This window comes from Eleutherodactylus coqui, chromosome 8 (genome assembly GCF_035609145.1).
Source record: "Eleutherodactylus coqui strain aEleCoq1 chromosome 8, aEleCoq1.hap1, whole genome shotgun sequence".
NCBI classification, from domain to species: Eukaryota; Metazoa; Chordata; class Amphibia; order Anura; family Eleutherodactylidae; genus Eleutherodactylus; species Eleutherodactylus coqui.
This window is the reverse complement of record NC_089844.1, coordinates 135,443,981-135,516,069: the sequence shown is the minus strand read 5'-3', so window position 1 is coordinate 135,516,069 and position 72,089 is coordinate 135,443,981. Positions and strand designations below refer to the sequence as shown.

The following is a 72,089-nucleotide window of genomic DNA, read 5'->3' as shown; positions in this document are numbered from 1 at the left end:
GATGAGATTTCTCAGAAATCTCGTCCAAACACGGGACGGCGAATCTGCCACTGCAAAGCCGGCAGAAGCCGGCGCTGCTGAGTGGATTTCCCGGCCGCAGCATGTACATTTTTTTCTTCTTCCGCTGCGGCCACACTTTCCTCTATGGGAGCGCTGGCCGCAGCAGATGAGCAAGCGGCCAGGCCGCTTCAAAACCCGCGGCTAAGTGCCACAGGTTTTGAAGCAGCGCTTCTCCAGGCAAAAATCTCGCGGTTTTTCGCTGTGGCCAAACCGCGAGATTTCCGCCGGGATTCCGGTGTGTGTGAACCCAGGCTTCAGCTGGCTTTGCATGTAACAGCAGTGAGCTACACGACAAAACAACCCGCCGTTTACGAAGTGCTGTGATGTCACAATATTGACAGTCGCCTTTTCTGCGCTCGCCATCCACACGGTCAATCCACGGTAAAATGCAGGCATTGAAAGGCATGACTTTTGCTTTTTCCTTTTCACTTGTGGATACATGAGTGGAAGAAAAATCGCAGCATGCACTATTTTGCCGAGGAATCCATGCGGACAGACACCACTGAAGTCCATGGAGGCGTCCAACCCGCAGCCCATACACAATCAACATTGCGCATGGATTGTGGATACTTGCATCATCGCTAAGCGACGGCACGGGAAAAACAAAGAAAAAAAACACCTGTACTGTGCATAACCTCCACAGTCATCCGCGATACGGGTAATTGCAGAACGCAGGGTCGCCAGCTAGGCTTACAGCCGGCATCCACTGCAGGCCTCCTACATGCAAAATCCGACCCATCCATGTGAGCCCGGCCTAAGGGAGGATTCACATGAACGGTTTTCACACGCGACTTGCACATGAAGGACAGGACCTGCACATGAGAACAGCGCTTTAATTTCAATGGATTAATTCACTCGAGCGATCTTTCTCTCGGACCGAGGCTGAAAAATTGCAGTCTGTCCTATTTTTGTGCAAGAATTGCCCAATATTTCCTATGGGAGCGTGAAAAAAAATTGCATTCCACTCGCATGCCATGCGATATGCATGCAACTGTGATGCGGTTTTTTTAATGATTTTAACTATTGGAAGCACATGCAATTTTTTTCAAGCCTATCAAAAATGTAACTACCGCAATGCGCTAGTAATACCAGAACGCGTCATAGTAGCATTAGGGCTCCTGTCTATGGTCGGGTCGGATCCCGCAGCGGAGTTCGACCTGTCCGTACCTATCCACTGTCTTCTTCTCTGTGCTGTGGATGTGCCAGCCTGCATGCGCAGTGCAGAGGATGCCGCGCCATCGCCAGGCAATGATGTGGTTCCCGCGGCCATTCTGCAATGAAGATTGTAAAATGGCCGCAGGGCGAACGGCTTCCATTGAAGTCAATGTAGGCCGTCAGTTCATAGCCCGCACAAAATCGCAGCATTCTGCGATTTCTTCTCCGCAAGTGGAAAATCACAATCGATTTCTGCTCGTGGGCAGGGAATTGCGCTTTCACATAGAACGCTATGGGATGGATTTGCTGCAGAGTCCGGAGGCGGAATCGCGCACCGCATTCCGCAATGCAAATCTGTCCGTGGACCGGAGCCCTTAAAGTCACAGTAAAGTGGATAGATCGTAGGTTAGACTTTCTTGGACTTACGTCCGTGTCAATACAGCCTCAGCGCTCCTTCACATTGGCGAGGGCGATATTGGGCTGTGATCTGTTTCCTGCATCGCATCGCGCTGCCGTGCAGGAAAACATCGCTCATGCGTATGACCTCATTTTAAAAAAATGTTTCTATTTCTGCATGTGCGACAGCGAGCCACCAGGTCCATCTGCAGTACAGAAAAGATGGGGACAGAGCAGGTACGCGCGGACGGCGCTGCGGGATTCTGCATGCGGAATCGGGCTCTGCCATGTGCAGGGGGCCTTAGAAGGAACTACTATGCTTCAAAAAATTGTGATTTTTGCGCACGCAGCTCCCTGCGTGAAAGAGCCTTTATTTATACAGCGAATGTGAACGACTTAACGATTTCTCGGTGAAGAAGCCAGCGATGTATCTGACGTCATTCGCTCGTTTGGTATATAGAGTCCGCACCCGGGGAACGGCTCCATGTACCACTTAACAGGTAATTTGGGTGACAAGTGACAACCCTTATGTGCAGCTGTAATGGTAGCCATATTGGTTGTCAGCCTGTACATTATCCCACACACTGCTCTGTGGTGCACCTTACATTCCTGCACCACTCAGCTTATTCACGCCCAGCAGGGCCAGACACGCCCAGAAATGACGTCACCGGAGAACTAGCTCACGGGCGCACATGCCTGACGTCACTCGCGTGCGCGTCCCTGAAGAAACATGGCGACTTCAGCACTGCTCAGAGGAAACCTTAGCCGGGCACTGAGATCATGGAGCCGGTCCGTGGCTGCCGTATCAGGGAGGAGCCTGAGCGGTGAGTATGACGTCAGGCTGAAGCCTTCTGTCGTCATGTGTAGCAGTGTAATGGCTAGAAAGGCAAGTGCCATCCGCACGTGCTGCTGTGATCTCTGTGTCCTCTACTGTCATAGCGCTCATCCAGTGTACACTGGTGGGGAAAGGGTTACATACAGTGTCACTGAGGCTGTCATATCACATGTTCTGCACCTGAGGTCACATGACCAGAGAAGACTGGAGTTTGAATCGCCCAACTTTCTTGTTCCCCCTGATTAACATTACCGTCACTGGAACCATTAAATGTGCATTAAATAGTGTTACCATTCTCTTCAGCAGGGCAAAGTCTATTCTAAGAGTGGTCTTGTATCTCCTGTACATGTTGTGAATAATATGCGGAATATCCGTCGCTCATCATGTCCGCTGTAATAGCTGCTTCCGTTAAAGACTATAGCCCCACCCCTTTATAGAATATGTATAAGAACTGATCATGGTGGGATGTAGGACCCCTGATGCACGAGAACAGACCAGGATCCGTTACCTGTCATGATATATTGTACAGACCTGTAATAAAGCCCCTTATTATACTGCCTATTCATGGAACTAAATACGCATGTGCCTGTGTGAGTGCGCCCCTACAGCGGTATTTGGAGATGCTCTTAGGGATACATATAGATTTGTCAAAACTGTCCATAGAAAAATGTCTTTATTGCTGATTGATATCAGTGGGCTATAACGGTGCGTAATAAACAACAAGGTAGAACACGCCATGGTTTTTTTTTTTCATGCGACCAAAAGACGTGTTTAAAAAAACACAGCTGTGAACGAACCCACCGAAATCAATGGGCTCTGATCACTGCATGTTACACGCGTGTGAACGAGCTCTTAGTCCTGGAAAACTATTCTGAAATCGGCGCGGCGTGTCAGTTTCCTCACACGGTTTTTTTCAGCGGGTGGATGCCATTTTCTTCAATCTCATCATCTTCACTGCTGCTGTAAATACTGCAACCAACCCGCCATGTCCGCTCGAACCCTACAGCCGCGGTGACCCCATCGTACGTGTCTTGTGCTTTTATAATGGAGAGAAGAACTCTCTCGGTCATCTGTCGATGAAACCGTTTCCGTGCCGCGCCACAGAGGACGAGGAGTCCTTGGTTGGTGCAGTACAGGCGGGTGTCAGCTGACAGTCCGTCCCCTCGTCCGGACTGGTATGTGATCGGTCAACATTGCAACACCTGCTGACCCCAGTCAGTGACCGCTGCGCAGCCGCGTGCTCTGCCACCTCATCAATGTTACCTTGAAGGAATTGTCCCAGATTTAAAGTTAGGATTTTACCAAAAGGTTCTGAATATCACCTAAAAATTGTTCGTCTCTGCCATCCAATCTATCAGTTCAGGGTCCTGTTTTGGGGCGTCCAATTCTAGGACTCCCCATTATAGGGATTGGAAAAAATGGTATTTCTATTATAGAAGCAGCGTCGCTCGAAGCGTATGCGTTTTTGTGCTCGTGGGCATAGCGTTCTTACGGAATGAGCTATGCTGTTTTGTGCGCATCGCTGTACTGTACGGTACTTTTTCAGCATGGAAGGGCATGTTGATTTGCATGCAGTAAAAAAAACGCACAGGTTGAAATCAATAGTGAATCTAATGAGTTACAGATGTGTTCTTTTTCCTGTGCAATTACGCAGTGCGTCACGCATCTCCTAGTGTATTGTGTGCACATTTGCACAGCCCATTGACTTCTATGGGGACGTTTTGTGCGCTAATGCGTGAAAAAATAGAGCATACCGTGTTGTGTGTTTTCGGGGTGTTTTTGTGACAAAAATGCACAGGAGAAATACGCGCATGTGAACGAAGCGATTGAAATCAATAGGTTCTATTCTCTGCGTATTGCATGTGTAAATGCACACACAAATATGCCCCTGTGACACTGCCTTACCCTTAAGGATGTATCTGGTATTGCAGCTCACTTGAATACAGTCAGTCAGCAATACCAGACATGAACTGTTGACAGGGATGGCGCCGTTTTATAACATTCTTTTATAATCCTAGTATGATGACCCTTATATGAAGTCTATGGGCAAAAGCTCTGTCGTGTAGGTCCCCCACACCCTCCCTTCCTACCTTCCCATGGCAGTCTTGATATGGACTGTGTATATAATCCCAACCCCTCTCCCCAAATCCTTCTAAATGTCCCACAATGTAGAGATGTTACTTGTTTCCAGCTTGACTCCCATTTTCCTTCCTACTGATCAGCTGACTGAAGAGGAAACTGCATTTGGGCAAGCACCACGGCCTCTTCTCAGGCGTGCGATTTCACGTTCATCAGTCACATGCAATAAGAGCAGATTAGTGAATGGGATGGAGCTGCTATACCTGGCACAGCCACTATGAAATGTACAGCACTGTGCCGGGGCAACCAAGTTGCGGGCCTCCACTCATCTGATATTGATGACCTACCCTGTGGATAGCTTATGGATATCTTAGACCTGGAAATTCCTTTAAATATTTTGAAGGATGGAAGATTGACCCTAAGAGCGTATTCACACAGGCTTATTTGCATGTGCAAAACACAGAGAAGAGAACCCATTGATTTCAATGGGTTCGCTCTGAGTCTCTTTTTTTTTTTTTTTTTTTTTTTGCGCGTGCTCTAAAAAAAATACAGCATGCTCTACTTTTGTGCACATTTGCGCACCAAAGGTCCCCATAGAAGTCTATGGGGGTTGCACAAACGCGAGCACAATACACAAGCAGATGTGTTAAAAACAGCACAATTCCACGGGCAATAGAACACACCTGGAACTCATTAGGCTAAATTGCGGCGTATTTGTGCCTTGTGCGCAAAAAAGCAGGCCTTGCACACAGAAAACGTACAGTAAAATATGTTGATATGTGTGCAAAAAAAACACGTTGCGCCACAACACATATGCCCGCGTGATGGCGCCCTAACAGATCCTTGTTTTTTTTAATGAAACAGTAAAACGGATCCAGACGGAAACCATCGTTTCTGTTTTTGTTTTTTAATGGATCTGGTAGACAGATGTCAAAAAAGGGACCATTTCTATCAGTTTGTTTCCTTTTCGTTCCGTTTACAACCTTTTTAAAAAAAAAATGTCCATTTTGTCTTTTTCACTTCTGTCCGCGCTCTTTTAAAAATGGATCCATTAAACGGATAATAAACAGAACCAGAAGGAAACCTCTCCGACACCCGTTGGCTGTAATGTAGAAACGAAATGGAATCAATGGGAAGTAAAATGGAACCATCTTTTTTTTTTTTTTTTGCTTCTCTTCTGACGGAACTGTAGAGCGAACAACAAAAATACTGATGTGAACGAGCCCTCAACAAGAAGCCAGACAATGCCCTTAGACCTTGATTTACAGTAGTTATGCCCAACCTACGGCTCCCAGCTTTTCATTCTCAGATTCCTGTCCCTCTGTTGTTCCTCCTGGAAACCTATGAATACATTGACAACGGCACGTTCTCCTTTGTTAATAGGATGTGTTCCCTGCAAACTCTGGCACAGTCCAATCAGTGCTGACAGTATCAGACACCCTAATGACAAGGGGAATGGTAACACCCAGTTGTTCTTTTCTCAGAACTCTGCATTGTACTGTACCTCTGTTAATTCCTCCTGGCAATTAAAGATGTTTGCTTTCATTTATACAATTATTTGCTATAGCAGATCTATCAGGGGATCTCACACATCTTCTCTGGATTGGAGGGGGTCCAAGTGGCTGGAAGTTCACTGATCCCCAACTATGGCTATGTATCTTTGCAATGAGAACAAGCCCTTTGAGGTGCCCATACACATAGTGAGGTGCCCATACACCTAGTGAGGTGCCCATACCCATACTGATGTCACTGATACAACTGGAAAGGATTGTTAGCAAGTAGCTCTTGTTGCAGATGTTCAGATGGAATATGTAAATTGTCTGTACATTGATACTAAAGGAGTCTATGTTTCTCAGGAGGTATCAGCAGGTACCAGCCTTCTCCCTGGCATTCAGTGCCCACCTCCAGGAAGAGCCTGCCCACGTTGAGTAGTGTAATGTACCGGAGATACTCTACACAAACCGTGGAGACCAAGGAAGAGGAGCCGGTGCTGCACACAATCATCTCTGATACTGAGAGTGTACAGGGTGAGTGATCACCCATCGGGGTGTGACGAGGATGGGCTTTACTGTATCACATTGCAGTATGGCCATATGCCGCTACGGTTGGCCTATGTATAGTTATATGCATGTTTAGGTATCTGTTAGGGCTATGGTCTACACACTGTGGTTCTTCAGCTGTTGCAGAACTACAACTCCCAGCATTCCATGACAGCTACAGCCATGCCGGAGTTTTAGTTTCATAACAGCTGAGACCACAGGATGAAGACCACTGCTATAGCATGGACCCAGGCTCCTTGGATCTATAGATGTGAGCACATGTCAATTCTTTCAGGTACATTTGCACAGTCGGGATAAGGGTGCCCACGTAACCAAAACCGCTTCCAGCTGATACTCTGCCACAGCTGCCAATAGCTGGATGATCTTGCCGACCATATCGGCAATATCGTATTTTCATTGTCAGTTTATCATTTCTTTCAAGAGGTCTTCCAATCTTCTTCAGTGAGGATGCTGATGTAGGAAACATTATTTTGACACTTGATGCGTTAAATGCAGCAGCAAACTTTAAATTGACACTTAATGGAGCAAAAGCCATTGAATAGTCAAGTTAAACGTTTGCTGCAATTGTGCATTTCATGTGTTAAGTGTCAAGATCACCTTTGTTACATCTATACATCATTAGGATATTCCATCACTTTTATGATTGATGAGGCTTGGATATCTGGAACCCCCAATGATCGGAGAACGAAGAGGCTGCAGCGCCTTTTTACCCTGCACAGGGACCATGCTTGCCACCTGCCTGTGCAGGGAACAGCAGGCAGCTTCATTCACTTGAATGGAGCCACACTGCAGCTCCCTGGTGCTACACCAGCACTGTACCTTCTTCATTCTCAGGACTGATGTGGGTCGCAGAGGTCTGACCCCTATTAATCATAAACTGATGACCTATTCTAGAGATATGCCATCACTTTATAAAATGGTAATGCCCCTTTAATCTGTCATGCAAGTCCAACAGTCCTAATAGTCCATCACCTGACAGACACAGAAGAGCAGAAGTTTCATTTGTGTCTGCCTTCCATGAGCTTCTCTAAACTTAGATATGTTTCACAAATGTTTCCATCATATTCCAGTAATCCAGAACACCTGCTAACCCAGATCCCTTTAATATGGGGTTAACACTGTTACAGTTTAAAACGAGCTATTTTTGTTGTACAGGAAAATAACATTACATTTTTGGATCAACAGAGTTTGTCCTACTTCAAATGGCTGTAAATCCGGTTCTATCAGTGTTACTGACGTGGCTTTAAAATGAAACCAAAAGCTTGTTCATAGCACCAAAAGAACCCAAGCTACAGCCGTTTGAAGTGGGGTGGAGAATACTGAGTTTACAGCTTCAGGCCTCCTTCCCACGGGCGTTGTGTTTTACCGCTGCCTGCATCTCTGCCGAAATTCGCATGAACAAAGAATAGCTGCGACCAAGTTGCGGCTATTCATGATTTTCCGTCGATTCACGTGGCCGGCTGCGCCGTATTGCAGGGGAAAACACTCGTGTTCCTTTTGTAAAGGAAAAAAAGTCCTTATATTGTGCAAAAGTAGAAAAATGTAATAAAACCTCCATAATTTGGTGACCTAATCGTATTGATAACCCGTAGAATAAAGTGACATCACAGCGTGTCTGGAAATGTTTCGCAGGTGTCGGATTGAAGCACGAGTTTCAGGCTGAAACGAAGAAGCTCCTGGACATTGTTGCTCGCTCGTTATACTCTGAGAAGGAGGTGCGTGTTTTTTTTTTTTTCTTCAAAAAACTTTATTGAACTTCTATTGATAAATTACTAGTGAGCCGGAGTATGTCTGACACCATATGTCCTCTCACCAGGTATTTATCCGAGAACTTATCTCAAATGGTAGTGATGCGCTGGAGAAGCTGCGTCACAAGCTCTTGTCCCAGGGAAGCAACTTGCCGGAGATGGAGATCCACCTGCATACCGACAGTGAGAAGGGCACGCTCACCATCCAGGTAAGAGCAGCAAGGAACACTTTACACCTATTTATAGGGGAATGAATAAATGCATCCTGGTGGCTGCGACAAACAGAGGTGAGCACGCAGGGTCTGGAGAATGGAAAGTAACCATGCACCGCCGTTCCCCATCTAACCGTGACATCATTACTACAGGACACTGGAGTGGGGATGACGCAGGAGGAGCTGATCTCTAACCTGGGAACCATTGCACGTTCCGGATCCAAGGTAATCCTGCAGACAAAGTTGTTTTTTCGATTTTCATCATACTTATTTCGATATATTTTTGTGAATTTTTTAATTTATTTTTTTCCGTTTTAGGCCTTTCTTGAAGCCCTGCAGAACCAGACTGATAGCTCTGGGAAGATCATAGGTCAGTTTGGTGTTGGCTTCTACTCGGCATTCATGGTTGCTGATAAAGTGGTTGTGTACTCTCAGGCTTCGGAGCCTGGCAGCTCCGGGTTCTGCTGGACATCTGATGGGTAAGTACAGGAAGGTGCAGAGGTCATCAGGAATCTAGCATTGCAAACCAATGAGGATGACTGCCTCTATTTCCTGCTGCTTGTATAGCACTGACATATTCTATAGCATTGGCTTTGTATTCAGGTTCATATTTTTGTACTCCTCTCGCTAACATGGGTTCCTTCTTTCCTGTAGATCTGGTGTCTTTGAGTTGGCAGAGGCCAGCGGTGTGAGGCAAGGGACAAAAGTCATCATTCATCTTAAGGAAGACTGTAAGGAGTTTGCCAGTGAGGACAGAGTAAAAGGTAAGTCACCACCATACAATGGCTGCTCCCGCCATTCACCCATGGGCATTCAGATTGGGTAGAAGGGTCATTGAGAATGTAGTTTTTTAATGCAGATGTATAGGTGACAGCAGTGATCATGTTGCCACTATATGTGCCTGCATTTTTAATATTAAAGGGGTTTTCAGGACTTAAAGATGAAGTCACTTGACTGCTGCAGCGTCACCTTTCCAAACACCTGGCAGCATGGTGCCAAGGAGAATGGGTGGTGACGCTGCAGCGACTTCCAGTGACGTCATCTTATACAACAAACCTGGAATGATGTCACAGTCAACTAATTGGTGAAGTGAGGATGGGTGGGGGGGATATAAAAATTGTTGAAAACCCCTTTAAGACTAGATGCATTTATTTTGGAGATACTACAGTGTATGATATGAGCTGATCTGCCGCCATTATTACAAGTGACATGTATGTACCGCTACTTTTAATACATCTCTTTGATGTTTCAGGGGTCGTCACCAAATACAGCAACTTCGTCAGCTTCCCTCTGTACCTTAATGGCAAAAGAATTAATACTCTTCAGGTGGGAACTAAACCCTCCCCTACTTCGTATTGGAAATTTTCCTTCACTTCTCTGACTTTATTTACGGTTTCTTTGTAGGCTCTCTGGATGATGGATCCCAAAGAGATTGGCGATTGGCAGCATGAGGAGTTTTATCGCTTTATTGCCCAAGCTTATGATAAACCTCGCTACACGCTTCACTACAAGGCAGATGCTCCTGTGAATATTAGAAGCATCTTCTATGTGCCCGAGATGGTAAGCCCTATTGATGCACAATAGCCTCTCCTGTGTGGCTCTTCCTGTCAGGGGCCCAGTCTTGGTGCACTGATAGAAGTTGCTAGGTTATATCCATTATACCAATCTTGTTATGCAGAAGCCCTTTATGTTTGATGTAAGCCGGGAGCTGGGGTCTAGTGTGGCACTTTACAGCCGCAAAGTCCTTATCCAGACCAAAGCTACTGACATCCTGCCCAAGTGGTTGCGCTTTCTACGAGGTGAGTACATCATACGTATAGTCCCCAGAGGTGTCTAGCAACAGAGATTGAATAATGCAATTTCTGACCTGGAATTATGGTTATGGGTCTTCATTTTAGCAAAAAGTTGCCAATGCAGTCATAAGCTACTGCTACAACGTAAGAGGACAGAGCTTGTATAACAACACTAGCTGATGTGTATATTAACACTGTTCTTCCATCGTGCTCAACATGTACACATAGCCCTGTGTCCGTCATACGCAATGGATCATAGAGGAGTTAATTGATTTTCATGTTCTCTACAGGGGTTGTGGACAGTGAGGACATTCCCTTGAATCTCAGCCGAGAACTGCTACAGGAAAGTGCTCTGATAAGGTGAGAGAGAGAATATAGTGTCATAGAACAGCTGCTGTAAAAATCACCTATTCAGACTGTGTTCTCTATGTCAGGGGTCCCCAACTCCAGTCCTCAGGGACCACCATCAGGTCATGTTTTCAGGATCTCCTATAGTAGGAACACCTGTGGCAATGTCTGAGGCACAGGCAATAATGATATCACCTGTGTAGCACTGAGGAAATCCTGAAAACATGACCTGTTGGCGGTCCCTGGGGACTGGAGTTGGGGAACACTGCTCTATGTGAAGATACTTTGTCAAACAAAATTAGGCACCTGTTGTGGTTTAGCTGCAAAACTCAGCATGCAGTTACATCTCGGGCAGATATACCGATAACTAGAGCTGTGATGGGATTAGATGAACTGTCTTATCACCCTAGGCCCTAAAAGTGGTCCCATCCTTAGCCTATAAAAAGGCCTTCTTGCCTGCCCATATCACATCTTGTATGCAAGCTAGAGGTGGTACAACAGGGTACTAGAGCCTCCATGCTCGCCCATATCACATCTTGTATGCAAGCTAGAGGTGGTACAACAGGGTACTAGAGCCTCCATGCCTGCTGTATCACATCTTGTATGCAAGCTAGAGGTGGTACAACAGGGTACTAGAGCCTCCATGTCCACCTGTATCACATCTTGTATGCAAGCTAGAGGTGGTACAACAGGGTACTAGAGCCTCCATGCCCACCCGTATCACATCTTGTATCCAAGCTAGAGGTGGTACAACAGGGTACCAGAGCCTCCCTTCAAGGGGGCAGTTATCCACGATAAATTCTCCTTTTGCTCTTATATTGTAATCCCTTACTTATACCAATGTTGCAAGCACAGAGTTTCATTCCATTCCAACAACTCCTTCTAGCCGAGGGAATGGTTTTAATGAGTATACACATAATGAAAAATACTTAACCCATGAGGGGGGAGCCAGAACTGAACCTTAGGCTCCCTTCTTATGGGTTACGTATTATAAAGTCTGTTTAGCGCTAGCACTTTACAGTATTGGTATTGCTTATTACTCCGTGTTGGTAATTACTATGCACATGCACTTTATGTATATGATCTGTCATACGTTTGGGGTTCAGCTTTATGTAATTGCTGACATGACATACATGTATTCATGTCAGGGTGATAATCTTGGGGTGGTTTTCCACAATAGTTTTGTCTTTAAGGTCTTTTATTTGTGTGTAACCAATATATTATGTTCTTATGTTGCTGTGATCCTTTTTTTCTTTTTGGATTCCTGCATTTTGTTGTGTGGCCATGGTTATATTTGTGTACATTTGACTTTGATGACTGGTCAGATGTTCCACTATACTTTTGGAATTGTCTTCTGGAAATAACCTGGTTGTTTCCAAATGCCCGGGCAGCAGTGCTTTCAGTATCTCCCTTCCTGAGGCATGAATGTGAAATCTGTACTCACGTGAGGCTTTTGATAAATAAGTGGAGGGTTTAGATTACAAGTTATCCCCTATCCACAGGACAACTCGCTGACTGGTAGGAGTCTCACAGCTGAGACGCCCACGGACCTCAAGAATGGCTCCCTTGTCCCCCCATCCTCCCCGATGCTGGGTTACTGCACCCCTCCCCGTAGTGAGGAGTAGACTGTATGGAGCGAGCTGATGTACGCTAATGCTGCATTCGCTTTCAATGGGACTGCAGAGATATCGGAGCAGCAAGTGTGTGGGTATTTCCATCAGCTACATTGAAATGAATAGAGTGCTGACCACACGCGCTCCATTCATTCTGACAGCACTGCAGGGGAAGAAGTGACCCCCGCAGTGACAGGCAGAGGGGGATATGGGAGCCTACTCTCGAGATCGGAGGGCATCTCACTTGTGAGACCCCTACAATCAGCAAATTATTCCATATCCTGTGACTAGGACACCTGTCAAACTCCAGTTTCACGGGCCCACTACGTCATTTTATGTGGCCTAGAGGGTCTGGATGCAGAATAGCCTCTTCTAGATCGGAGCTGTGCCAGGAAGACTCTCTGGCGCACTGTGGACTTGTTTGCAGTCTGCTGTTGGGTACCAGGATCACAGCTGCCATCTTGGGTGAATTCGAACTGAGTGCTGTGGCTGTTGCTGCAGCCCCCAGAGCCTTTGGTGTGCACTCCCCTGTCTGCTTCTCCCCCTGAGCCTATCCTGTAGTACAGCGCCACTTGCCGGGGCTCAGACTGAGGCAGCTTATACATCCCGGCTGGTCCTCGGTACCATGCTGCGGAGGACAATCTGTTCCAGCCTGCCTGCTGCATGGATCAGAGAGCAGGTTGTGTTATACTGCTGCTTAACCCAGTAAGTAAGGGCTCTGCCCGAAGGAGTTTTAGGGGAAACCTTTCACCAGCTGCTAACTCCCGCAACTTTTCCTTTTCTATGACTGCCTGTCAGTTTAGAGTCAAGTGTCTGTGGACTTGTGCCCCAATTTTTCTGGACTAAACCGTGCTCTGATGTCCGTTCTCCCGTTTTTTAAAATATATCCTTTGCAATTAGATGACTGTATTTTACATGGCCCTTTGAAGGCAAGCATAATGCTGATGTGGCCCTTGGTGAAGATGAGTTTGACACCCTTGGGATAACTTTGTGATCTTGATACGTTTTTTTTCAAACAGGAAGCTACGAGATGTTCTGCAAAGACGACTCATCAAATTCTTCCTCGATCAAAGCAAGAAGGATCCTGAGAAATACAGAAAATTCTTTGAGGACTACGGGCTTTTTATGCGAGAAGGAATTGTGACCACCCATGAGCAAGATGTCAAGGTGCGGGGGGAACATTTATACAGCATGTTATAGTTTATTCAAAATCGCCATACAGTGGGGAACTGCATTGTTTAACCTAGCTATGCATTGGAGACTTGTCATTCATGGTGTCCGGTGTTGGCAATGCATGGTCTTGCAGTGCTCCAGCGATGTGAGCTGGGCAGATAAACATGTTACAAATTGGGTTTTAGAGCACCCCTTTAAAGTTTTAATGTGTAGTTAATGACTTTCCTGTGCAAGACTCATCCCTTATGACTTTTTTTTTAAGGAGGATATTGGAAAACTGCTGCGTTTTGAGTCTTCAGCCCTACCTGCAGGAGAACAGACCAGCCTTGCAGATTACTCCAGTCGTATGCAAGCAGGATCACGCAACATCTACTACTTGTGTGCACCCAACCGGCACCTGGCGGAGCATAGCCCTTACTATGAAGCCATGAAACAGAAGCAAACAGAGGTGCTCCTTGTGCTCTCCCTGTTATTTTTCGACACCCCCTTTACATGCACTGATTAACTTGTCTTCCCCATTTCTTCAGGTCCTCTTCTGCTATGAGAATTTCGATGAGCTCACTCTGCTACACTTGCGGGAGTTTGATAAGAAGAAGCTCATCTCAGTGGAGACGGATATTGTAGTGGATCATTTTAAGGAGGAGAAGTTCGAGGACAATCGTCCAGGTATCCATCATTTCTTCTAGTGCTAGTTTGCATGAGCAGATGACTTTGGAGACTTACACCTTCTCTCTTGCCTGTCCTCTTCAGAAAGGTTGACTGAGAAGGAGTCTGAAGATCTAATGGCCTGGATGAGGAATGGCTTGGGGACTCGAGTGACCAATATTAAGGTAAATACCATCACCAGGTTCCTCATATACGGAGTATAGTAAGGACTGGATTATTTTTTGTAGCCTGTATTTGACTATACTATTTTGTTTCATATAGGTGACCCCACGTCTGGACACTCACCCAGCCATGATAACCGTGTTGGAGATGGGGGCAGCCAGACATTTTCTGCGCACACAGCAGCTTGCTAAAACCAATGAAGAAAGAGCTCAACTCTTACAGCCCACCCTGGAGATCAATACTGGGTGAGTTTGTCTGCTTTTGGTGGTCTTCTCATGATGTAGCTGTGACATTGCTGTAGTAATGGTTAAGGCAAAATTCACAAACATCTGAGTACCTTTAAAGGGGTTTTCCAGTGAAATACTATTGATGACCCATTCTGAAGATTGGTCATCAATAGTTGATCAGCTGGGGTCCGTCGCTTGGCACAGCAGCTGATCGGGCACCCGCTGTCAACCCTGCAATACACAGAGATAAGGAGCAGAAGCTGCTGTTTTGACCCCCTATGTAATGGCTGGTGCTTTAACTGCAGGCTGAGACCTTATTAAAATCAATGAGAGCTGCACCTGCAGTTACAAGCGCCGGCCACTACTTAGGAGTTGGAGCAGCAGCTTCCACTTTGTATCCCTGTGTGTTGCGGCGCTGACAGGGTTCTGAGTGGTGGTCACTAGTCAATCAACTATTGATGACCTATTCTCGTTATCCCTTGAAAACCCCTTTTTAACTTTAATTGCCTTTTTTTCAGCTTCTAAATTAGAGCATTTAGCAACACTCTCTAATGTGTTAATGGAGAGAGCTCAGATCTACGTAGAGGCCAAAGGGGGTATTGCCATCTGAACTTTCATGGTATGCTGACAAGATGTGCCATAAAAGTCTGATTGATGCTGGTCTTACTTCTGGGACCCACGCCTTTCTCCAGTTCTGACCACCACCAGTTTTGTCCAATCGATATCTTAAATGTATGGCCAGTGTAAGTGTCCGTTTTGAGCTCTAGTCTCTTCTCTCATCCTGGTAACCCAACTGAAGGTGCCGTTCTCCTTATCACCTACATTTCTTGTGCCTCTGACATATCAGTGTAGTGAAATTCTTTATTACTGCTCCCCCTGGTGGCTGAATGTTGTGTTTTTTTGTTTTTTTTTATAACCTTAAAATCATTTTGTATACCATTTAATAATGGAATTCATGGAAGATTGAAGAGCACTTAATTGACTGTGAACGCCCCGTCAATCAGTATATAAGGATTATTAGTTCCTTCTGTAACATGGTACCGTCTAGATTTAATGGAGTACACATTTTTTTTAACGTTTTTCGATTGATGACTGACAAGTAATCAGTAGATGACCTGCGGGGACCTGCTCAGATCCGTGTCGATCAGCTGATTCCCGGAGCCGCTGTCACTGCGATCAATGCAGGAAACAGAAAGTGATAACCATAGCACAGCGGCCTGGATTCATATTCCATGGGAGCTGCACTGCAGTCCCAATCTAAGCCGTTTCTCTATAATCAATACATTCTGCTTCCTGCCATGACTGCATTGATGGCAGCCTCAGGAATCAATCGGCTATCAATTAAAAAAAAAAAAAAAGGCCTAAAATAAAATACCCCTTTTAAAGGGGCGTGATCATTTATGAGATGTGGATGCAGCTGAAATAGGCCATGCTGGTAGCTGAATATTTTCTATGACTCCTTGATCTGACAATATTCCAGGCATCCTCTTATTAAGAAGATGGCGCAGTTGAAGGACATGAACGAAGATCTGGCCAGATTACTTCTTGATCAGGTGAGCCATCACCCAAAAGCTAGAACTGTACATAATGATACATCTAGTGCAGAATGCTGATTCTTGGGGCTACTGAGTGCAGATGATAAATCTATGCGCAGTAGACCCCCTTCACATTGTTTAGCGCTGTAGAATAAGCCCCATATGGGTGTCCCATGTCATTCTGGAGCAGGTGCTAATCTGTCTGACAGCCGAGCTCAAGCTTTAAGGGCTGGGATGTGACAACCCTTTTGATCACAGCCATTTAACCTTTCCGTTGTGGTCAAGAGCAACTGCAGCATTTTCAAAGGGCACTCCCATAATGCTAAAGGCCCATTTATATGCAAAGCTAAATCTTTCAAACGATTAAAAGTTTTAGCGATCATTTTGTATAAAGTGTTAATGGACATTAATGTCCTTTAACACTTTATCTTCATTTGCATGTAAAAGGGCCTCTTGGAGCTGTTCACAGAGCCTAGCATGTGGGCTGGGCTCTGCACACAGCTGCATTGTTGTAAAGCACCCCTTAATGTAAAGCTCCCCTGAATCCCAGAAAGCAGGCAAAGATGAGGAATTCTTTATTATACGATGCATTTCGGCCAAACCATCGGCCTTTTTCAAGCATGAAAAAGGCCGATGGTTTGGCCGAAATGCGTCGCATAATAAAGAATATCATCACATATTCCTCATCTTTGCCTGCTTTCTGGGATTCAGGGGTGCTTTACATTAAGCACCCCTGTGAAGTAAGTGGTTCTGCATTCTGTTTTCTGCAATATACCTTGCTATTACTACAAACTCAATACTCTTAACACTGGAACGCTGGTATTTTTCTATCATATGGTCTGTTGAGAGTTACTTTATCTCTCTGCAGCTAAACCATGGATTTTAAGTTCGCCTTAAAATCATCGTTCAGAAGAAAAGTGCACAATAGCAGCGTTTATACGCAACGATTATAGCTAATTTGCGGTTGTTTGAACGATAATCGTTGTGTGTAAATGGGCCTTAAGGCTCAAACAGGCCCGGTCTATAAGTGATTTAGAGTGGCTTCAGTCCTAAACTTCACTGTAATTTGCTCCATGCTCATGATATGTAGAATCTGTTTAGTTGCATTTGTCCTAAAATATGTATTGTATTCTATATAGATCTACGAGAATGCAATGATCGCAGCCGGGCTAAATGATGACCCCCGACCCATGGTAGAGCGTCTCAATGAGTTGTTAATTAAAGCTCTGGAGAAGCATTGATCACGCCCATGCTCTGCATCATCATAATCGCCCTCCTATAAGATCTGCTCCAGGTACTGGTGGAGCTCCCTCCTGGATACATTTTGGGAATCGACATGCATTATTAGCAGTGTGACAGCCGCCATGTTTCCTATGGAAAGAGACTGAAAAGCTAGAGTTCGGATGTATTTATTGGCTCCACCATTCCCCAGAATATACAATGTACGGCCATGGAGTGATCTGCAGTTCATTACAATGTTACACTAAGAAGTATTAAAGACATTGCAGATTTTTAGAAAGTCACATTGTTTTATTTTTCTCTCATTTCCATGTTTTTATACAGTAGCACTGCGTTCTCGGATTTTACATTATCGCTTTATTGAAAGAGTCGAGCCGGAAGAGTGGATTGGATTGAATGTCCCAATGTGAATAGGGTTACTGGTACGATGCACAGCTCACCATATAATAAAGGAGTAGTATACATGAGGGGTAACTCACTGAAGGAGTAAGAAAGACTTCCCAAGAAAAGGGACAGTGCCACATCTGCTCTGTCTGCTATGGCAGTTCAGCCACATTCACTTGCATTTAGATGAGCTGCAATACCAGACACAGCCTATAGACAGAAATGGCGCTGTTCTTGAAGGTGAAAAAAAGCAGGTCTTTTTTTTTTAAATTTTAGTTAACTCCATAAAAAAGCGGCCTCTTGTACCAATGTTATAAATTGATAATGCCTCAAAAAGTATAAAAATATGAGTGGGGGTAGCCTTAAAGGGGTTGTCCCACTTAATTTTTTTTCTTCTTTAAACAGCTGGCCACAACCTAAAATTACAAAAACAGCAGTACTCGCCCCTCTTTCACCACAGTAAGCAGCGCAATGGCTTCCACGGCTCATTTAGTCTGTGTTTACAGTGTAAGTCGGGTGACCACTGCAGCCAATTGTAGGCCACAGTGTCACCATCCTAAACTCCTGGCACCCTGATACGTGGAATGTGAATGCGTGGGCGGTGACGCTGCAGCTTCTGATTAGCTGCAGCAGTTGCCTGAGAAACCAAAAGAGCTGTTGGAGCCATTATGAAGGAGAGAAGAGAGGTGAGTATTGTTTTAGGTCATGGCCAGAAGTTTAACAAATTAATGAAGGTGGGACAGGCTCCTTTAACCGTGTGCTTGGCTTTCCCCATTTATTTGTATATGGAACACGTTAATTGAGATTAATGAGACTAGAAAGAGGATCAGTTTTTTTAGGGGGGGGTGGGAGGGTTTAACCAAGAACTGCTGCTGTTTCTGGAAGACTAATAAAACTCTTAAAAACCACCCCTTTAAGGGGTAACTTTACTTAAGCCAAAATAAATAGATGCCCCGACATCGTAGGATGCTTTTACTCTAGTCCAATTCTGGGCTTGTTGTAATGAGCGCTGATAGATAAACATGTCAATCCGCTCTCATTTATACGGGCCAAGTATTATAACTCCACCGGTTTGTCCCCGTAGGCCGGCTGCATATCTCACTGCTGACACAGAAAGATGCACAGCTGACCAGTAAGTATTTTTATGCTTGGCTAATATCGGCAGCCGATAAGTTCACTCATTCATCTGCTTATCATTGTCCCTTTTACTCGGCCCGAGGTTTAAAAGTCTGAGCGGTTGGACCTGATATTTGGGCCATAAAACACAATCTGCAGTTCTATAAGGCACATGGGGCTGCCTGGGGACTTTAGGACTGATCACGGTTGCAGGCTGCTGCAGATTGCGTAATGATGCTGATAAAGAAGATCTCCGACAAGAAGGCACATTGCTTGATGAGCTACGCTTTTTTTTTTTATTCCTAGTCACTTCTATAGGAGTTATGGAATCGATATGGCTGCGAGCAGGAGGGAATCCGGGAAAGGGTTAAAGGGGTTGTCCCGCGGCAGCAAGTGGGGTTAAGCACTTCTGTATGGCCATATTAATGCACTTTGTAATGTACATCGTGCATTAAATATTGACCATACAGAAGCTATACACTTACCCCCTCCGATGCTGGCGTCCGTCTCCATGGCGCCGACCAAAGCCGCCTTCTGCCTGGATTAGACACGCTTGCATGCGCAGAAGACCTCTGCGGCGCGAGCACGCCGGAGCTGGACAGAAGAGGGCAGACTGCGCAAGCGCGTCTAATCCAGGTGCCATGGAGACGGGGACACCAGCATCGGAGGGGGTAAGTGTATAACTTCTGTATGGCCAATATTTAATGCACGATGTATATTACAAAGTGCATTAATATGGCCATACAGAAGTGTATAACCCCACTTGATTTCGCGGGACAACCCCTTTAAGCTTGATTTAAAAACAAGTGCAGGTCTGACCTCTGGAACCCGCAGGATATGCCATAAAGGTCTGAGATAAGAATACCCCTTTAAAGTAACAATGGGAGAAACCAATACTCTGAGACACACAGCATGAAATGAAGCGTTCTGCACCACCATCCCTGGCACTGGGTTTTAAGGGGTTAACCAGGATGGAAATTCCCGATCCATTCTGCATCCAAATATTGATGATGTCATCGCTGGAGGCTAGCTGCTTAGCTCATTTCAGTAAGCCAGCTGCCTTCTCTGTTCCTGTGAATTGGTATTTCCTTCCTTGGATGACCTCTTTTCATAGTGTAATTGTCTGGTCTGGAGTGTTCCTTAACAGCATCTTTCATGAGCTTAAAGAGGAACTAGACTTTTTAAAAACTTTTGGCATGCAAAACGTTTTTATCAGTGGGGTCAAAGTGCTGAGATCCCTGCGTTGAATGGCTATGATTGGTTGAGCTGCGGCGCTCCAAAACCAATCAAACAAAGTGCTCCCTGGAGGCGGGATTTTTTTTTTTTTTTAACCCCCTCACCAGGAAGCGCTGGATGAAGACTGCAAACAAGTGTGCTGGAGCTTTGGGAGGAGAAGTGCGGCAGAGTGGACAGCGCCGGTTAGTTAATTCATTGTTTGTTTTTTTAAATGCAGCCAGGGCTTATTCTCTGGGTAGGGCTTATATTTCAAGTGTGAAAGAGGCCTAAAGGCTTGGGCAGAAAAGGGACAAATGAGGTTTAACCCTGATAAATGTATTTCCTCTGCCTATGTGCAGAACCTTACATGTCACCATTACACACTAAATGGGAAACCACTGGGGAACACTGACATGGAGAAGGGCTTGGGGATTTTAGTTAACTGTAAGCTTAACTGGAGCAACCAGTGTCAGGCAGCTGCTGCCAAGGCAAATAGGATCATGGGAGGGCATCAAAAGAGGTCTAGGGGAACATGATGAGAACATTGTTCTTCCTCGTTACAAGTCACTGCTCAGACCACACATGGAATATGGTGGACAGTTTGGGGCACCAGTACTCAAGAAGGACATACCAGAGCTTGAGCGGGTACAAGGGCGGGCAACTAAAGTAATAAACGGAATGGGCGGACTACAATACCCAGAGAGGTCATCAAAATTGGGATTATTTAGTTTAGAAAAAGACGGCTGAGGGGTGACCTAATAACTATGTATAAATATATCAGGGGTCAATACAAGGATCTCCTCCATCATCTATTTATACCCAGGATTGTAACAAGGGGTGCTCACTCCGTCTAGCGAAAAGAAAGTTTCAATACCGATTATAGAAGGGGGTTCTTTACTGTAAGAGCAGTGAGACTGTGGAGCTCTCCGCCTGAGGACATGGTGATGGCAAATTTGATGAAAGTGTTCAAGAGGGGCCTGAAGTATAGTAATAATACTTGTTATATCACGGATTACTTTAGAAGGGTCGATGATCCAGGGATTCTTCCGATTACTGTTTGGGAGTTGGAAAGAGTTTTTTTCACGAAAATTATCTTTTTTTTTTTTCTTTTTATTGCTCCAATGTACTTAAAATGATAAAGAATGGACTTTGCAAATAGTTAATTAAAATGTTCCCACCGTTCTGTGTCTACAGTTCCTATACAGACCTATGTATCTCCATGGTAACTGAAAACAATCCCTGTGTGGTCTGATCCTGCACGCCTTCCCCTACTTGTTCACATGGGTGTAGTACCCACTGATTCACATGGGGGGTTAACAGACGAGTGTATTTTTCATGTGATTATACCCTGCAGTCGGCCATAGCAGTGATTGGGCCGGCGCACATACACAGGAACTCTGCATATTCACTCAAAATTTTTGCATCAAAATAATGGGCGCTGTGCATTTACGTGCGCAAAACCCTGCAGAAGGGCTGAACTACGCCCCTTTAACATTGCATGATGGGTGAGCACTTCAGTGCCCGACAGCCGTGCCAGCGATGATCGCTTTTGTGCTTTTACACAGAAGAATCATCACTAGTGACGGAGGCGGAGCGTCCGGGGTCGGTCTGCTCCGCCGCCATTCACAGTAAGAGGCCGTTGCTCATAGATGAATAATGGCCAGTTTACACTGAGCGATGCAGCGGCGGGCCAGCGATGAGTTTATGGTCTGCGTGAAAGATCCGATCAGCAATTTATCGCACTGCACAATTATCGTGCTATCCGCTCAATCTAACAAGTGATTTGCATGACCTGTAAAAGGGGCTTTATTTGTCTGTTACCTTGGAAACACAGCAATGGCAGGGAACGTTAAATTTGGACTATTTGCAAACTTGCCGCTTGTTTTTATTTAACATGCCATTAACAAAAATGGTTGCAAAGCTGCAGAAGGCAGTATGAAATAAAAACGGGTAAAAGAACTGTGGTGTCATTCGTGTGGGCACTTTTATTTATATGTGCTGGTTCGGTGTAACATCCATTAGGCCGCCACCGGGCACAAGTCCCCTCACAGCTTTGACATTAGGAGATTTGCGCTGCATCAGTCACAGAAGGAGGCGGCGGCCATTTTGTCGAAGACTCATTAATGCGGTCCAAAAGGTGGCGCCAGTTTCCAGTTTGAATCCGTCGTCATGGCAACAGCTCGGCGCTCCGTGTTGGTCGCTCTGCGTGTGACGTCATGGAGCGTAACTTCCGGGTCCCTGAACCTACGAATAACCAGAGGTAAGAGAGAGAAGCACAATGCTATGGACCGGGGGGCTCTGGGTGCCGGAGCTGGTGTAGCTATGTTATACATAGGGGGTCTCTCTACGGTGAGGCCATCACGTGACCCGGTTAGAGGGGAACCAGAAACCAGTGCTGTGGAACTACCAGTACTAGAATTGCCGGGAGCTCTGCTACATTTGATGGTCTCGTCTGCACTTTCATGTATGTTTCACGTATGCAAGAAACAACACATGCATTTTAAGCATGTTTATAAAATCATATGCACGGTGTACGGCTTTATTTTTTATTTTTTTTTATATGAAAAACATACGGTTTTCAATGCAAACGCTTTTTCACTTAATAAAGTTTTGTAGTTCAATGCTTTTTTTTTTTTTTTTCCCCCATTCATCACAAAAAACATTCAGCGTATGGAAACCTGCAGCCGTACGTTTTTTGTGGGACGAAAATTCACAGAAACATATGCCGGGCTACATGGGATTTGTTTGACTATGTTTAACCCATTATCGCCTATGGATCTGTGAAACGTTACATTTTCATCCGGTTTTTGGCCTAAAATGGTGTGCGTCTCACATGAAGGATACATTCACACAAGCCTCACACATTAAGACACACAGAACGCATGCGAATATAAACGCCATTCTTGTGACTGGCGTCACACACATGAGCGATGCTGTGAGGTTAAAAAAAAACAAAACGCTGCATGCCCTATTTTTTCGTGTTTCTCAGAACGCATCGCCCGTTGTTTTCGATGGGACAGTCGAACGCATCGCAGGCCGTGCGACGTGGTGTTTCCGATTGAACTCAATGGTAAACACTTGCCGATCCTCTTGACGCAAGCGGCGGAGGCCCGCAATTTCAGAGAAGTGATGCATGAAAAACGCCTCATATCTCCGGGAAAAAGCATGTTGACAAGCGCGTTCTAAGCCCGGGTTTCTTGGGCTGATATCGCGCTCGCCCGTGTGGAGGTAGCCTGTTAACCCTTTAAATGCCACTGCCAATTCTAAGATTGGCAATTAAAAGGGGTAGTCTAGGCTTTGTATAACTGATGACCAATCCCCTAGATAGGCCAATAGTAGTTGATAGATGGAGGTCTGCTGATTGTCCAGCGGGTCAGAGGAGAAAGTCGGAGCGCTGTGGAGCTCTTACACTTCCTGCGCAGGCAGTGTAGGAGGAGTGCGGCGCTTCCATTGATTTCAATGTGAGTAAAGCTGGCGCTCTGACTTCCTTCATGTACCCCAGTCCAGCAACAACTGATGACCTATCCAGGTAATGTGGTATTAATAAAGTGTGGACTATCCCTTTAAATGTCCCAATCAGTGTTGTTGTTTTTTTTTTGCTTATGAATGCCCCCCTTCCCGCAATTAAATTGCAAGGCATCGTTCGGTTGTCATGGCAGCCCAGGACCATAAATGATGGCCTATCAAGACAATGATGGGTTAGTTCACATAAGCATATTTTGCGCGTACATTCTGTTCACGCAAAAATACGCAGCATGTTCTTTTACGTATTGCGCACAAACAGCGCGTATTGAACTACTTTAATTGCCCGTTGAAATCAATGGAAGCAGGCTTGTTTCTTTGTGCTTTTTTTGCGCACAAATGAGCACAACATGCGTGCTGAAAATACAATAAAACACACACAGGGGCGCACAAAAATTCAACGCACATTGCGTGAACACGCAGCTTAAATGCGTTTACATGGGAATCCAGCCTAAGGTTAATGTGACACGGGCGAGTGCAATATTGGGCCGTGAAACTAGTCGTGATAGTTTGCTCAGGAGCGTGCGATTTCCCCACGGATGCAAGGCATTTTTGTGTCAGAAACGCCGCGCATTACTTCAGGAAAGTAGGGATCAAGTGTTTATCATTGTCTTTTTAAAAACAATGGGCGATGCGTTCCGAGGGAACGCCCAAAGATAGGGCATGCCATGATTTTTTTCCCGCACTGCAATGCCGGAAAGAAAATCGCTCATGTATATGACCCTATTCAAAAGAATGGGGCTCACATTTTTGCGAGATGTGTGCGTCTCACAACGTACAAATCTCACGTGATTTTCTCAGCTAGGTGAAAGCGGCCTAAGGGTGGCTTTACATGGCCTGACAATCAGCCGAAAAAGCGCTCGAAAAAATGATTTTCAGTGATAGTTATGCTGTGTAAAAGCAGGACCTGGTGAGCAACTTCTGGCTCAGTCCCCTATAAGTCGCTAGTCACTTTATTTCAGCTCGCTGTAATGAAGCAACTAATGAGTTCTCGCTCCTTGTAAACAGGCAACCGTTCATCTTTGAGCAACTGCCTGTTCACAGTGAATGGAGTCGGCCAGCTGTAAGAGATCTCTGGCGCGTTCTACCTCCATTCACTGAATGACTATCGCTCCTGTGTAAAAGCACAAGCCCATCGGTCATCCTGTCTGAAAGTATCCTTACTAGTGATGAGCGAGCATTGCCCTTAGCGAGTACCTGCCCGCTCGTTAGAAAAGGTTCGGCTGCCGGCGGCGGGCAGGGAGCTGCGGGGGAGAGCGGGGAGGAACGGAGGGGAGATCTCTCTCTCTCCCCCCCCCCCCCCCCCCGCTCACCCCTGCTGACTGCCGCAACTCACCTCTCACCCGCGCCGGCACCCTAACCTTTTCTCTCAAGCGGGCAGGTACTCGCTAAGGACAATGCTCGCTCGAGCAATTGCTCTTAGCGAGTATGCTCACTCATCTCTAATCCTTACTTTGGCTAAAATCTATATCTGTGACATCAAAAGACCATCTTCATCCGCTTTGCACAGACCATATTTGTAAGATGATCACAAAGGGTCCTCCTGCCGAGACCACCAGCAATCGCCTGTAATCCGTTGGGAAACCTGGAAATAAATGTTCACTTTTCCTGCAGTGCCTCCACAGGAAAAATGAAGCATTACATAGCGCCCATTCACATGAATGGGTTGTCCGTGTAATACTGGACAGGATGGGTCCTCCAGAATGAGAAACCCTCTTTCTAGCCGCTCTACTCTGGCCAAGAGATGAGGATCCTGAACAGGGACCCCCACTATTAACTCAGAATTCCCCAGTAGGTTGTATCAAAATGGGTTTTCTAAACTGGACAATGCCTTTCATGTGAAGATTTTGTTCTGATGACTTTTTTAAACCATTTTTTTCTAGCAGCAGTTGTGTCGTCTATGATGGACAGGTGAGATGATGGACTGACCTGCCTGTAGCCCCCTTCGCCCTCCAGGGTCTCTGATTTTAACCGTCTCACCACCGCTTTGTGAACAACTTCACTAATGGTTGAGTCAGATGATGAATTTGCTGAACTTTGCTCCAAACTTTTGAAACGAGTTAAGAAAAACAGCAATAACCCCCTGGAGAGTCAGAATGCCCCGAAACCCAGCACTGCAGCACGGGGGAAACTCAAGAGGACCAAACCATCTGGGGCCAAGAAGCAGAAAAAGGATGAAGGCAGCAGAGAGGAAGAAGTGGACGTCACAACGGGGCCGGCCAAGCCTGAAGTTCACACAGAGGAGAAGAGGCTTGCAGTGCAAAGCCATCTCCCTAATGGGCTCCCACAGAACGGTAATACCTCATACCTTCCTACTTGTCACCATAAGGGTGAACACCCACTGGCGATCCGTTATCCTTGCGATGCGAGAGCGAGTGAAAACGCATGATAATGAAACCAATTATTTTTAATGGTTTCATTCTCCTTAGCGATGTTTTCACTGTAACCTCGCATCGCAAAGAATCTGCGATATCGCCTATTGTTTTCAATGGGGCCAGAGACAGGAGCACCGGCTCCATTGAAAACATAGGGAGTACATTGCGCTCCCCTGACACAGCTGTGACTGCTATGGCAGGGGATTCCTTCATCCCCGCAGAGATGAAGAAATGCCCTGTCACAGCTGCGGCAGAGGTCTCCGATGCTATTCCATTGCTTTCAATGGGTCCGGCGCTGCTGCAGCCCTATTGAAATCAATGGAATGAAGGCTACTACTGCGGCAATGATTTTCAAGGAAGGGCTTGAAATATTTTTTTTTTTACTTTTTTTTTTTTTTTACAGCTAGCCATGATTTTCAGGAAAGGGCTTATATCTCAAGCCCTTCCCTGAAAATCATTGCCGCAGTGGCAGCCTGCCTTCATCCCATTGCTTTCAATGGGGCTGCAGCAGCGCCGGCCCCATTGAAAGCAATTGCATAGCATCGCGAACCTCTGCCACAGCTGTGACAGGGCATTCCTTCATCCCTGCGGGGATAAAAGAATCCCGTGCCACAGCTGTCATAGCTGTGTCAGGGGAGCGCAGTGTTCTCCCTATGTTTTCAATGGGGCTAGCGCTGCTGCCGCCGGCCCCATTGAAAACAATAGGCGATATTGCAGATTATTCCTTGCGATGCGAGGTTACAGTGAAAACATCGCTAATGAGAATCAAACCATTGAAAATCATTGGTTTCATTATCATGCGTTTTCACTCACTCTCGCTTCGCAAGGATATCGTATCACCAGTGGGTGTTCACCCTAATAGGGACTTTTTACAAAATCGGCTTTTAACTACTTGACGACACAGAAGGGGAATGCTTGCTGTTCTGCATGGGCATATTTATTCTGCTAATCACACGAGTACATTAAATTCTGCAGTACACAGCGGGAGCCTCGCTCTAACGGTGGAGGTCAGGAGTCTCTAATCTCCATCGTTTAACTTTTGGCATGCTGCACTTCACACCCATTGCGGCATTCAAAGGCAGACTGAAGAGGGACCGACTATTGATCGTTGTCACAGGGAATCTCTGTGATGCTATCCAGGCCCATAGCAAGTACTGGCAGACGGCTCAGGACTCATTGACGGATCCTGGGACTGTGTGACCATATTTCCTGTTGTAAGGTCATAGTTCGAATTACACTAAGCTGTACGACATTTTGTATTTTGCGGGTCAAGTTATATAGCTCATGTAATAACCAATTTCAGGGTACATATAACGTATTGAATAACTTTTTTTGCTGGGAATAATAGAAAAAAAGCAATTTCCCCACAGTTTTTATTATTATGGTGTACACTGTGTGGTAAAAAATATTATGCTACCTTTAGTCCTCATGTCCACGGCACGCGTGGACTTCCAATGTGGAATCCCGCAGGGAATCCGCCCAATGCCCGCAGCCCATGGACATTTTCTTAGCTGTCCGAACGTGGTTTGGGTCTTCTCCATCTCGGCTGGACCTTCTTTTTCTCTTCCCTTGCTTTCCCCTGGATCTGCGGCACATATGCAGTGTCAGCCTGCAGGTGGGCCACGGATTGGATGGCTTCCATTGAAGTCAATGGAAGCCATCCATGCGGGAATCCGCAGAAAATGGAGCATGCTGAGTTCTTTTTCCCCTTGCGTGCAATCCGCAAATCGGGAAAAATAGCATCCGCAGGTATTTATTTACCTGCTAATGCCCAATGATTGTCTACGGGCCGATTGAATTGCGAATCATCCGCTGGAAATCCACAATTCAATTATGCCCATGGACATGAGGCCTTATTCTACAGGTCATTATGATTATGACAACACCATATTTTTTTATTTTAATTATGTTTGAATTAATGAATTATGTTTTTCCATTTTTGTGCAATATAAACATTTTATTTATTTTTTTATTTATTTAGTTTTTTTTATACAAAAAGACTTTGGCGCCACATTCCAGGACCAGAGTATTTGTATTTTTCAGTTAACAGAGCTGTATGAGGGCTTGGTTTGTATTGGCACCACTTTATGTATATACAACCTTTTAATTAGTTTTTGTTCCTGTTGTGGGGAAGTGATGATCAGAAAACTGCTATTTTTTAACGTAATTTACTGTGCTAGATGAATAATGTAATATTTTATAGTACGGGTTGTTATGGATGTGGTGACCCCAATTATGTGTAGGGTTTTTGTTGTTATCATTTCACTCATCTTCTATGGAAAACCACATTTCCTGATCATCCTACGGCAGCAAACGCACAAATGGGTTAAGTCTCCTAGTCCAAGCAAACATAGGCAGGTTAATAAACAGTAATTAACTAATCAATTAGCCTACCCTATAAAGCAAGGCAGAGGAGTTGGAGTCAATGCATTTTTTCATTAGGGGGGGCAGGAGGAGGGTTCCTTCCTTGTTAGGAAGACTCTACAATAAGGAATTGTCAGTAGGATTTCATTTCTACTTTCCAGGCCATATACAGGGTGATCTCTGTCCCCCAGCCTGAAGGATTTCATGCACTTTTCAGGCTGCAAACTGGCTGTGATCTCTGTCCCTCAGTCTAAGGGCTCTTTTACTTGAGTGTATGTTGAGCTACCGTTTTCATGGCCAGCCGATATATGCTGTGATCTGGTGCATTGGATTCCAATGCATCAGATCACATGGTATTCCTGCGACGTAAAAGCGCCCTGCTGTCCAATATAGCGCCGGGCGTTTTTACCTTGGGCCCAAAAGATAGTCCTGGAACTATCTTTTGGGCCGGAATAGGTCGGCTACTGCATGGGCTCCTATGGGAGCCAATGACAGCGGCAGGAAAAGGGAGGTGGGAGGGAGTTTAGTAGCGTGACTGCTAAACTCCCTCCCTCTTCTCTCAATCCGGCTGATTGCAATGGAAGAGCCTGGGACGGGGGCAGAGCTAAATGCTGCCTCCTCCCATTGCTGGTTGCAGACAAGGGGCGGAGCTAAGCTCTCTTCCCTTGTCCACAGCCAGCAATGGGAGGAGGTGGGATGGGGCGGTGCTTAGCCATCACGCCCCCTCCAGTTGCAATCAGCCGCAGGGGAGGAGAGAGGAGGTGAGCTTGCGAGGGGGGGGGGGGGGGGGGGGAGAAGAAAGGGCAACAGCATGGCAGCCTTGGCGTATATGCGCCGAGGCCCATGCCGTCTGAACTGGCGCACAAATGTTAGGTTTGTGCGCCCGTTCACGAGTTTTTACACCTCACACCATAGCGTATATCGTCCGGCCATGAAAACAGCAGCCGATATACACTCGTGTCAAAGAGAGCCCTAAAAGCATAGCTTGTCGATGACTGTCCCATTTGTGCCTAGGGCTACCTTATTCCCTCTTTCTATGGTGGAGTTTTCCAGTCACTAGGAGAGCAATACCCTATATGAACCACTTCTATTCCCCCATTTCACCCACTTCTCTCTTTGGCCCCAGTTGGATTAGATCCAAGAGTTTGAGTGAATCAAAAGATGGGAAATTTCCTGAGATTAATGATAAAATACCACCAAAGTCCCTTCAAGGCCAAAAGGAAAGGATTTCCAAGATCCAGAACCCTTAAGAAATATCCTGACAAAAGAAGAAAATTAATTGCCAGAAGAAACAAAACGGTGATCTTCAATAAGACGGCAAATGATCAGTAAACTTCACAGCATTGACACCTGGCCTATAGAACCATGGCTAGGGGGAAGATAAAGGATGCTTTCTTCTTCGTGGTCTAAGACCTCATCAGACTCCTGCATCTCCTAAACTATTAAAAAAAAGTGTAAGCGGTAGAATTCTCAGCCTTTCTCCAAATCCAGTTATTTTTTTCTATTGCTTCAAGAATGTATGGGGGAAGGTCCATCTAAAGATTGGGTTCAAGGAGTTTACTTTACCAATATTCTGGTCCCAAAATGAGGAGGCACGTAAAAGCTGGTCATAGACCTTGCCTTCCTCAACCAATTCATTCAAAATAGAGACCATGCGCTCAGTCATCTCAGTGCTGGAGGAAGAGGACTTCCTTGCCACCGTAGACTTAACAGATGATTACCTTCATGTGACAATCTTGCCTAGCCACAAGAAGTTTTGAGAAATGCAGGTGAAACGGACACTGGATTCACATGTCTGGCCTTCGTCATTTCATCAGCGCTGAGCACATTTATGGTAGCACTAACCTCAGCTCTCAGAATGAAGGGTATATGCATCATACCATATATAAACAATTACTTCGTGAATGTTTCCTCAAGTCCTTTAGTTCAGAAGGATCTTCAGGTAACAATTCAACTCAACAAGACCATGTATTTTTAATCAATCTCAACAAATCCCTTCTCATTCCCTCTCAACAGTTGAAATACCTAGGCTTCATTGTGGTCTTCCTTCGGTTCCTAGTGGGAACTGACTACAGAGATCATAGAGTCAACACTTTGATCAGTAAAGACCTTATATCCCACCACAGGACCACGGTCTGATTTGCCATGAGAGTATTGGGTCTTCTAACCTATGCCATAGTCCAATGCCACGGCCAAAGGTGAACAGTTGAACATTGTAGACAATATTCTATTCTCCTGGAACAGATGCCACAGGTATCTAGACAGGGCCATGTTGATCCACCCTTCTATTTGTCATGTTCTGTAGTACTGGTTCCATCCTGAACATCCTTGTTTGGGAGGTTTTTGGGATCCCAGCTCCAGAGACTCCTCACAACCGAAACCTCTTCCTGAGGCTTAGGTGCCCATGTGGACTACCTTGGGTGCAAAGGATGTGGAAGAAGAACAGGGCCTTATCTTCTAACATGAAACGGTTGGGAGTGGTTAGACTAGCCCTGTCCCTCTTTCAGGCTTATCTCCACAATCGGCATGTTCTGGAGCAGTCAGACAACTTGCCCACTGGTTTTTATCAAAAAGCAGATAGCTACCGTATTGAATGCAGACTACTGATGAAAAATATGTACTGGGGATCTTGGCCATTCTTACCAGGAGAGTCCAAAATATCAAAATGGACTATCTCAACAACAAGAGCCTATACATCCTGGAGAATGGAGCGTCAGACCAGAAGTATTTACACAGATAGTGGGGAGGATGAGGAGGCTAATGCTAGATGCCATGGTGACAAAGGAGGGCGCCAAAGTCAAACTTCTACTCCCATTACCACTCCCAGCAAGCTCAGGCAATGTCTCTTAGTTGGAGAGAAAAACTAGTATTCGTGTGCCCTACTCTACATCTCATACCTAAAGTATTGACGAAGGTGCGAGAGAAACAAGCCAAAGTGATCGGTATTTTTCCATCGTGGCCCTATTGGGTATGGTTCTCTCTGCATTGGGTGCTATCATAGGCAACTATTGGAGATTTCCACCCACGGTGGATCTGTTTTTCCAGAGGGCCATTCTGCATCCACATCCTCACAACCTGGAAGCTGAATGCAAAAATCTAAAAGAATTAGGTTTGCCTAAATAAATGATCACTATTATGGTTAGCTGACTGCATATCTTGTACCATTAAGGTATATACTAGTCTGGGGTCTCTTCACAACATGGTGTGGTCAGAACAGTCTTTCTGTGATGGCTATCCTGCACGTCTTACAAAATGGCTTTTATAAAAGGAGAAAAAAAATATTGACGTTAAATCCACTGAAAGTGCAATTTCCAGCCACCAATGTGCAGGTACAGGGGACATTCTCTAACCAGCTCATGGTTAGAACCTTAAAGAGCCCTGAAAAAGGGAGTTCCAGCCTCCTGTATGGGATCTGAACTCTTTCTAGACCTGCAGGACAGAGAACAAGAAAAGTGGCATACTCTTGATGTCGAAAGAACAATCTTACTGTACATCTACAGGACTCAGAGGAACTGTTACTATCACACCAAGGTCCCAATAAAGGACAAAAAGCCAGCAAAGTCAACCTCACAAAGTGGATAAACCCTTTCCAATCCACTGTCTGACATCTTCCTACATTCTGATTGAAGCTTGTACAGCTCCAATCTCAGAAGACGTCCGACACGGTATTCTTACCGTCTATTGCTATCCACTCCACTGTCGGAGCCTCTCTGGCGCACACACACTGGCTTTAGCCAGCAGATGGCACTGTTGTATAACAGCAAAAAGAGAAAGTCTTTTAGGAAACCCTGAATCCAAAATTGGATTGGAAAGGGTTAAAGGGCCATTTGAAAAATCTTCTGACTTCTCGGGGCTACACCCCAGGACATCTACCATTAGACCAAACCTGCCACGCTATCACATGGCTGCCTTTTATCTCTGCTTCAGGCTAGACAAACTCTCAGAAGAGGACTCGAACTTTAGTAACGGAGTGTGAGAACCCGCATCCGCTATCCCACCCAGTTTTACTGCTTTACAAATCTCATTCATACTTGTGCTGCCATAGGACGATCAGGAAGGTGTAAATTTGCTTTCTGAAATTTCTATTTCCTGGAGTCAATAGGCAGCACAAGTCTCCCACCCTAAGTTATTATTTAATATTGCTTTATTATTAAACATTGACTCTAAGTCTTCTGCCTTGCCTCATAGGGTAGGCTAATTGATATATTAGTTACTGCTTGTTAACCTGTCTGTTTGGTTGTACCTAGGGGACTTAACCCATTTGTTCTTGTGCTGCCTACAGACTCTAGGAAATAGAAATTTCAGTAAGCAGATTTACACTATGTGACAATCGGAGAGCAAATATGGTCTCTGATTGATGGGGGTGATAACATTACTAAAAATTCATGTCACTCCTCTCCTGGGAAAGGAGAAGATAGGAGAATCACAGGGCTTTAGCTGGACCCCCTCTCTTTCCTCTACATACACTGATACTGACAGCTGTAAATTCAGCTTTCCCCATGAAACTTCACATGGCTATTTCTCCAGTTCTGTAAGGGCTACGGACATGCAGTCAGTGTCATTTTAAAGAATCTTAGCTTTAAAATGACACCAATAGCATGTCGGTAACCCTTACAGAACTGGAGCTACAGCCATTTAAAGTAGGACAAGCTCTGTTGGTCCAAAACTGTAATATCTTTTTCCTTCAGAACAAACTGAGCATGTCCAAAACTGCTGGCAGGTTAAATGTGACATATTGGTGATCTACCCTAAAAATACTCATTTTTTTAGCTAGCGGCAGGTTGAACTGCCAGGAAGGAGACACTGGACCTCCTAACCAGATGAGTGTAAAAGATCTGGTCTTGGAACGGATGCAGCAGTTCAAGAGGGCAGCGCCCAGCCGGATGAAGTTGGAGTCTACAGAGACCAATGAAGTACATGGTGGGTGAGAACACAACTGTATCCATGCTTCTGACTTCAAGCCCATCATCATTTTTCTTCCTGTATCTCACTCTTTTAATTTTGCATCTTACAGTTGTATCTTCCAAGGAATGTCAGAGTGTGCAGAGTGATGGAGATCTGGCCCTGGCTCTACAGATGGATGTTAAGGAGAAGCCAGCTAGCCTTGAAGATGAAGGGCTCTTTTTCTGCCAACTGTGCCAAAAAGACTTAACAGCCATGAGCAGCACCCTGAGGGAGCAGCATGTAAACAGGTAGGTAAGGGGACGTTTCACCTAATAACACTACAAAACAGTCTTCTGGTTAAAGGTGTTACCACACAGAATTGTTATCCCCTTATTCACAAGATAGCTGATCGTGGGGGTCCGACGGCTTGGATCAACACCAATTCTGAGAACTGGGCTCCGGTGAATCCTAAGTGAGGGCAGCAGTGGTTGCACATGCACACCACCCCTCCAATCTTTTCATTGGGACGGCCATCGATAGCTGAGTACTTAAATTCTGCTAGCTCTGGCAGTCCCATTGAAGTGAATGCAGTGGAGATGCTCATGTGTGCTGCCGCTGCATTTATTCACTCTGGACCCCATTTTCTCAGGCTCATGGGGGTTAGTCCCCCACAAATCAGCTAGTTATTCCCTATCCTGTGGATAGGGGATAACTTAATTTTATTGGACAGCCCTTTAAAGTTTGCATTGGTTCCCTGTTTTCTGTAGGTGCTTGGATCAGATTGAGGGAATAGGAGGAAACTCTGTGATTCCTGCGGTTCCCAGTTGTCCATTGTGCGGGAAACCGTTTAGCACTGAGAAAAGTCGCGCATCTCACCTAAAGCGCTGCGCAGTGAAGTTGGATGTTCCTGCTCAGACTTTGCTACAGGCTGTTCAGAGACAGGCGGCTGAGGCGGCATCAGAGGCGCCATCACGGTACGTTCCTCTTTCTGTAAATGTGAACTTACATTGAATCTTACATTAGGCTAAGACTTTTTATAGTTGGCTCATATTTTGTGCCCATACATCATCTTTACAGGGTGGTCAATGGGAAGAGGAAAGGAGGAACGAAACAGAAGGAACCTTCCAAGAAAAGGAAGGTGGCCCAGACTGGTGCAGAAGTGGAGGATTTGCTGGTGGCAATGGCATTGTCCCGTTCTATGCAGGAAGAGAAGAATGCACAGAATACAGCCGCTGGTCCGCCTCCCCCGGAAATGCCTTCTCGAGGTACTGGGCTGAGAAAGTTTAGCCCATCTGGTTAGTTGAACACCTCCAGTTCTACTGCCATTATTTCCCTAGCTCTAATAGCTTGGGTATAAAAAAAAAAGCCTGTTTAGCAGACAGCAAGATTGGGCATTATTCCTTAAAGTGATTTTCCCCTATTTCTAGGATATGCCATCACTTTGTGCGGTCTGGAATTTGCAATCCAATCAATCCTAAAAATAGAAGTGCCACAGGGCTTATATAGCTGTGCATCTCCTTCTAAGTCTTCCTTACACAGCGGCCTCATCAACTGTGCAGGGTGCTGCTGCATAGCGCCATTCAAGTGAATGGGGCTGGCTGCAGTTCCTTGCACAGCTGAATGTCTGGAAATACGTAGAAGGGGACTCAGCGCTACATCAGGGCTGTGGCCCCTTTATTCTCAGTATCAGTAAGGGTCCCAGAGGTTGGGCCTAAATGAATCATGAAGTGATGGCATATGCTAATGATATGCCGTCATATTATAAGTTGAAAATACCCCTTTAATGCACCCCTTGTGGCTTCTTCTTTGTCTCATTCAGAAATCTTTTTGTGTTTTTAGAAAAGAAAAGTCGACGGAAACAGAAGGATAAACCAACCCCTCTTCTACTAGCCCAGGCCCCCGAGGAGACTGCGGGGAAGTTGCAAAAGAGATTGTCTATGCTGCTGACTGAGGAAGCTGTGGAGAATAACGTTATGATGTTGCCCCCAAGTCTATTCTGGATTATGGAGGAAGAAGACAGGAAGATCTGGAAACTGCGGGGAGGAAAAAGATGTGTGTTCTGGGATATCAGTAATATGATGGAGACAAGAAACACCCTGAGCTACTACACAGCTGAACTAAGCCCCTCGATAACGCCGTGGAAATCTCCTCTGAAGGTAGGATGCACGTGCGTTCATGCTTACACTATAGACACAATATCCGCACCGGATAGGCAAGTTCACCGCTTTTCTCATTGTTTTAGAAGCTGCATAATTCACAGACACATGTGAATACAACCATATCGTATCCTGGAAAACCAAAAAGCCAAACCGCTGATGACAAGGATCCTGTGTCCTGTGAGGAGAAAAACCCGCTATCCGATAGCCAGAAGGCATTGCTGGACTTGGCTGAATTGGCAGGAGATGGGATGACCCTCACACAGTGGAATAGTGGAGCGGGCATTTTTAATGAGCGTACAGGTAACAAAGAGTTTCTCAGTTCTTCAGGAAAGCATGCCCATCATTTACTGTATACAAATAACATGATGCTACTGCAGGCCGAGAGTCACCAGTCAGTATTACATCAAGTGGATTTATCCCGGCACAAGAGGAGAAGGTTTCGAATGATGGCGGTGCACCCAATAACATGGTAAGAAACCCGTATCAAGGGATATGACCAGGTGTTTTATAGTACCTTTAGATTTATAGGGCAAGATCTTACACCCACACAGGGCAGAATTTGCAGCGAAATCTGAGCTGAATCTCCACAAAATCTGCATGTAATACACATTTATTGAAAATGGTGACATCCGCTGTGTAAATCCGCAGCATATTGAAAACTGAGAAATCTACATTGCAAATTTTTTTCAGTGCATGTATGAGAGTTAGTAAAATCTCACCCACTTTGCTGCTGTTGTAATATGCTGTGAATTCTCAGCCTGAAAATCCACAGTATACCCATCCTGGATGAACATCCCCTAAAATGTCCTGTATGCATATGTCCTCACTCAAAATCAGAAGTTTTACTTCTGAGCCTATATTGGAGAAATTACTGAAAAGCAGCCAAAATTACTGATACAAAAGGTACAAGGACAGGCGCAAACACTGGTTCCCAGCAGCTTGCAGAAGGCAAAATGCTATACAGAAAAGGGAAGCAGCATGGGTGCAAAATACTGATGAACAACCACTCACACACCCACCGTGCATTGGGATAGGGTGCCAGTCCCACAGATATGTGCAGCACACCATTCAGGCTTGCAGCCTATTAGTTCCACCCATACTATTAGACCAAGCGGGCTGTTCACACATTATAAGTATACCACACAGAGCACTGACCCCCTGGGCTCCAACAGCATCTCAGGGCCAAACTGCTTCTACAATATATAAGATATTAGTGATATTTCAGCCAAAATACGCAAGCAATTCCCTGACATTGACATGCTGTGGACCTATAATATTCACCGCAGTTTTTCCCGTAGTATGTGGATGAGTTTTGGTAAAATCTCACCCACTTTGCTGGTATTGTAACATTATGAGGATTTTCAGCCTGGAGAATCCACAGTGTACCCGTAATTTGTGAACATACCCTAAAATTTCCTGTATGCACGTCATTACTTAGAATCTCAGGTTTTACTTCTAGGGCTTATGTATGTTTTATTTATCTATCTCTTTTTTTTTTCCAGACCCCACTACTTGTTCTATCAGCAGATTTCATGGAGATGGTGAACAACCCCCATCTGAGTGATGCTCAGCTGCAGACTGACTGTGGGGAGGTCCTAAGTGCACATATGTTTGTACTGTATGCGCGCTGCCCCCTGTTGGTTGAAGCTGTAAGTATGAAAGGGTTTTTCTAGGATTTAAAGGGAACCTGTCACCAGCATATAGCCACATAAACCACAATTACCCTCGTACTATAGGTATAGGGAATAGTGCTAAACAATCTTTGCTTTACATAGTAATCCTATTCAAAAGTTTTCCCGTGAGGAACATAAATGGTGCATCTGACATCACCTGGGCAGCTCTCCTTGCTTGGTAAACATGCTCCAGGGCTGTTCATTGAGGAACCTGCCTAATCTAGTTGCAAATCCTGCGTCTTGTCTTTGAGATGCAGCACAGGTGAAGTTGTGGATCCTGGTGGTCTTCATCTTTGCATTGCCTATGCGCAGGGTAAGGAGAAGGAGACGCCGATACACTCTCACTTCTCTGCAGCAACCAGTATGTGATGCTTCACAAACACGGTGGCGGATTCGGGTGCCTCTTTCTCCCCGGCGCATGCACGAGTGAAAGACGAAAGCAGTCTGTGTCCGATGCCATTCCTGCACTTGACTAGACATAGCATCTCAAGCATTAATGTCACTGTGTTGATTATAGGGAAATGGACGTACCCCCTCTATTCAGGACCCCTAATGATCACACACTGGACCTCTGCAACAACTGAATATGGATTTCTGAATCTTAAGATTATTGATCAAAATACTTTTTTCTAATGTATACGTGATATTCTCTTTTGTAGATCCACTCTGAAGGTTTCTGGGTAGATGAATCTGGCATGGGCCGAGCTCGGCGTCTCCTGCTTAATGATGTGTCCGCTGAGGCTGCTCTCTGTTTTCTCCGATTTGTATATTCTGCCACCACTGACATTCCGGATCACTGCCTGCCACATGTTTGTGAGCTGGCACGCAGGTATGTATCATGCGGTGCTTCATGTGTAATAATGGAGACTGTAGTAGTGCAGTACACAGAAGGGCCTGTAGAGGGCCAGAGACAGGACTTCTGGTGTGAGGGTTAACCAAGGGGTGGAACAGGAACGAGATAAAAAGCCAGTTCCTACCAAGGAGAGGGAGAGAGAGAACCAGCCCAGCAGAGTGAGGTGCTGCAGGCTGGTGGCCTGGAAAGGCAAGAGGTTGACAGGGTGACGCCCATAACCTCCCACCCAAGTTGGGGTGCTAATGAACATTAACGTGATTTACTGTGCTGTGACGTGTGATGAAATAAACGCTGGCCAGAACCAGATAAAGATATACGCTGTTCCTGGGCCGTGTTTTCCCGTGGGGTGCACCATTCCTGGTACTAGAGGTCAGCGATCCCTAGGCAAGAGAACCACCCCCCTTGCTACAAGACGTAGTACACCCCAATCATGTGTGTCTTCAGTGTCAATATAAATGTCCCACACCACCCAGTCAGACAGACATATTCTGTAGAGTTACCAGGAATTGAGAATGGATATACTCTTTCCTGGCTTTGTCATAGGGATACAGCAAAGACCTTGTACCTAGCTCCTACCACTAGCGGGCGGACACAAAGAAAAGGAAGAGTTGACTCTTCTTACCAGCTATACCCCTGCTGTAGTGACTCAGATAAATCAGTTTTAGCTTAGTGTCCGTAGGAGACAGACCTTCCTGCTGCAGGTCTTCAAGATTCTGGAGTTCCTTGGATTTTTGGGGTTTACAAGAATCCGCCTACTGCCCTACTTAGGAGGGACATCAGGGTTGCCACTAACTTTCCTGCTGCTTCCCTACTTCCTGAAGGCAAGCTAGCACAGAGAAGCCCAAACTTTTCTGTGACCTGCCAGTAAAGATCCTTTTGCTTGGATTCCTGGGCTCCCCTACCTTATCAAAGGGGGGAGGTTAGAAACCGTGGCAGCCCCATAATTCAGTCCCTTCACATCCCCCTTCCTGGCTTCCCTCTCCATATATGTGATCGATTCCCTTTGTGGGCTGAGTAGTAGTTGGGCAGTTTCCTTGTAGACTGTGGGGGTAATTTTTCCTGGGGTGGCCTTTCTTGGGCTGCATCGCGTTTATGGGGAGTTCTGACCACTTTTTTGGGCTTGGCAATTGGTCAGATTGCTTCTGGTGGCAGCAATCGCGTGACAAATTTCGCTGGCGTGGTACCTGTTTCTGGTTCCCGAGCTATTCCAATCGGTTCCCCTTCTGGTCTACCTGCATTTCTTCGGTCACCTCCTCTTTCAGCCTGCCGTGTTCATCTTCCCTTCAAGCCTGGCCCCGCTCCTCTGATCACCACCCCATCTGGTTTGCCCTTATTGTATCACAAGGACAAAGCGTTCCCTTTGCATTTGTGCGTGAAATCCGCTTGTCACTGATAGGCGCCAAATTTGGTTTTCATGCAATGGAGACAAGATTTTCACTACTGGCTACTTGCCTGCAGTTTCCCACGCGCCTCATGCTGGATGCCATTGCTCTGTGTGGGTATTTAGTTTCACAGGTCAAGGGGACATCGTGGACCCAGGTATGATCTGCCCTAGGCAGCTCCTCACCATCCTAGCCCATCTGTAGCTCTCAGCCTTTCGCTAACACATTGCAGTTAGGCATTTTTTCTCTGAACCTACAGCGACAATGTCAGATTCTAGGGGAAAACCCAGTAAATTGGGTACAGCCGTTGCAACACACTTTGCATGCTCCCATCATTGCACCAAATTTTCATGCGGTCCGCAGGAGCCTCTTTGCACGACGAGTCAGTGAACCTATCTATCCTAGGGACATGCACCGCTATGCCCCTACAGGGCCTTAAACCCGAATGGCCACGCTCCCTCTCGGTAGTGGTTGTGGACCTTACAAAAGCTTCCACGTTCTTTGTGGAGATGTTGGCAGGACTTTCAGCCGGAACCTTACTGAAGGGTCCATTGCTGAGGAATCGTTCCTACCAGAATGCACGTGTGGCAGGACCTTGAAACGTCAACCGCCCCCAAGGTCGCATGATCATACACTATCGCCTCCTTCCTCTGCCCCACCTCCGCAAATCCCTTCCAGGGATAGCTCTCACTCTGAGGGCGAAATATCGGATTGTGACTCTTCCTTAGATGAGAAACAATCTTCCAAAGTTTCCGCCATGGTAGGCACTCTCATAGATGTGGTTAAAGAGACGCTACATGTGCAAGACCAAGATTCCTCTGCCACCCCAGATTCCTTCTTCTTCCGACATCCTAGGTGTTTGGATAGGGCATTATCCTCTCATGCTAGCCTTTGATGGATTATGTTACCCAACCTCTCTCAGGCTAGGTCCTTCCTTCTCCTTCGTTGTAAGTTGATAACCATGGACGCTGGCTTCTTAGGCTGGGGAAAGGATCTTCAGCAACTTGACAGTGGACAACCTTGGAATCGTCCCTCCTCATCAACGTACTCCAGCTCAGAGCCAATCGCCTGTCTCTAACACACTGGTCATCTGATCCGGGTTCAGATGGACAACGTAACAGCTGTCAAGTATATAAACTGTGATGAGGGAGGCAGCCAAAATTCTTCATTGGGTGGAGTCAGGCGTCTGAGCCATCTCAGACATTCATATTCCGGAAGTGAGAAAATGGAATGCGGACTTCCTCAGCAGGAAAATCGTAGACCCAGGAGAGTGGACAATACACAATTAAGTCTTCGCAGACATATTGTCAGGGTAATAGAATTCTAAATACAGCACCAATCAGGCCCACCCCACTTGCCCCGTTGCCGGCGGTAAGAAGAGACACCACACAGGGAGGTCTGGTATAATTCCTCACACGGGGCATGGCTGCGCTTTTCCGACGTGTCGAGCTTTATTACAGATTACATGAGATCTTATACCCTTTGTCCCATCACCAACAAGGGGTGATGGGCTTATAACCATATATGGGCAGTCCGGATTTCCGGCCTGAGACAGTGAGGCGCCTCTGGCTTATGTACAGAAAATCACGTATTTAATTAACTCCAGTGCAAAGAATCACCCACTCAATTCTAAGAAAACGGCCAAGCATGCATTCTCCATATATGGGAAGTCCGGATTTCCGGCCTGGGACAGTGAAAATTATGTACATAGTAGAACATCTTGATATCTTGTTCCAGCGCTTCTGGGAAAACAGCCAAGTACATACGGCCTTCATGTCTGGTTCGGTATCTTCTCTGAATTTCTAGAACATCTCTCAGCCTTGCAAAGCCTTGGAATATCTGATGTAAGGCGACATATAAGTTTTTTCTCATTTGGAATTGAATAAAACTTGCATATAGGTATAAAAGTATAAAGAACATATGGCAATCTATATATATACCCTCACAAACCCCCCTAAAAAACTTAATATGGAGATCAAGCATCAGACTTTGCATTCTTCCTCGGTCGTCTCTCCCTTGCGTCAGGGTTTCTCCACTGCCCGTAAGTCCCTACTCCTAAAAGGGAGGGATCCCTACCTCACCTCACAAGGAGGCCATGGATTCCCTGGGCTTATTTCCGGGCATCCATACCCTCTATCTGTACGAGTTAACACCCCGCAGGGTGTGCCCTCGCCGGAACCTAAGGTCTTCTGCACTTTCCCTAGGCAAATGGGAATTCCACTGACAGTCCATCTTAGGAGACTGAGGCGGCGCAGTACTAGTACATTTCTCCATTCTTCTGGTAACATACGTGGTTGTCATTATCGGAACTGGCTCTTCATCTTTTTCAAACAAGGGAAATTTTGGTCACATTATCCAGTCCCTTACTCATACTCTTTTTGATCAAAGGGATAATACACATACAGGAAATTACATACCCCACCTCTTTCTGTTAAATCATATCCAGGGCCACTCTATTTTGGAACACGATGGATGCAGTGGGCCCTAACTGGTCAGCTAACCCTTGCAAAGCATCTCTGGTGTAGTTTACAAACCTCTGCCGATTGTAATAGATATAATTCATCCAATCTACATTATTATTAACAGTGACAATAGCAAATAAGGACTCAAAATCTGCTTTAACCTGATCTCTAGAATTAATATTCATCTGGCACCCCCCTTGGCACTCCTATTGCATCTATGTATACATGTGGATCAAAGTTACCACCTGGAGCGTCAACGTCTCTCTTAGCACGATGCGGTGTTGGATTCTCACCCTCAGTGTACTCTTCATATTGCACATTTGATTGTATTAATTTGTTGTGAAACAGGGGGCTAGTGTACAGTAGTCAAAGGTGTGTGTTAGAGGAATTGTACCACATTATAGCATGTAAAGGATATGCAGGATCATGAGTTTTTTCAGTGCGAAGTGTGGATCCAAGTGGGCTTTCCTTTGAGCTTGACTGCAGTTGGGTGAACAACATCTGGTAAGGACATTCAAACCGGGTTTCTCTTTCAAACTTTTTCACATAGACCCTGTCACCTGGTTTCAGATTGTGACACTCATCTGTAGGACCTGGGAGAAAAGCAGAGACTGCAGAATGCATTATTGACAATTCCTTGGAGGGACCTATGACAACATTAACAAGAAAATCATTCCCCAAACTCTGCTACTGTGGCCTGTATCCTCCTAAGAAAAAGAAAAACTAATAGAAGACACTCAATTCAAAATTTGACCATTTCCTCTATTGTCTTTTGTATCTACTTTCCCACTACTCCGCGGATGGTAGGGTGTGTGAAAAGCCTGGAATATACCCAAAGCAGACATGATGTGTTGCATTATTTCACCTGTGAAGTGTGTACCTTTGTTTGACTCAATCACTTCCGGTACCCCATATCTGCGGATTACCTCATTCATGAGCTTCTGTGCGGTTACCTGCTTATTTACTTTGGTAACAGAGTAGGTCTCCAACCTGAAAAACATTAACAACAACAACAAGCACATATTCATGCTTCCCAACAAGTGGGAGCTGAGTGTAGCCAATTTGCAATCCCTGAAATGAGTAGAGTGGCCCAGGCAAGTGTTATGTGGCAAATTTACTTCTGCCCTGTTGCTTACGGCAAAGATCATGCAAAATTGGACAAATAATGCAGCAGCTACAGAAAACCCAAGGAGCAACTCGTCCTCGTTCAAGCGTCGACATCATTACTGCTTTGAGAGGTGCGTTTTTCGTGCGTCAGCTGGGCCATCATGGGGCACAGGGACCGTGGTAGGCAAGTGCTGTTGACTGTTCACCATATGCCGTCCCTTTTTAGTCAATTTTTCCTTTTTCTTCCTTGCTGGCTTGTAACTGTAAAGTCATTAGCATATCAAAGTCCAAGTTTTTTATCAAAGTCCAAGTTTTTTATCAAATTCTTCTTTTCTTCTTTCTTCCACTGCTTGAGGGCCGCTGCTTTTGCTGTGTGGTCTGTGATGGCGTTGCCTCTCGCTTCTCCGGTGTAGGAATTGGTGTGAGCTTTCCACTTTGTTAGGTAGAAGTAGGGTCTCCATGAGACTGCACCGCTGCACCATTTTTAATTGGCTGTCCTGCTGAGGTAAAAAACTATCTGGCCTTCCATGTTGGGCCTTAATCATGAGCTATGCCAAATGCATACCGGGAGTCAGTGTAAATGTTTGCCGTCTTACCTTCCTCCACTCTACACGCCTCCGTGAGTGCTTTTAGATCCGCTTCTTGTACTGCGACATGCGGAGACATTCTGCTTTTAGGACATCTTGTTGTGTGACCACTGCATATCCAGTGTGGAGTCGTCAATCACCCTGGGACCATCTATAAAAAACAACTCAAAATATGCATTATTAACAAGGGCTTTCAGTAACTTTTTTAAAACTTAAATTTTCTTGTTGCATCAATGCTAGACAATCAGGCTGGTATTGTATTTCAAAAAGATCAGAATCTTGTTGCAAAAAATTAAAAAATTTAAAAATGGCTTGCAAAAAAATTAAAAATGGCTGAATTTAAAAATGGCTGACTTGCAATACCTAGATCACCTATGCCTTCTCCTCCCCCCCTTTAAACCAGGGTACGCAATTGGAACAATAGTACCCGGTTTAAGGTAGTACAACATTGTAAAAAGATTTGATGGATGCAGATAAGGCCTGTAAGATGTTAGCACCAATAACAGAAACATGAGTTACATCGGGGCAGAATAATCTACAAAACATCTACTAATATTGGAAATGTGAGATCCCTTTAAGTGAATTCATTATTAGTCTGTTCCTGCATGCAATATCTTATCAAAATTTGAGACAGGAGAAAAAACAAAACAAAAAACTTTTACTAGCTGCTCAAAATCCTCACCCCTCCCTTGTGGACAAGAAGGATGAAACATTACGTACTATTACATCATCTAGCTCCACCCCTTCGATATTGGCTCCGTGCGTCCGTCTTCTCAGCTCCATTTCAGCGTAACAGTCCACACGTCCACATCTCAACCAAGCAAAGTCCCATGCATGGGGAGGACTTTTATCCCCAGTCATTATCCACATCACACATTCCACCACAGCTTGAACACGGGTCACTAACTCTCATCCATCCATGCTCTCAAGTCTGCTCCGTCACCCCCTATTGAAGGTGTACCAGTACATACAGATGCACAGACAAAAAAAGTTTGACAAACATACATACATCAGTTGAAAAACACCGAGGTGAGTGCTATAATTTTATAAAGTACATGATTCTATTGAGATGAGATTGTGAATGAGCGCTATCTTTGACAAATTATGTGAAAAAAAGTTTGCTGATACATTCTATATTTCTTATCTACTGAAGCTATTATATGCTGTATTAAACGCTGAAGTATTTTAGAATCTCTGGGTATTTTTCAGCCCCCCTGCCTTTCTTTCTTCCTCTGTATTTGACCCTGAGCTGAGAGTCAAGTCTGAAAGCCCCCACCTTTTTAAAACAAACTGTTATCTCTCTACGAATATGAAACACAGACTGAATTGTTTTAGCTAAAACTATTGCCTGCATTTTGAAATCATAATTACAGCGCAACATGTTCTTCATTTTCAACCCCTGTATAAGTAAGAATATACCTTAGAATGCTAGGTTTCCTGCCTACTAAGACGGTATAATTAATTAAATTCATTTCAAGCCTTCATTCCTTTACAGCAAGCAGAGATATTATCCAGGGTTATTATTGCATTCTTTCTCTCGCTTCGTTATCTCTTGACCTTGAAAAGCGTACACAGACTCGCAGCTACATGTCAACAAAACTCTTCTACCCCAAAAGCAAGCTCAGTTAACTATTTGCACATACAGTATATACATATATATATATATATATATATATATATATATATATATATACACACATATATATCCATATCTATTATCTATCTTGTATTATACACATTTTCATCTCTCTTTGCCAACAAATCACATGCATTGTAACTTTCTTATCGACTTGCCTGCTCCCCTTATTTCTCTCCCCTACCTAACTGCCAATATAACCTTCAATAGACACTCTCCTGACGCCCTCTTGATCACTTACTGTACTTTTCAACATTTCACTTACGGATACTTTCTTAAACAAATAATGTGTATATACTTAACTTACTCTGACTGTCTCTCTCTCTCCTCCTAGCAAACCTTGGTCTTTCAAGGCGCCTCTCGGTCCTAAAGACCTCCTGCCAGACACCATTTTGTAATCTGCCGTGCGGGTCGGTGTCACACATTTTCATTAGAGTTTTTTTACATTCTACAGATTCATCCACACGGCGGCAGCCCTTGAAGGGCTCTATCTTCTTTAATAAGATCTTACGCATATTAGAACAACAACAACAATAATAATAACACGCTCCATAGAGTGCATCCTTCTGACCCGAATTGTCAGCCCCTTATATATGGCAAAACAACCGAAGGCATCTTCTTCCATGGAACCAGTCCCAAAGAGTGCATCCCTCTCAGCTAAACCATCAATAACTAAACTAAACTAAAACGGAGGGTTCCTTCGTCTATGGGACCTATCTCACAGAGTGCTTCCCTCTCAGCTAAACCATTAACGACTAAATAAACTCAAACGGAGGGTTCCTTCGTCTGTGAGACCAAATGAAAAGTAAGAGAAAAAAAAATTCTGCAGATACAACAAACAAACAATCAAACAATCTCCACTATCGCTAAAACGCTACGGACTTCAACAACAAATAGACTACAGACTAGTTTCTGGGTGACCGATTGGTGCGCATATCACGGTCAGTGGTCCATGACGGCAAACCCGGAGCCCACACGAGTTACCGTGTAGAACTCTTAACCCAACCCGTCCGGTCACAAACCACAGATAGTCAGTCCCGCTGCAAGACTCGCAGTGTAAAACACAACATAAATATATGCCGGCCTTACCTGGAGTTCTAAGTGAGTTGATCAGGCTCGGTTTGCAGCAGGACGGCTTCCCCGTGGCGTGGATCCGGGTGAATTGCGCTGTAAGCTCCTGGTTTTACCGCCCCAGTTGGTTGCGCCATTTGTCAGGGTAATAGAATTCTAAATACAGCACCAATCAGGCCCACCCCACTTGCCCCGTTGCCGGCGGTAAGAAGAGACACCACACAGGGAGGTCTGGTATAATTCCTCACACGGGGCATGGCTGCGCTTTTCCGACGTGTCGAGCTTTATTACAGATTACATGAGATCTTATACCCTTTGTCCCATCACCAACAAGGGGTGATGGGCTTATAACCATATATGGGCAGTCCGGATTTCCGGCCTGAGACAGTGAGGCGCCTCTGGCTTATGTACAGAAAATCACGTATTTAATTAACTCCAGTGCAAAGAATCACCCACTCAATTCTAAGAAAACGGCCAAGCATGCATTCTCCATATATGGGAAGTCCGGATTTCCGGCCTGGGACAGTGAAAATTATGTACATAGTGGAACATCTTGATATCTTGTTCCAGCGCTTCTGGGAAAACAGCCAAGTACATGCGGCCTTCATGTCTGGTTCGGTATCTTCTCTGAATTTCTAGAACATCTCTCAGCCTTGCAAAGCCTTGGAATATCTGATGTAAGGCGACATATAAGTTTTTTCTCATTTGGAATTGAATAAAACTTGCATATAGGTATAAAAGTATAAAGAACATATGGCAATCTATATACCCTCACAATATGCACCAAATGGGCTGTGCTGGATGCGAATCTGATGGCATCCAGGCTCAGCAATAATTTTCCGCTCGTTGTGTTGCTAACTTGCAGCCTTCAAGTGGTTGCGTGATCGCCTTAGCGATCCCATTAAACCAGTTCTTCCTGTACACCTTTCCTCCGACGCCACTGATCCCACAGCTCCTCAAGAAAGCCAAGATGGAGGGCGTACCAATTATTCTCATAGTACCAGGCTAGCCACTTCACCCTTGGTACGCCAATCTCATCTACCTGCTGGTCGACACGCCCTAGCCACTGCCACTCGGACACTCAGGATCTGCTGTAGCAAGGCCCAGCTCTTCACCCGCCTTTGTATACGCTACATTTGATAGCGTGGTTGTTAAATATGCAGTTCTGAAAGTGCAGGGGTTCAAGGACACTGTTATCCTGATTATGTTCAGGACCAGGAAACCTTCCTCGCGCATCTACCATAAGTTGTGTGGAAGTCCTTCTTCAGATGAGGCTAGCAGCAGCATCTCCAACACATGCATCTTTCTGTTCCTAGAATCCTTTCTTCTAATCGGGCATGGATATGGGCTTGAGCCTCAGTTCCTTAAAGAGTCAAGTCTCCATGCTATTGGTCTTTTTCCAACACTTTCTAGCTTCCAAATCCAGGGGGTGGCGCATGCTGCTCCTCCTTGCAACCCATTGTTCGGGGGAGCGGCTGTTCTCTGTTCTGAGATTCCCCCTTCACTTCTTCATTTAGCTGTATGTTGTTTCCAGTTATATGTATTGTGTAAGCCCTTGGGATTTCCTCTCCCTCTGCTTGCATACCAACTAATTTAGCTGAGTGACTACAGGAGGGGTATAGCAGGTAGAAGTCAAGGAGTCAACTCTTCCTTTGCTTAGTGTCCGCCTCCTAGTGGCAGTAGCTTATACTCAAGGTCTTCCTACCCAACCCCCAAATGAACATCCAAGAAAAGGATTTTATGGTAAGTAACAAAAATAAAAATCCTGTTCTTGCAAGCAAGTCTGGAGTATATGTTGAGTATTTGCGCCGTATAGGGTAAATTGGATTAGCTGGGGGTCTAACCTGTAGGACTCAGAACAAGTCCCCTCAGCCACAGGGCAAGGTGAGCATGCAGTGTCGCTCTCTGTATAATTGATTGGAAGCATTGTAAATGGCTAAATGTGCTTATTCAGCTGTTTCTGGCAGCACTAATTGTGGTAACTCTTTTACTATTGAGTTCACTACATAATATGCATTATGGGCCTGAACTCCCCCTGGTGGTGACTGCAGGTACAACTGTTATGTCTTAGAAGAGTTCTCTCACAACTGACTTTTATTACCAATCCACAGGTTAGGTGATAAAATTCTGATCAATCGGGGTCCCCCTGCTGAGACCCCCACTACTCCCGAGAACAGGGGTCTCATGATCTTTTTCTCATTACTGCGGGATCGATGCTCCATTCATTTCAATGAGGCTGACAGAGATAGCTGAGCACTTGTACTTTGCTATTTCTGTGAGACCTTGTCACGATTCTAGCGTGGGACTGAAGTTTCGTGCTGTAGCCCCTTACAGAAAGGAGTAGCCGAGGTATGGTACACAAGATGGCGGTGCAGTACAGAGGGTTAAAGCAATAACGTAGTCAGGAGGTATAGCCGAGGTCTTGTACACGAGATGGCAGTGCAGTAATAATGTAGTCAGGAGGTATAGCAGAGGTCTTGTACACGAGATGGCAGTGCAGTAATAATGTAGTCAGGAGGTATAGCAGAGGTCTTGTACACCAGATGGCAATCTTCTCTTGCAAGGAGGTGTAGGAGAGGAGCAGATTAACTGTCTGAGGGCTCAAAGCACAATAAACATGCACTAAGGGGAGTGGCAGGGCCAGGCTTTTATAGAGAGCCTAATCAAGAAGCAGGCGGAACTAGGACTTAGGCTGGGTTAGCAGGATCTGGGAACAAGGCAACAGGTATGCAGGGAACTGTCCAAAGGACTGATTGCTCAATACGAAGGGCTACTGCTTTGAGTGCAAGAGGTTCCCATTTTGAGTCATGACAGACCTATTGAAATGAATGGAGCCCCACACACACACACACACACAGCCACTGGCTCCATTCAGTCTGGCATCTCTGCGGGTCGGTGCAGCGCTCTCTTAGTGACTAGAAGGAAAGGACATGGTACCCCCATTCGCGGGATCAGTGGAAGTCTCAGTGGTGAGACCCCCACCGATCAGAATTTTATCACCTATCCTGTAGATGGTTAATAAAAGTGAGTTGTGAGACCCTTTAATTCTGTGTCTGCGTAGGGAATATGGGGCTCTGGATCAGAAATGCACAGCTTTTACAAAAAATAAAAATTAGAAATTGTCACTGAATAAATAAAAAACAACATAGTATTCAAGGATGGGCGTTCATTTTAAGATTTTTGATATCACAGCATTGGCTTGACCTTGTCTTTCAGTTTCCAGATATTAATATCCTCTGAGACAGCATTTATCTATGGTTGTGGTTCACACTTTTGTACAACTGAGCTTTAAGTAGCAGACTTTAGCTCTGTATGGGAAATTTATCAAACCCCTATCCTAGAGGACTTAGCCAAGATATACATGGAACCTATATACAGGATTACAAATTGCTGGCACTTAAGGGCTCATGTCCACGGGCGGGTTTGAATTCCGGGATCCGCATGGGGCACCTGCGCGGACGATCCAGAGTTCAAGCCGCCCATAGAAAATCATGAGTGTCCGCAGCTTAATTAAAGCATGGGGATTTGTTTTGCGGACCTTCTGGTTCAGAAAACAAATTGCAGCATACTGCGTTTTGCCCCGGATCCCGCAGGGACGGCTGCCATTGAGGTCAATGGAAGCCATCCAATCTGCGGCACCCCCAGAACTGTCACTCCGGGTGTTCTGTGGGTCCCGTGGGAAAGCAGGAGATTTTAAAAAAAAATCTGCACTGTGGATGTGCGGGCGCGCCCGTCCATATGCACGGGGGGAAGACGGATGACCTGCACGCATCCGGACTGGTAAGTAATGTCCTCATGCGGCAGGCAGGGTGAGATCCCCGCTGCGGGGCTCCCGCCCACGGAATTCAACCCGCCCGTGGACATAAGGCCTAAAGGAGTTGTCTTATCAAAAATGACCTCTATCAGAATGCTGCTACTGCAGTGGTCATCTATTTGCCTTGGATCCTGCTACCAGCATCCCTAGCAGACAGCTGATATAGGCCGGCCTGACATTTTCCCTGCAGTGGCCTCTGTAGGGGAAGTGGAGTATTACATGACGTCCATTCAGATGATTCACTGAGTCTGTCCCTTTAATGATGATGATTGCACATTACTTTCAGGCATCTTGTAATAAATTAGACTTTTTGGCTTTCTTCTAGGTTTGGTGTTAAGAGTCTTATAGACACCTGTGAACTTTTAGTTTCTGGAACACACAATGCAGAAGGTGAGAGATCCACAGAAGAGGAGGGTGATGATGGAGGAGAACGAGCTGAGACCTTCCAGGAGTTATTAAAGTCTATGTGGATGGATGAAGGTCAAGATGTGTTTGAAGATTTGCAAGCAGACGGAGAGAGCGAGGAGAAGCTGGTTGATGGAGGCGTAGGAGAAGGAGAACTGGCGGAGATCTATGAATTTGCTTTGACTCAACGTAAGATATTAGCGGAGCAAGACTCCAAAGATGGAGATGAAAGTAACGCAAAATTTGGGTATGGAGAGGAATCTGAAGACCGTTCTCCCAAATTCAGAAATCAGAACTTAGAAGAGGAAGAAGAAATGGATTTTATAACCACCACTCCGCTTAAAGTGTCTCCCAATCCAAAAGACCTGGACTGTTCTCCCAGAAAATCACCTGCGTTCCTTCCTTCTAACAGCCCTGAGTATTCTGTGACTTCTGCTCAGCTCAAAATGCAGCCATCATCTTCCTCCTCTCTCGCCCCTGCCCAGTCTCCTTCTAAGTTAAGTGTTCCAGGTGCTTCTCCAACGAAAGTCATCACATCACATAATTCTTCATCTTCTGAGTCTCCCATCCCTGTTATTTCTCTACTGTCCCCAAACCGAGATGAAGACCCTGAGGCTCCACATACACCTCCACCAATCGATGATAGCTACAACCGCATGTTCTCACAGACTTGTGGTATATATGAGGAGACTTCAGGTATTAGTGAAAGCAAATCCCAAATAAATCCAGCAAGCCCTCAAGATCAGCAACCCATACTTACCAGCTCACCTACTGCTGTGCCCTCTCCTGCTCTTCCCGAACTTGGGTCTTCCCCTAACATCCAGCCACTAACCCATTCATTTCTAGACCGACCCTCGTCCTCAACTGAACAGGATAAATCTCTACTCTCCAGCTTCAAAACTTCTCATTCTTGTACACCTACTCAGAATAGCAAAGATGGTTCTTCTAAAGCCTCATGCCAGGATGCCGACATCATCCTGATCTTGTCATCCGATGAAGAGATGGAGTCCAGTGATCGAGCTTCAGCACCGTCCAGAAGTGGTCAGTTTGACATACCTGATATATGTAAGGCCATTAAAGAGTCTCCAGTTAGCTTCACTCGAAATAGGAAGAGCAGTGAAGGGTTTTCCCATCTGGAAATGAGCAGTAGCTCAGAGATGTCTTGGTTGGTGCCTGCTACACCTTTATACCAAACCGCAGGCTCAAAAGTTTCTGTGCTGCAGACATCATGTATACCTCAATCCCCTCAGACTTCACAGAGGACGCCCCATGCAACTCAGTCACCTCCGAATTCACAGGAGATGTCCCATGCAGCTCAGTCACTGGAGATTTCACAGAAGACTTCTCATACAGCTCACTCTACTCCAAACTCACAGAAGATGTCCCCTCCAGATTCACAGAAGACACCACAGTCATCTCAAGCATCCAGAAACTTTGACCTTGATGTTTCTTGTCAAAGTTTTGTTTCCCAAACTCAGGCAACCTCCGTGTCCCTCCCTTTATTGTCTCCAAAGTCACCCAGGACTCCTCGGTCATTAAAACCCTCCATCCAAGAAAAGCCAGAGACAAGACCTGAGGGACAGTCTAGTGTGTGTAGTAAGACCCCTTCCACACCACCAGCATCCATTGCTAGCAGCACTGTCTTTGAGGTTGTGGACAGCGAGGATGAGGCACCCGTAGCGGAGCCCCTGGCCAATATCAGTAACTCTAGCTTTCAATTTGACTATGATGAGCCTCCTATTCCTATGGAAGAAGATTTATGGTGCAACCTACATGAAACGCCAAGAAAGCTGTATTCCTCTCCTATTCCCAGCACTCCATTACATTTGAATGAAACCCCAACCAAACCTTCAAATTGTAAAACAAACAGTCCTTCCCCAGCAAAAAGCACAACACCAACAAGTATAGAGGGTTCACCACAAGTCTTTCAGAGGAGTTGTCAGAGTTATCTCAACTCCAAGTTGTGGGAGGATGAAGAACCTGAGCTACCTGTTGTCCTCCCTTTGACTCAGCGACTGATGGAGGTCCCAGAGGTGCAGAAGGAGCTGAGGACTCCAGGTAAGTTACTCTGTGTATCAAGAAGGCTGTGCAACTATAAATAATCTTGGCAAATTCAACTTCACTATTATCACCAAAAAAATACACTATCCTATCAAAGGTAATTGGACAAGAATCAAAAGTAGTATTTGTTTACATGTGTTACTACCTAGTGGGGCTCCTTTCACCCTAATAACAACAAATATTCCCTGTGGCATGCTTTCTACTAACATCTGATATACTTCAGCTGGTATTTCCCTCCATTCATCCTGCAAACGTTTGGCGGAAGGTGTTCTCCACACCCAGGTACACCCATTTGATTTGAAGATGGAGTGACGTGATTCATCACTTCATAGAGTGTCCTTCCATTGCTGAACTGTCCAATGACGAGAGAACTTGCCAGACATTTTCTGGATGAATGGAGGGAAATGCCAGCTGAAGTGTAACAAATGTCAGTAGGAAGTATACCACGCAGAGTATTTGATGTCATTAGAGCCAAGGGAGACCCTACTAAGTATTAAAGGGAATTTTTTAGCTGGAACACACTGTCCAAACAGCAGGCATCATGTTATGGAGCAGGAAGAGCTGAGCAAATTAATATATAGTTTTATGGGGAAAGATTCAGTATAGCTTGTATTTTATTGATTTATACCTCAGCATATTCCTAGCTGAACAGTCCAATGGGCGGTCCTATCAGTGACTGACAGCTGTCTGTGCATGATATGTCACTGTAGTCCTATATCTGAGGTTCAGTTCTAGGTACTTGACGTGATAAATAGGACCCATGTTAGTCTTTAGCAATATGCAGCTAACGCTGCTGTTTAACGATCCATCTGCTTTCTCCATAGTTTCCATTGTGCGCAAACGAGAGCTCGTTCCCAAGGTTCCTATTACTCCATTACCTAACTATTCTGACATGGACACCCCAATCCTAAAAAATGAGTTAACCAAGTAAGTGTCGTTTTTATGGAAATATCTTGTTAGATGGAAGTCTATTCTTTCATAAGAAAGGTCTCTAAATGGGTTTTCTAGGATTTTGATATTGTTGGCCTATTCTTAGTAGGCCATCAATATTAGATTGGTGGAGTTCCGACTTCCAGCATCCCCACTGATCAGCTATTTGAGGGGCATCTTCATTGGTTACCAGACACAATGAATAGGACTGGGATGGAATACCAGGCATAGTTACTAAACATCATAGGGGACACAAGACTCATTAGAACGCTGAAGCTACTTAAGTCAGCTGATTGATGTGGGTGCCGGGATTCAGACCGTCTGAGATTGACCACCTACCCTAAGGATAGACCAGCGGTTTTGAGGAAATGGTGAACCCCTTTAATGTTTTTGTGTTCACCTCAGGTTCTCTACATCTATAGGCGAGCTGATGTCTCACTAATGGTATCTAAGACGTCTGCCCATTAGGTCTCCTATTCCCAAGGGGTCTGATCCTCCCATGTTTTATGAGAGTCGGAAAGGATTGGGTAATGCACACATGCTTTCTGGTGTGTTGGAGCACTTCAGATAGTGTCCATCTCAGCTCATATTATGCTTATTACCTCTTCCCTTTCCCTTGTTAGTCAAACTTAGCTCAAAATTTTACTTTAGTTCTGTTTGCACTACATTTGTAAAAATGTTGTAATGCATTCAGCACTGCTGCAATGTGTAAAGAGTGATATAATAGGGCAACTCTCAGCCACTAATGCAGGAAACAGGAGTGCAAAATAGAAATGCTCTTCTTAAAGAGGCGGTAGGACATGTTTACACTCAATTATACTGTATGTCTAAAGCGCTAATGTCTCTCTGCCCTTTAGATTTGGTGTCCGGGCGCTCCCCAAGAAGAAGATGGTGCTGAAGCTGAAAGAGATCTTCCGCTACACTCATCAGGTCATGAGCTCCGACTCTGAGGATGACGTTCCTTCATCCCAACCCCATCAAAGTAAAGGCAAGAACATAGTTCCAACACTGCAGAGACCGACTCAGGACAAGCAGCGGCCTCAGAACATCACCAAGGGGCCAAGCGGCTCGCACTTGGGGAGGAAAGTGGTGTGCACAGCACAGGAAACAGACACGGGAGATGACCAGCCTCTGAACGCATCACAAGAGTCTACTACATCCTCTGTGGCTGCAAGCGATGCCTCCTCCTTATCCCAAAGGTAATGAGAAGCAGCAGAGTAGAACCGCCCCCACTGTTCACACTGTGTTATTACTGACAGGGCTGGAGTCAGAGGCATGGATTGCTTTACGTCAGGCACCAATGCTGCCCCTTTAACTGCTATTCCTCAACGTGGCGCTCTAATGGTCACCTATGATACATCTTTGGCCAAAATAAATCCTGATACACGATAATAATTATCCTGATGGTGTATTCAGATTTCTTGGAGCATGACCCTAAAGGGCGCTCTTAAGCTTTGAGGATTTAATGATCAGATGTAATGCATATAATGCTTTCTGGCCATCTACAGTGTAACCGCATCAGACTCGCTGTTGTGGACAGGTGCAATAAACCAGATGACAAAATAATAGGTTAGCTATTTGCTTATGGTGCAAGAAAGGTTCGGGGGTCCCTTGGGTAACTAAGTATGTAACGCCAAAAAAAGACATGTATCCATCTAGTTCAGCCTATCATTCCCAATGTTGATCCAGAGGAAGACAAAAAACCCCATGAGGTAGAAGCCAATTTTCCCCATTTATGGGAAGCCTTTACTAGTGGTGGGAGCAGGACCACCTTAGCCATAGTGGGACATACTATAGTTGTCCTGTTATTGCCTTTTTCTCTACATGTAAGGAATGTCTATTCTTGTAATAGAATAGACATATACGTAAAGGGGTATTCCCATCTTGGCTTTTCATGGCCGAGATGGGAAAATCTGGCTGTCATGTTCCGGCAAGCTGAACAGCTTAGTGCTGTTTCTGTACCCTCATTGAAGTGAATGGGAGCTACAGAAACAGCATAGCAAAATTCTCTACGCTGTTACCTTAGCTCCCATTCATTTCAATGAGAGCTACGGAAAAAGCGCTGCACTAAGCACGCCGGTTTCCCATCTCGGCTATGAAAACCCAAAATGGGAATACCCCTTTAGTAGCCCTTAGACACCCATCTGGTAGAGCATCGGACCTCCTTTAGCCTTTAGAACTTCAGCAATTTGTCGTGCTGACCATCCACAACTATCAGAAGGCTTAGGCTGTGGCAACAAAACATTCCTTCCGCCAGTCTGAAAACTCATTCAAATTCTGACCCTTTCGTCAGAAATCTGGACTCTGCTGACCAGGAGATGTTTTTCCACTGCTGATTGATATAATTTTTGTGTTGTGGTTTTCCCCTGGTTATTTGCCATAGGCCCAATGCCCACGGACGGATTATCACTGAGGAATTTGCGGCCAGACACCTGACATGAATTCTGCAGCAATGTCTGTCCATAGACATGCCCTGTTAAAAGATTCTTCCACGCCCATGAGCGGAAATCATCTGCGATTTTCCACTCACGGGAAAGAATCATAGCATGCTCTATCTTATGTGGAAAATTGCACGGACGGCTTCCATTGCCGTCAGTGGAAGCCATCTGTCCCGTGGCAAGTCGCTGCCAGCACGTCATGCCCTGAACTGCGCATGCATGCCGGTTCGCTGGCCGAAACACTCGCGGTGGATCCAGGCAGGTGAGTATGTGTCTCTGGGGGTTTCTGCTGGGGCACCGGGTCTGATTCCGCTGTGAGATTTTGCAGTTGGAATCTGATCCAGCCGTGGGCATCAGGCCCTACTGTGTTAATGGTTCTGGAACTGGTCATTTGCTGTTATAGCCTAAGGAACAATGTGTTGGGCATTCAGCCACGTTAGTTGGAGCACCAGCGATGTATTCGGCTGTAATTTTTTTTTTGACTGTACAGTCAATGATTCTTGGCATTCTCCTATGACACCTTTCAGGGAAGACTTGTTTTCATTCACAGGATCTCCTCTCATTGGGTGTTCTACCTTGATCACACCATTCTTAGTACTCTCTCCACACCACCGTACCCCACATGGTTGGCCGTGACACCCTGGCTAGTCCAGCACCGATTAGTAGACCTCATTGGAAATCGCTCAGATCGCAGGAATTCCCATCTAATGTGGATTCACACCAAAACTGATCCACAGAAAACTTTTCACGTCATTTAATGCAGCACTCCGGGATCACGGATCTAATTTCCATCCAGTGACGCGTCAATCTTGGAAGAGCCAAAGTGTCCTTTCAGTGTATAACATTAGTAATAAATCAGGATGAGCATTTGGAGAAAATCAGAAATCCCAAAATATGACTAACGTATTAGAAAGAAGTGGGTATGATCAGATGTTTGCCGACACTTTAGATATGGAAGTCAATGCAGACCATAGAGAAAAATGTGGTGTTCACCACTAGATGGCACAACTGTAACAAAGGTCGGAGATCTGTGGGGAAGTAGAAATGTAAAATAACACTCAGCAGAAGTTCACACGATTGTGGAACTGCAAAACCAGTTGTCAGATATAGCATTCTAGTTTTCTCATACTATTTTAACCCCACGCTGGAGGCTTTTCCATCGCTGTTGTGTTATATGTCCTACACAACAGCAGTTTTGGAGTAGAGCTTCCCCAGCACTGTGGCACCTTCATAGTAGACGTTGCAGCACTTGGATTCCGCCAATCCGAAATTGACAGCAGATCAGATGCTCATAGTACAGCACTTCACTGAGTGCTAATGTATATGGGGAGCCATTCAAAAGCATGTGTTGTCCGCTAATTTCTGAGCGTCCCAGTCTGATTGGTTGAGCGACACTAAATAATTAGTATGAGATGCACTTCTGAACGGAGCACCTGTGAAGTATTGTACTAGAACTCTGCCTTTCCATAAGTTCAGGTTTAGTTTGGGTAGAATTCCCTTCTAGTTGCAGATGTTCTGCTCCATTCTCAGATATTTTTTTTGTCTCTCTCCAGCTCCAACACCAATGAGTTTGAGATGGCGTTTGCAGATGAAGATGACGATGAGCCGCTGGCAGCCTCACAAGCAGCCAGCAAGGATGCTTTGACAGCGGAGGCCGTGAGGAGGTTCATTGAAGCACGGCCCGACCTACATAAGCGGATCTTACTTTACCAGCCGCTGGATCTGGCCACCCTTCATGCGGAGATCAAGCAAAGTGGAATCAAAATTGCTGCCGGGAAGCTGCTTGACTTTCTGGATTCGCACTGCATCACTTTTACCACCGCTGCCGCACGCAAGGAGAAGAAGAGCCGCAGACGGATGAAGGCAGCGAAGCGTTATTGAGACATTTAAGAGCATCTCTACAGGAAGGCTGGCTAGCAGGACTGGGGCTTGCTTTCTGTATGGTAGTCACAGGAAGCTGCTTGTGTTGTAAGGCTGGAATCACGCATGCAGTTTGTGTTGCAGTTTTTGATGCATTCCTTTTGAATTCACTCTGCAATTGGCTAAAAAAAAGGGGGAACCAAAAACTGTATGTGTGATTCCAGCCTATATAATGATTTGTGACAATGTCATCTGTGGCTTCTGGAGCTATGGGTGACTGCTACAGCAGATATTTAAAGCAACCTTCTGGTCAAACAAACATGGCCACACCGATCTCAGACTACCTGATGCACATTAGTATGTATCATTAGTCTAAGACACAGCATGCTGTGATAACCCAGTACTGTCCACATGAGCAACATTGGCCAGTCAGAGCAGCATGTAATGTCTAATATGACCAATGCAAACTTATGCACAGTGTACATCAGGTAGTCGGAGGAGTGGTGCGGCCAACTTTGTCTAGAACCGGAGGATTGCTTTAGGCCTCATGCACACGGGCCCATAGCATGCTATGGAAAAGTGATTCCTCATGCACATTTCCGCTCACGGATGAAAGTCGCAGCATGCTCCATTTTTGCGCGGATGGCTTCCATTGAAGTCAATGGAAGCCATCCAATCCGCTGCCCTTCTGCAATTGACATTGTGGAAAGGTCGTTGAGCAGGAGTTTAAAAAAAAAAAATCTGTACTGCACATATCCGACAGAAGCCGTGCGGACCATCCTCAGTACAGATAAGAAGAAAAGCAGGTACGTGCGGATGCCGCTGCTGCCAGGGTCCGATTCGCTGCGGGATTCCACATGTGGAGTCTGCCCCGTCCATGTGCATGTGGCCTTAAGGGAAGACATGTTTAACACCTACCTGCTGTTTTCTCGGCTGCATCTTCCACCACTTTTATACTTTTTGGCGGGTGAAGCACGCAGAATTACTAATCGATGTACATAAGTGGATCCCGTTTAAAGAGGTAAAAGTGCATAAATTTGTAAATTATGTATTCGTAATTTGTAAATTTGTAATAAATACGAGAAAAGTAAATTGTCCATGTATTTGAGTAGAAAATATTTATAGGATGAGCGATCAAACGATGTTCTACAGAATTAGAGATATATGGCTGCTTTTTTAGATAAAAAAAACTTTGCCACACTTGTCCACATCACCTTTTTTTACCTTCAAATTAGAATTCCTGTTTTAGTACGATGTACTAAATTAGGGGACATGTCTTACCTTTGTAGCGTCCTATTGAGTCCTTTTTTTTTTCGAGGACAGATATACAAGTTTTTGTTGTTTTGAACTGAAGAGATGTATGGGAATGCATATTTTCAGTAGATCCCGAAAATGACCTTCAACATTCCGTATCACGACAAGCTTTTTCACAAATCACCAAAATGTAAAAATTACAAAAAAATTAATTTTTTAAATTGACATTCATAGATAGCAACGTTTGTAACCTGTGAAAATGCAAACCCACCTAACATTTACCACTTGGCTCCCCTTGAAATCTCCTCTTTTTGGATTTTCTTCGGTGTTCACCCGTACAGTCTCTTCTCAACATCCAACAATAGTCGGCCATTATACGTGCGGCCCACTTTCCCTGATATCTCTTTTCCATCACTTGATGAAAGCGCTCGCCATGTTCTTCCGTAAAATCACCAAGATGGTCAGGAAAGTACTTTAGATGAGCATGAGGAAAGTGAATTTGACGCTCCTGTTGCAACCAAGCAGTTTATAGGATTCCAAGATCACGTCGACTGAAGTAGTGTAATTTGCTGCCTTCGTGCTCCCTAAAAAGTTGTGCCACATTTCTGAACGCAGTCCATGCTCGCAATTCGCACTCACTCATGGTTTTCTCAAATATGTTGTCCGCCATTATTTTTCGTATTTGTGGGCCTACTAAAATGCCAGCTTTGATCTTTTTTTTTTTTAGAAGTGACTGATGGAAACGTAACACAGCATTTACTGTCCCTGCTTAAGGCTGTCATGCATAAGGCTTCATTAGGTCTTGTTTTATGTGTAACGGTGGCAACAGTATTTTCGAGGGATCAACCAGTGAAAGAGAAACCATGTTTTCTTCGCCAGGTATGCAGGTACTTCTGACTTTTGGGTTCGGAAGCAGTGGCCAGTCAGAAGTACCTGCACACCTGGCGAAGAAAACATGGTTTCTCTTTCACTGGTTGATCCCTCGAAAATACTGTTCCGAACCCAAAAAGCAAGGAAATTTGGTGTAGCCTGCTTGTTGGCCGAGCAATATTGCAATCACCTTGAAATCCCCGCACACACACCATTCATGAGGCTTGTACTGCACACTTTCCAGCAGAAACATAAGGTTTTCGTATGTCTCTTCTATAGTCACAGAATGTGCTACTGGAATGGATGGATGTTAGTATTGTGTAATAAAGCACCTTTTAAACTGGATTTGCTGGCATCTATGAACAACTTCCACTCTCCTGAATTGTAATTAATGTTGAATAATACATGACTGCCGGAATGTCTCGACGATATACCAAACCGCCTTCTTCAGCAAAAAACGGAAGCAATTCTGGAAAACCTGTTATGCCCCCACAGCACAATAAACTAATTTATGGCACTGTTAGGGGACATGAAAGGGAGCCAGGTGATATTTTCATATACTTCCACCCCCCCCCCCTCCCGTCCCCCTTCCTTCACTCCCATGATTCAGCAGTGTCGCCCTCTGAAGTTGGCATCTGTAATGAAAATTGTACTCTCTCAGAGTTTCCAGTGCTGTCGGGACATGACAGATTTAAGGTTGATATGGTCTAATGTAATGTTACCTCGGAGAAGGATCGGCCTCGGCATCTGCTCAGGAGGTTACTGAACTCAATGGAACACATTACACCCCCTTCCTTAGGTATTTAGTGACTCAAATGGGACCACAATGGGTTGACCTTCTAACATCTGACCATTTGGATCTTTGGGACAGTTTTTTCTTAGATGGTCCAGGGGACCAAGCTTTCCTAGTACTAATGGACAACTTTGTGAGAACTGGGTGAGTATACACACAAGGCATGTAAACTGGGGGAATTTTTTGATTTAAGAGGAAAATACTCCTTAAAGGGCCACTCCAGCAAAAACACATTTTTCCATCCCTGCCCCTCCTCGCCTGATTGCCTGTCCTCTGTGTATTGCAGCCACTTGTCTGATGCTTATCCGACAGCATCTTGTGGCTGAGATCTGTTACTTTCATTTTCAAATCTCTCGTGATGCATAGCATTAGTTAGAGTCTATACCATTTCTGTCTGCTTGGGGACATTTTTTTATTCATTATCTTTTATATTCACCTTAATCTACAGTACATAAGTATACAGTCAGGAGGATGAGTTGTGATCTCCTCTATTATAACTGTGTGATCATCATGAGTAACTGACAGGATTTTTTATGTCCCCTTCTAAGCAGTTTCTATAGTATGGTCCATGCAAAGCTATCGCACAGACTGAGACCATACTCCTCTCAGTATAACCGGCAGTACATCTGAGTTGGTCAGCACTGAGATCACATGACCTTCTGAGGAGAAAGAGGATATGACTTTCAGATAGAAAGGAAAAACTCACACAGGTAACACTAGCCCACTAATATGTACTGGGGAATAGCTGAATGCATAAAACAATGCCCAGAGTGGCCCTATAACATTGCTTCACAGCCACTCTGTCCTTCCTGGTTGCTGCTGTCCAGGACATGTGACTCCTGCAGCCAATCACTGACTATAGTCACTGCTGTGGCCTTAGATTGGCTGCAGCACTCAGGTCCTGGACAGCAGCAACCAGGAAGGACAGTGTTGAGAACCAATTTTAAAGGGGGTTGTCCTCTGTAATACTACTGATGACCTATCATCAGGATAGGTCATCAATAGTTGATTGGCCAGGGTCCGCCGCTGGGGACCAGGACCGATCAGCTGTGCGGGTGCATGCTGTCAGCACCGCAGTAACCCAGAAGTCAGAGAAGAAGCCTCCAAGCCGACCTCTGTGTAGTGGCCGGCACTTGTAACTGCAGATCTGCGGACTTGGATCTGCAGTTTACCGGATCACTTGGCTAATTGTCTCCTAAAACACAATAAAGTTGTCTTCTACCCTAAAACATATTACCCCCATGTAGGGAACGCCATACTACGTGTGCTGCAGATGGCTTTTGTATCTGAGAGGTAAGTGTTGACCTAGTGGAAATACAGATTTAGGCCCAATGCACACGGGCGTTCGCCTCCGGATTCCACAGCAAATACTGCCCATAACATGCTATGTAAAATCGCTTTTCCATGTCCACGAGCGGAAATCATTTGCGATTTTTTTTTTTATTTATTTATTTTTCCCTTCCCTTCCCCCGCTTGCATATGGGGAAAAAAAATTAAAAAATCGCAGCATGTTTTGTGTCCGCATCATTTCCACGCAGACTGCTTTCACTGAAGTCAATGGAAGCCGGGCAGGACATGGAATCGCCTAGCAACAGTGCAGCATTATCTGTACTGCACCGGCGCAGCCTGCCAGGACAGCCGCAGCACAGATAAGAAGACAGCAGACAGGTGTCACTGGCCGGGCACCGGGTCGGATTCCGCTGCGGGATCCTGCCTGTGGAATCTGACCCAGCCGTGTGCAATCGGCCATACACAAGTGCCTGTAGCAACCAATCAACTCATCGATTTCCTTTTTCAGATAGTCGACAGCTTATAACTGGGAAACTGCCCCAGTTTTCTATTGCAACGATTCTTGTAAACCTCCCCACCGTCTTAGAATAGCTAGACACTATAGGACTTTTCAAACTACTAGTGACAACTTATGGCCCATCAGGGGGGGGGGGGGGGGGGCTGCCCTGCCTTGGAATGGAAGAATTGTGCTGTAAAGTGAGGCAGCTCTTTCACACGAGCGTATATCAGCCGCCGTTTTCACGGCCGGCCGATATACGCTACGGTGTGAAGTGCAAAAACTCGTGAACGGGCGCACAAACCCAACGTTTGTGTGCCCGTTCAGATGGCATGGGCCCCAGTGCATATACGCCGCCATACCATTGCCCCTTCCCGGATCACGTCCTCTCTCCTCTCCTCTAGCTGATTGCAATGGGAGAGGATGGGGGGCGGAGCTAAGCACCTCCCAGTCTTACCTCCTCCCCTCTCTTGTCCGCAGCCAGCAATTGGAGGAGACAGGGCGGTGTTTAGCTCCACCCCCACCCATTGCAAACAGTCGGAGGGGAGGAGAGGGAGGGAGTTTACTAGTCACACTGCTAAACTCCCTCCCTTCTTCGGCCACTGTCATTGGCTCCCATAGGAGCCCATGCAGCGGCCGACATATTCCGGCCCAAAAGATAGTTCCAGGACTATCTTTTGGGCCCGACGTAAAAATGCCCAGCGCTATATTGGCCGGCCGGGCCCTTTTATGTTGCAGTAATACAGCCATGTGATCTGATGCATTGGAGTCCAATGCATTAGAACAGAGCGTATATCGGCCGGCCGCGAAAACGGTGGCCCGATATACGCTTGTGGGAAAGAGGCCTTAGATGGGAAAGGATTCTCCATTGCTTATCTCAACTTCTGGGAAAAGTCTGCATGCAGGGTCATCAAAGTGAGTATCTTAGTTTTTATGAAAACCATTTCCTAACCCTTGTAAAACTACGGCTCCTTCACATGAACACATTGTTCCGTGCAGGTAATACGCTGTACCAATCGGCCATAGGCTCCCATGCTGCCGATCACATATTGGGCACAATAAAGATGGCGGCATGCTCTATCTTGGCGCATATTACACAAGCCTACATGCCCAGATAGTGCATAGTGATCGGCGGCCCACAGCAAGTACCCAATGTCATTGCATACTTGCTGCATGCTGCGCGACTGTCACATGCGGGCAGCACACAGCGATTTGCGCTTGTGTGCAGCTGCCCTAAAAGCCAGAGATTTCTTATGATGCAGGTATATTAAGACTTTCACCATCTTCTCACAGCCCTTTCCGAGAGCAGAACAAGGTAGCAACACGCTCACTAATTAGTGATATGTCTGCTATACGTATCTGTGCAGTAGTTTGGGAGAAGCTTGAATTTTATCAGCAGCAGCCAGACACAGAGGACTACAGGATTCCTTGATATTCGTGAGCTGCAGCTGGTTGGCTCACCCCATCCTCCAGCCACTGATAAACTGCTTCAGACTAATACTGTACATAGATAGACCATGATCAATCAGTGGCCGGAGAGCAGGGTGGTCTAGCTACAGCTTATGAATATGGGGGACTACTTCCTGTAGTCAGGTGTCTGGATGCTACTAATGCAATGCACGTTTCTCCCCAATTACTGCACAGATACATGCAGCAGACATATCGTAATCCACGTGACTGTCACTACCTGGTGCTTTTCTCAGAGAGGGCTGTGAAAAGCTGGTGCCAGTCTCTTACAAGGGGTTTCTCTCACTAGGATGGCTCATTTCCATATTGCTATTTACGTTACAGCAGACCAGGTCATCCATGTAATATGTGACTAGCGTGTACTAATCTGTTTCTTTGAAGAAGCAGTTTTCCTGATTTGGACAGGCTCAGAGATTTTGAAAACCAAGAGGAATTCATTGCAAAAAGCATATTGGAAAATTGTCCAACTTTTCATAATGCAATGAATAACTTTACCTTTGCTGAAATAGTATTATATCTTTACCGCTAATATCTGCAGCGCCATAGTTTTCACACCCATTGATTACTTGCTGATAACAAGTGCCGATGAAAGAGTTAAAATTGGCCTTCTCACAAGCCGATTCAGAATGTATGGGAGATGAAAGAATGTACAGGAGACCACTTGCTTCCAATAGGTCGACTTATATACATGGTCATCTTCAAAGATGCCCATGTGGATGTTGGCATATGTCGGTGCTACGTTCGAACCCACGGCGGTCCCCTGGCATAGGCTCTAATAATTAACTCCAAATACAAAGTAATTATAAGACAAGGTGAATTCTAACAGAGTGAGAATGATGTATTCACATTGTATTGAAAAATCAGATGTAATGATTCTACATCTACGACATATGCCAACTTATACATGGGCATCTTTGAAGATGACCACGTATATATGTCGACCCATTGGAAACATGGCTCAGAGAGAGAAATTTTGTCATTTCAAATGGAACTGAATGGGGTACGCCCCGAACTTCAGTTTACTTTGAATTGCTCTAGAGAGAACATTCCATTTCTAGATGTACTCATTTCCAGACAAGGTGATACATCTGAGACAGATCTTTTTGTTAAACATACAGATTGCACCAGCCTATTGGCACATCAAAGTTGCCATCCTCGTGCCGTGCCGTAATTGACTCGCTACTGTGGAGTCACTTTCTCAAGGTCAGACGCATTACTAATGAGAATAAGATAGATGTGCGTCTCTCACAAATGTGTAATAGATTTCTAAATTGAGATGATCCTAAATCCCTGGTTATGGGCTCTGCCTTAAAGGTTAAGAATATCCAATGAGAGACCCTTCTGGAACCAACACAGGGGAGAGAGACTTTAAAACGGATACCATGTGTGTCTACTTTCGGCCCTAGGAGTAAACTGAAATCAAGGATCCTGAGGAAACCTTGGCCACTTCTTAGTCTGACCAACTACAGGATTGATGATTTTGTGGATCTACCAATCATGTCACACAGGCGGTGTCCTAATCTGGATGACAAATTAGTACACGCTTTTTGACAAAAAGGGGGGCTTGAAACAAACCACCTTTATGCCTTGTAAAATGGGCACCTTCTCATGTTTAGGGGGCTCCTGCTGCAACAATCTTTTGAGGGGGGACACATTCCATCATACCCAGACTGTGATATATCTCCTAACATGTCCTTTATGGTATCCAATATGTTGGTGAGACCACCATGAGGAGCAGGATAATTAAGCATAAAAGTCCAATTTGTACGAAAAATATGGATCTACTGATCCCAAGACACTTTAATAGTGGCCATTCCAGCCACTGGTACCTATTGGTACCATTTTTGGGTACATGGACTGTATTGTAAAACTTTTTTTTTCTTCTATGATCGCAGGGAGAGAAAACGCATTAACTCTGCCACAGATTTTTTTTAAGTGTTAACCCTTTCCAATCCACTGTCTGACGTCTTAAGACATTATGATTTAAGGCTGTACAGCTCTGATGTTGGAAGTCGTCCATCGGGGTTCTCTTACTGTATATTGCCAGCCTTTCTGCTGTCGGAGCCTATCCAGCGTGCCACCTCATGAAGTACTGGCTTTAGCCAGCAGATGGCACTGTTGTATAATTGCAGAAAAAGAGTAAGCCCCCCGGTAAAACCAGGATACAAATTGGATTGGAGAGGGTTAATAATGCAGCTTAAATGACACACTACATTTTTTTCTGCAGCTCAGTACGGTTACAACGACACCAAAAGTCTTATATTTTTTAGGTTTTTCCACAATAAAAACTTTTTTAGGAAATTATTGTTTTTTTCTAAACTCACTGCATTCAAAGTCCTATAACTTTTATTTTTCCATGGACGGAGCTCTATGAGGGATTATTTTTTGCGAGATGAGCTGTAGTTTTTATTGGTACCATTGTGGGGTATATATGGTTTTTTAAATCAGTTTTACTGCGTTTTTGCGGTGGCAAAATGCTAAAAATTAGCATTTTGCCTCAGTTTTTTAGCGTTTTTTTTTTTTAAATGCTGTTTGCCGTGCAGGATAAAAAGCATGTTCAATTTATTGTACGCATTGTTATGGATGCGTCGTGATACCAAAGATGTGGGATTTTTTTATTTTTTTTTGCTAATGAGAAAAAGCATTAAAAAACGTTTTGTTTTTTTTAACATTTTTATTTTTTGTACTTTCTTTTGCTCTTCATTCTGCATTAATGTACTAATGCTATTTTTATGTCTTACCCGTATAAAATCTTGATTTTTGTTACGTAGGGCCTTGACCTACCCATATGGAGAATGGTGTCAGCACATGATCAATGGGGACCAATTGTCACCAGTGTAGTTAGACAGGAATAGTGATACTCTTTACTTTTTCCCTCTTCTTTGTTTCCTTCCCCCCTTTTTTTATTCCCATTTTCCCTTCCGTTTTTTAATTGGTAAAGGACACCAATGTTGACTGTGAGGAATACAGTTTAACATTAAAACCTTGGAATTCATTCCCCTATCTTTTGGGGTATGTTAACATTATATATGTGGTGCAGGAAACCATATAATGATACAATATGGAAGTTTTCATGTATCCATCTTATCAACTTAGGTCTTTTTTGTGTTTTTGGGGGGATTTAATTATGTATGAGGAGTTGATGAGTATCCTGGATCCTAGGGCAATTGTAACCATGGCAATGATGCCCTTTATATTAGCAGGATATTCTTATAGAAATTGCAGGCATTCTTTGGCTCCCTGGATAGGGACGCGTGTGGCCAAACGGTAGCGTGATCTCGCACGAGGACATACAGTCCCGCACATACGCATTAATGAAGGGAGACTGTCAGCTTCTAGTGGGAGGTATGTGACCTCAGCAGTGAGACCTGGCACGATTGGACACAGTTCCGCACATGCGCACTTAATAGGGTATCATTACGAAAACTATTGGGAGGTGATGGGTCTCTTGGAAAGTCCTGAACTTAGCGCATGCACCTGCGGAATTTCCAGACGCGATACATGGAGCATTACATTCCTTTGGATGGCCATGTGGAATAAAGCCCAGCCGGCAGTCAACAGGTATATCGGGGGTCATGGAGAGGTTAAAGAAAAATGTAACAGTAGATGCTTGCCATTCAGAGGAATGACTATCTATATGGCTAGTGGCTTATAGACAGGGTATGGCCCTTTAGTAGGCTTGCAGTGTATAATTAGTACCTCGGTCATTAGGGCCTCCTTTGTTTTTTTTCACCCCACACGGCCAATCGCATCGTGGGCATGGGGGTTGTCGCCACACACGGCCAATCGCACCACGGGCATGGCCCCCCCCCCTTTGGTTGTCGCCACACACGGCCAATTGCACCGTGGGCATGGGGCCCCCCCCTTTGGTTGTCACCACACACGGCCAGTCGCACTGCGGGCATGGGAGTTGTCGCCACACACGGCCAATCGCACCGCGGGCATGGGAGTTGTGGCCACACACGGCCAATCGCACTGCGGGCATGGGGGCCCCACCCCCTTTGGTTGTCACCCCACACAGCCAATTGCACCACGGGCATGTGGGCCCCCCCTTGGTTGTCGCCGCACATGGCCAATTGCACCGCGGGCATGGGGGTTGTCGCCACACACGGCCAATCGCACCGCGGGCATGGGGGTTGTCGCCACACACGGCCAAGTGCACCGCGGGCATAAGGGCCCCCCACTTTGGTTGTCGCCACACACGGCCAATCGCACCGCGGGCATGGGGGTTGTCGCCACACACGGCCAATCGCACCGCGGGCATGGGAGTTAACGCCCCACATGGCCAATCGCACCGCGGGCATGGGGGGGCGGCCCCCTTTGGTTGTCGCCCCACACGACCAATCACGCCGCGGGCATGGGGGTTGTCGCTACACACGGCCAAGCGCACTGCGGACATAAGGGCCCCCCACTTTGGTTGTCGCCACACACAGCCAATCGCACCGCGGGCATGGGGGTTGTCGCCCCACACGGCCAATCGCACCGCGGGCATGGAGGTTGTCACCACACACGGCCAATCGCACCGCGGGTATGGGGGTTGTCGCCACACGTCTCAACATAGATGTTGAGACGTGCAATTTTTCATACAGATCATTGGTCTGTTTTTACAAATGATAATCATTAGTAATAACAAGAGGTATATTTCTCTGCACAGACTATGAAACACGGACGGCAGGGGATAGTTAAACACATAGAACAGACAACATGCTAAGCACTTCTAACAGCGCAACATTTTCTGCATTTTTAACCCTTGTATTCTTAAAAGCCCCCACAGATGTGAGTGGGGTATAACTTTCTTACACTTGTATGATAAAAGGAAAGAGAAAAAAAAAAGTTCTCAGCGCTCAAAAATAAGGGTACAAAGTGATAAACGATATGGTAAATGATATGATAGATGATATCATTTACCATATCGTTTATCAGTTTGTACCCTTATTTTTGAGCGCTGAGAACTTTTTTTCTCTTTCCTTTTATATACACTTACTCCACCATCTATATGTTTGGAGCTCTCTCAAGCCGCTCTGCAGTATCTTCATTGCCTGCATGAATTTGGGTACACTTCTCTACCATATCAGGACAAGCATCCCTTTCTACTACTGTATCTCTCTCTGCCATAGAGATACCTATGGACGTCTGATCAGCGAGCGCCTCCTCTCTAATAACACTTACACTTGTATGAAGGAGACTAAAACGTATAACAAAGATTAGATTACATAACATCAAGACATACAAGACAAACAATAATGGTTATTTGTCACATAATTGTCCACAGATTCTGCATGAACTTGCTTTATGTCACAGAGGAACACAGACCAGAAGGATTCCCTTTCTCTGATAACCCATTACTGCCGTATCTACACTTGCCTCAATTTATCTGTCTAACATACTTTTATCCAACCTTTTGACTATCTCTGAATCTTTCCCAAACTTGCTGGTTTAAGACTCCCTTCTCCCAAAATTCTAAACACCTGCTTTTCTCAACAACTTGCTACATTCTCTCCCCACAGCTAACTTGCTTTCTCTGTCCTTTGCTATTTCTCTAGCTGTTTTCCATATAGGCATACTCCTTGCCCTGTACGTTTCCTATATTGTCTGTTCTTAGAGCCCTCTTATCCCTTCCCTGACTCTATTTTTCCTCTTTTATTATGGCTTCTATTCCTTTTTTCTAGACCGGCGTCTCTGATATCTTCGTTCTTTTCCCCCGTACTATTGCCAGAACTCATAGTTAAAGGTTCCTGCTTTTCTAAGTCCTATCTGCTTGTATACTTTATAGGCTTGCCTACAAATGTCCTTCCCTTCCCCTTCTCTTATGGACTTACCTCTTGATTTACCACTATAGTCCCTTCTGCCAAATATTGGCAGGAATTCTATGGACTTGTCGCTAGTCCCTTCCACAACTGGCAGGAATTCTATGGCCCTTCTGCCAAATACTGGCAGGAATTCTATGGACTTATTACTAGTCCCTTCCGCAACTGGCAGGAATTCTATGGCCCTTCTGCCAAATACTGGCAGGAATTCTATGGACTTATTACTAGTCCCTTCCGCAACTGGCAGGAATTCTATGGCCCTTCTGCCAAATACTGGCAGGAATTCTATTTGCAATCTCTTTCCTTCTTACGGGGATGGGGGGGGGGGGGGGGGACCACGGCTTGCCTTTATACATGGCTTTAGTAATCTTGTAACAAATTACAGCTAACATTATGAGTCCGGCAGTTAAAGCAAGAATAAAAGCAATAATTTCTATAGCACACAGCAGACAGCATGGCAATATACAGATATGGGTTCTTCCGTCTATTACAGTTACTAAGAACACCAAAAATAACAGGCAGAAGCATCCTATATAACATGCAGCGACTCACCTCCTGTCAACACGGGACTGAAGTCAGGGGAGCCCAGAGCTGGAGTGGCAAGTCAAGGGCTTACCGTACACCGGTGTTTTGTAGATCTGGGGTCTTGTGGCCTCTGATCCAGCTGGTCGGCAGGCAGGGTCGTCAGGTATTGGCTGCAGGTAAGGAGTGCGCTTCTGCCCCACGTTCAGGCGCCAAGTAATGTTAAGGGTCTGAAGGGGACCCGTCAGCTGATGCTTTCTGCTTCCCAATCAGTTGAACATGCGAGTATACTCGGAGGAGTTCAATGAACACCACACCGTATGTGTTAACCAAAGAAATGCCTGTTTATTGTACAATGTACTCAATCTTTATACGGTTCTACAAAGCGAGTGGCTTTATGCCAGATACAATTAAAATTAATAAGCACATATATTGATTTAAAACATCTCAGCCTCTTATCAGTATGTCCTCCTCTGTGTAGGTTTTAATCGGGAGGTACATTCCTGTAAGCTTGTTAGTAAGTTTTAACAAGAATTATCTAAAGATAAGAACAGGACAGAAACCTAGTGGTAATCCAATTAATATTTCCAGGTGGATTATTTAAACTGAAATCTAACATATTTCTTAAGTGATAGTTGAAAACCATACAAATATATATATGTATTATAGCAGACAAGCGAAGAGACAAAATGGAGTCTTTGTAGTCCATTTTTAAAGCGTCAGCCCTTACACGTAATTGCAGTTAAGCTTAAACCTTTCGCAGAAGAAGACGCAGATTATAAACACATAATTATTCTGTGAAATACACTTATCTTTCTCTATTTAAAAGCATAAACTAGAATTAACCCCTCACAGCCGCCACCTCTTATTGCTGGCTGCAACAAGGGGCTGAGAGGGGATGGGAGCTTAGCACACTAGCTCCACCCTATTCCACCTTTTCCCCTTTCTGAGAGATGTCGAGGGGTGTAAGTGGGGGGGGGGACAGTTTAGCAGAGCTAAAGTGTCTAACCCCTACCCCCACCCGACAGCATTTCAGGCTCAGGGCCGTCTGAATGGGTGCACAAACATTATATTTGTGCGTCTGTTCACGCATTTCTATGTCGCCGGCGGGCGAATGTAAAAACGCCGATGCCTGTGTGAATAAGCCTCATGTCCTAATGTTGGGCTGCAAGAATGGGAGCATTAAACATATACATCACACTTGCTGCCACACCACTTCCATGAAAGGGAGATGTGGTTTTTTTTTTCTATTTTCCTTTTTGGTAGTGCATAGGTTGATGTCAGGGGGGGGGGGGGAAGAAAGAAAAAAGAAGAAAAAAAAGGAGTAGTATAAGTCAGATTTTCTCTATAGCGCACTCGCCCGTGTAACTATATCACGGGGTGCTACTACATAAAGCTGCCCTCCGCTACAAGCCGCAGGTGGCAGATTGTGGCTGGCACCTGGGCTCATCGGTTTATGCCCCATGTAGTTCAGGCGCCGGCCGCAATCAACGCTTCTCTACCTGCATTTTGGGTGCTTTCATAAGGGCAGAATAGCCGGCAGGATGCACCGCAAACTGCGCAAAATTCTGCACTAGAAGCGGTACGGCCGTCTGTGGAATCGGAAATGGTTTAAATCTTCTTGCAATTTCACCTCAAAGTCAGTAGTTAGACCTGCAGATTTTGGGGTGGAGTTGGGCAGTGGTAGAATAAACTGCGGGTTTTGATGCAATCGGGCAACTTTTTCCGCCGGTAATCTCAACATCATATCCTCCGAATCGATCTCGATTCCGAGAAAAATGATCCGCGTTATGGGGCCCATGGTTTTTTCTTCCGATAACGGAACCCCTGCCCGACGCATGAGGGACTGGAAAGTGTTGAGCAAAAAACCGCAATCACCCGATTTCTCCAAGCCTACGAACAAAAAATCATCCAAATAATGTATCACCGATGAAATGCCCGTCTCATACTTGAGTAACCACTCCAAAAAGGAACTAAACAATTTAAAATAA

General features: G+C 45.3%; 2 protein-coding genes across 5 annotated transcripts; both read left to right on the top strand.

The window, feature by feature from the left end:
- The first annotated feature begins 2,300 nt into the window (after window positions 1-2,300).
- Window positions 2,301-17,585, top strand: TRAP1 (TNF receptor associated protein 1). Its single transcript, XM_066576481.1, has 18 exons — window positions 2,301-2,435; window positions 6,382-6,552; window positions 8,218-8,300; window positions 8,402-8,542; window positions 8,699-8,770; window positions 8,864-9,024; window positions 9,200-9,309; window positions 9,798-9,871; window positions 9,950-10,105; window positions 10,224-10,344; window positions 10,629-10,698; window positions 13,319-13,466; window positions 13,735-13,920; window positions 14,000-14,138; window positions 14,223-14,302; window positions 14,400-14,545; window positions 16,008-16,080; window positions 17,202-17,585. The coding sequence occupies exons 1-18, from the start codon at window positions 2,342-2,344 to the stop codon at window positions 17,301-17,303; spliced, it is 2,127 nt and encodes a 708-aa protein (XP_066432578.1). The 5' UTR covers window positions 2,301-2,341; the 3' UTR covers window positions 17,304-17,585.
- Window positions 17,586-22,241: 4,656 nt separating this feature from the next.
- On the top strand, window positions 22,242-58,691 carry SLX4 (SLX4 structure-specific endonuclease subunit). Of its 4 annotated transcripts, none has more exons than XM_066576478.1 (15): window positions 22,242-22,276; window positions 25,425-25,832; window positions 33,048-33,197; window positions 33,292-33,469; window positions 33,929-34,135; window positions 34,239-34,426; window positions 35,001-35,317; window positions 35,404-35,620; window positions 35,698-35,789; window positions 36,823-36,969; window positions 37,653-37,822; window positions 50,231-52,368; window positions 53,196-53,298; window positions 54,159-54,500; window positions 57,293-58,691. In XM_066576478.1, the coding sequence occupies exons 2-15, from the start codon at window positions 25,544-25,546 to the stop codon at window positions 57,618-57,620; spliced, it is 4,866 nt and encodes a 1,621-aa protein (XP_066432575.1). In that variant the 5' UTR covers window positions 22,242-22,276; window positions 25,425-25,543; the 3' UTR covers window positions 57,621-58,691. The 4 variants fall into 4 exon arrangements, with proteins under 4 accessions (XP_066432575.1, XP_066432577.1, XP_066432574.1 ...); XM_066576480.1 differs by having other exon boundaries at window positions 22,254-22,276; window positions 25,422-25,832; window positions 35,407-35,620; XM_066576477.1 differs by having other exon boundaries at window positions 22,254-22,276; window positions 25,422-25,832.
- Window positions 58,692-72,089: the final 13,398 nt, after the last annotated feature.

Coding starts and splice junctions, on each gene's coding strand:
- TRAP1 (XM_066576481.1), top strand. CDS start 2,342: ATGGCGACTTCAGCACTGCTCAGAGGAAACCTTAGCCGGGCACTGAGA. Junction 9,310..9,797: donor CAGTGAGGACAGAGTAAAAG/GTAAGTCACCAC, acceptor TTGATGTTTCAG/GGGTCGTCACCAAATACAGC. Junction 13,921..13,999: donor TGAAACAGAAGCAAACAGAG/GTGCTCCTTGTG, acceptor CCATTTCTTCAG/GTCCTCTTCTGCTATGAGAA.
- SLX4 (XM_066576478.1), top strand. CDS start 25,544: ATGGTTGAGTCAGATGATGAATTTGCTGAACTTTGCTCCAAACTTTTG. Junction 52,369..53,195: donor GAAGGAGCTGAGGACTCCAG/GTAAGTTACTCT, acceptor CTTTCTCCATAG/TTTCCATTGTGCGCAAACGA. Junction 54,501..57,292: donor GCCTCCTCCTTATCCCAAAG/GTAATGAGAAGC, acceptor GTCTCTCTCCAG/CTCCAACACCAATGAGTTTG.